At 36.4% G+C, this 72,089-nt stretch overlaps 1 protein-coding gene and 1 long non-coding RNA gene across 5 annotated transcripts in view; both read left to right on the forward strand.

Moving 5' to 3' along the window:
- The first annotated feature begins 5,833 nt into the window (after positions 1 to 5,833).
- On the forward strand, positions 5,834 to 29,176 carry LOC113064982 (uncharacterized). Of its 2 annotated transcripts, none has more exons than XR_003278916.1 (5): positions 5,834 to 5,953; positions 15,992 to 16,143; positions 23,779 to 23,850; positions 27,038 to 27,124; positions 28,084 to 29,176. It is a non-coding gene; the product is annotated as an uncharacterized LOC113064982 (long non-coding RNA). The 2 variants fall into 2 exon arrangements; XR_003278917.1 differs by having other exon boundaries at positions 28,089 to 29,176.
- Positions 29,177 to 69,111: 39,935 nt separating this feature from the next.
- Positions 69,112 to 72,089, forward strand: part of nr5a2 (nuclear receptor subfamily 5, group A, member 2) — a 48,253-nt gene continuing 45,275 nt past the window's right edge. The window contains exon 1 of one of the 3 annotated variants that reach the window (XM_026236051.1): positions 69,112 to 69,335. In XM_026236051.1, the coding sequence (XP_026091836.1) occupies positions 69,281 to 69,335 (55 nt within the window). In that variant the 5' untranslated portion in view covers positions 69,112 to 69,280. Of the gene's footprint in view, positions 69,348 to 71,049; positions 71,132 to 72,089 lie in introns of those variants that run through there. The other 2 variants (XM_026236050.1, XM_026236049.1) reach the window with 2 other exon arrangements.

Here is a 72,089-nt window from a genome sequence, read left to right on the forward strand (position 1 = left end):
CTAGGACGGCTTTGAGGTGCTTTAAGACTAAGAACGAGAATGTGACACCTTCTTGCCTGTGAACCAATGCTTGCCCGTGATGTAAGTGCTTTTGAGAGTTTATCCCATTCAACCATACCTGTCCTCTGACTGTATGACTATTATAGATTTAACCTCCTTAAATCTTAAAGGTTTCTCAGAAAAGCAGAGACAAAAGAAAACATAGCCAAAATGCTGCAAAGCAACCCAACCTTACGTCTTGTTAATAGGTCTCTTGAATAGCCTCTCAAATCTGATTGTATGAGCCTATTCATAGCTGTTGCAGTCACCATTATATTCAGACCAGTAACCACAAATCTGTTAAATTTATAACAACTTTGTAATGGACCTAATGTTCTTGGAAATCTTCAGGGCTTCCGTGTGAGGCGTCGGGAGATTAAATGAGGCCACCAAAAGTTCAGCAAAAGAAACCCAAACGTGCAACTGGTTTTTCAATGTTTTAAAGGGCCTCAAAAATGTTACTGTATGCTTAAAGTAATTGTAAATTGCCAAAATACAGCATACATGCAAATGGGACATTTAATTAAATTATTTAATAATGTGGCAAGCAAGTTGCAACATCATTTTGCATTGCTCCTAATTTTCTTGCAAATCTTTTGGCCTTCACTGCAAGGGATCAAGAGACCAAAGAAGAGCACCAAATGTTCTGCAAAGGAAGCCAACCTTACAACAGGTTTTGCAAGGTCTTAAAGGGTCTTTTGAATACTGACTCAAAAATATGATCGCATGTTAAAAGGTTCTGTAAATTGTCCATTTATACCTTGTATTGGCAGTTAACACACATTTAGAACATATGTGCAAATGTAACCCTTATTAAAACTAAATTATGTAGTAATTTGACCACTTATGGCATCATTTTGCACTGTGCCTAGTCCCTATCTTTGGAGCTTCTTTTCAAAAAACAGGGTCGAATGCAAGAAAATGGGAATGTAATGTCATACATAAGTCAGTAAGTCCTGCTATCAACATACCTACCTGATATCGCATTGTTGTATGCTTGGTGTAAGGCATCAGGAGACGGGACCACCAAAGCCCAACCTGGTTTTGCAAGGTATCAAAAAGACTCTTAAACACTTTCTCAATATTCTGATTGGATAACTCCCGTCGGAAGCTGCTGTGAAAGTTTTAGTATGAATTGTTAGATGATTGAACATGTTCAAAGATCAGATGAGCTGCCTGAGACATTGCAGTGTTACACATGCTCTGTCTTGACTTTTTTTCGTTGGCCCTGAAATTGTGAACACCTTGCACCTTCGACACTCTGAGAAAGATGATTTTCAGTTCCCACGAGTGAATCATCATTTGCTGTTTTTATGAAACCTGGCTGACCGAAATGACAAGTGAAACCTTTAGCTCCACTTCGTCATCCATCAGACCCACCGAAATAACTACAGTGGCTGCCTGAGACCCAAATCGAGGGGTCAAATCTAATAACCTCCATTAACTCCTCAGACATCTCATACGGCAAATGCAGTGTAATGAGGTTAGGTCTCCTTCAGCAACAGATAATGCTCGGTCTCAAGGCATATTGCGCTCACACGCCAGGCTGCTTTTATAGGGCCCAGGCGTTTTTCTGGAGAAATGGCATTCTTTGAAGGAAAACCCGGGTGGATATTATCAGCATCTCTCAGCTGAACCGTGATGCCTGCCAGGGTCCTCAGTGTGCTCGACTGGCAGGCTGTCGCTCTGAGCAGTAGGGTTTTTCTTTCCCCCTTATTTTGGCATGGAGGCCAGGCCAGATGCCATACTCTTCCCTCGGGGCTTTGTGTGTGTATGTGTGGACCTGTGGCTGCGGTGTCATAAGGCAGAGGAGGCAAGCATTAAATAGTCCATCTATGGCATCGTGAAGGCAATAGCAAGGTCTTCACAACAGATGGATGGAAAAGCTGACGGTGTAGCAAACCTCCGTGGAGTAGATGTAGGGAACGTGGCACACTCAGAACTGGATTAAAGCAGCTAAATTTATATGGAAAGAGTGCCATTTTATCTTTCCTAATCTCCGATTTAGAACGAAACTGCCAGTGTTGCACAATTTTGCAAGGTTTTTTTATGCAACACATACTCAAATCTTGAGGTTTGCTAGGGATGTTCTGATTTTGACTCATAATTTAAAATCTTAAACGTGATCGCATCCATATTCGTAGGTGTTGGGGTCGGAAAGTGTGGTTCTACCGCATACTTTTTTGCCATTCGGATAGACGCCAGTATTAACATAGAGAGACTGTTTCTAAAATGTCAATATGTTTTATGTATATACAACTTTTGGGATGTGCATACAATGTGTGTTTGATTTATATTTCATTGCTATTGAGTTATGCTGATAAATAAATTAATCCGTATTAAGAGTGCAAATGACTTGACTGATTAACCCCACCTGGATTTTATTTATTAATCCATTAAATTTATTAAAAGTTTTTTCTCAGCCAGTGTTTTCTGGATCATTTGCTTCTGTCTTTTGAGGATTCATAAAGATTTTTGTCTCTTAAGTTGTACATACTGTGTATAAAAGTTAGTTTTAAATCCTAAAAGTATGTCGATAAAGTACATGTAAATGTACATGTGCAAAAAAGTACCTAGAATAACAAATGCGATTTTTCTTTTTGCATAAATATTTTTATTTTACTATCAGTTTCCATGGGATTTTTTAGAAAAAAAACGAGACTGCTATTTATAGTTATTATACAATTTATTGTTGATCTAGATACATATGTCATGGAGCATTGCTACTGCAGATACTTTGCACACACATGCCTTTGAACTGATTAAACATTAATATTCATAAATATGTGCAATCATTTCTTAAAGATGGTAATCACACTTTGTGAAGAGTGGAAAATTATTATTGTTCTTTCAAAAAAAGTCTAAAAATGAAACAAGAAATATTTTTTGAAGCCTACACGTGCGGGCAAGGCTGTTTTACGTCCTTGCATCAGAGCGAAGGCTAAAATTAGACCTAAATCATCATGCATTAATAGTTCTCTGAATCCTCTTTGCTCTCCACAATTTATGCTAAGCATTGCAAGACGTCAGTCTAAATTTAGGAGTGGAACAAAGATAAGATTTTGCTCATTTTGCGATGAGCCAAACGCTTTGCTGCTGATCTATTTTGAATTTAGTTTGTTGATTTGCTGCTCCCTCCAAATGCATACACACACACACACACCTGCAGCAGGATACTGACACATAACTGACGAGCCCTTATAGACTAAATAAAAATGAAAGCAAGACGGCCATTCTGAGTATGACTGTGCTTCTGAACAGAGATTAATGTTAAAATATCTCCATAATATATTTGCACAAGCCTATTTCCTGACATGATACATGAGTGTCAGCTGGAAATGATGCTCACAATCCTCACGCGGCCAGTCTACAGAAATGTCACAGTCAACAGCTCTTGTATAATTGACTGAGTCACAAATAATATATATACATTTTTTTTAGTTAATCATTTAACAAAATCGTCTACTCTCTTTTACAGAAGATAGCCTTTTAGTATCCTTAGGGTTTCAAACTAACCTTAAAGGGATAGTTCACCCAAAAATTTCAATTCAGTGATTTATTACTCCCTCTCATGTTGACCTTCGTTCATCGTCAGAACACAAATTAAGATATTATTGATGGAATCCGATAACTTTCTGACCCTCCATAGACAACAATGCAACCGACACGTTAAAAAAAATAAATTAAGGTTGAACTGCTGATGTCACATGGACTATTTTAATGATGTACTTGCTACCTTTCTGGGCCTTGAAAGTGTCAGTTGCATTGCTGTCTATGCAGGGTCAGAAAGCTTTCAGATTTCATCCAAAATATCTTAATTTGTGTTTTGAATATGAAAGGAAGTCTTTATGGGTATGACGGGAATGACATGAGAGGGAGTAATTAATGACACAGGTTTCCTTTTTTAAGTGAACTGTCCCTTTAAGATTAGTTTTGAACCATAAGGGACTTGAGCGTGTTAGTTGCATCAATATTTTATAATAATTTAATCCAATAATTTGTATTAAATTTTATATTATTATAAATAAAAAACATATGTATGGACTTTGCTTGAAACCTTTACAGTACAGTATGTGATCTGTTTAATTGGTTGTATCCTGTTGCAATGTTAAAGAGCCTTAAATCTCGAAAAGAAATTAAATGCAAAGCTAAGTTCTGGTAAACATCTCCATAGCAGGAATGCTTTTGACACCACATGTCATAGCGGCTACCTAGAGCTAACCAACCAACATGAGAAACACGTCATTCTGAGAGTGAAAAAAAAAGGATGCTGATGCTAAGTCTTTCAGTAGCAGGTGCGGCTTAATTCAAATGCCTGTCAAAGCTAATATACGCTAATCAGCTGTTGGATTTGCCCTTTTTGGCTGACAAGAATATGTCATCAGACACTTTTTTTCTCGTCTTGCAGAATTATCAAAGCATGAAGGTGGTGGGCCATACACATGAAGGAGAGAAAGAGTGGTGGTGGGGGTGGGGGTGGGGGTGTCACAAAATATCAGAAAACAACTGCACAACCCACGTGGTGGATCATGACAGCAGTCAAGTGAATAACTCAAGAAGGGAAAGCTTTGCAGAATATTGATTTAATGCTGCATTCATGCAGGGATGATGTTCACCCGCATTACGCACGCTCTAATATTCCCCATCATACCTTGGGCCTTTGGTTTCCCGAGCCGCTCGGAGAGAAAGAGGCCAGAATATTCCTCTTGCCTGGGGATTTAAGCACAATTCAGTGTCTTCAAATTGAATTGAACTCCACAGAAAACCGCTTCCTATGGTGGAACGCCAAAGATTGTTACTCATTTTGTGGAAAATAGGGTGTAACTGAGCAAACAAGATGGCTTTATAGAGCATCCCGATTAATTTTTGCTCAATACTGTTTTTAATGCCATGTAGGACATTTGTCCAATTAAAACAACACAGGGAGTGAAGGATATATGTGAATGGAAGTGGCTTACAGTTGCTAGATACAAAAATAAACAGGTATCTTGTGAAGAATATGTCAGTCTTGAGAATAAAGGAACACTGAATATTATTCAAGCTAAGTATTATAGTCTTCCGATGAATTTGTTTAACCCAAAAATAAATAAATAATAATAAAATAAAAGTAATGAACCATTCAGGATTTTATGCTACAACCAAATCACCATAAGGTGCCTTTCTTTCTTTAAGTGTTTTTTTTTTTTTTTTTAAGTAATTTCAACATTTTCTTATAGGTGCAAGCAATGTAAAAAAATGATCTACTGTAAAAACATAATTTAGTCGCAAACATCAATTACTATATAGAATATTTTGTTTATATGATTTAGGCTACTTCTGTTTATTAAGTCTAAACTATATAATAATTATAATAATATTACATAATATGATCAAATTGAATTTCTTAATATAGTTGGATAATATTTGGATAATAACGACTTTATCTGAATATCAAGTTTGTGTGATGCTACATTTAAAATGCATGAAAGCAACATGATTGTTATGATTAAAGCAAACCATGATCAATGCATAATCCATAAATTAAACTACCTATGCAGATTCACACTGGTGCAATGTTTGTTCCAAGAGCATTGACCTCAGACATCAGAAGACATTCCCCATTTTTCTTCTCACACATTCTTGCCCACAGAAATCAGCGAGGAGGAGCGTCTGTCCCTCCGCTCGCGCCCAATGGAACAAAGAGCAGCGTTATCAATGTGCGCGCGTTCAGCCAATAGGAGCGCGTCTCTTCTGATGACGCGTCGCGGCGGCTCTGGTCTCTTCTCACTGCGCAGGAAGCGAGACGCGCAAAAGAGTCAGAAGTTAAACGCAAAGGTATCGCGGCTCGCGCAACAGCAAGCAGCAGCTTTACTGTAACCGCTCGGAGTTTCCCCGCGAATGCAAGAGGAACTCTTCGTCTCGAGCAGAATGAATGGTTAGTATCGATATGACTTTTTTTAATTCTACGAAAAACACTTTGCAATACGCGTTTAGATGTTTATCGCAGTCAAGTTTTTAATCAGATTGAGTTTTTGTTTTGATCTTTACAGACGTATTCTGCAACAACAAACGTTTAATTCTAGCCCACTTATATATTTTTTTTAATTATTCTACCAATTATATTATATCATAAGACTATTTTATAGTACTGTAGGCATTTTGTGAATTCTTGCATGCTTCAAGTTGATTTTTAAATTTAATTTGATTAATTTTACTGCTTGTCTTTTTGCGAAACACCCCTGTATTATGTTATGAACATTTTCAATCTAATGTAGTCCAGTGTAAACCCATTGACCCGTTAAGTCCATAGTTTTTTTTTTTTTTTTTAGAAAATGTAATCTTAAAAAAAAAAAAAAGTTTTATTTTAATATTCAAAGGAGATTTGTGTGAAAATCTGATGCAGTTTGTCTGATTTTGTTTAATTTGACGCGTGCTGTGAAGTTGTGACAGCCGGTGACCTGTGTCAAACAGTTGTGAGTTTATTGATCTTATGCACATGCATGTTTAAATGGGGATCATAAGTATAAATAATCCTTGTATTAATATAAATGTACCATCTTGAGAGCTGGGAAAGCTGAGTTCAGAAAAAAAAAAAGGTTTATTTAGGCTAGATCGCAAAGCAATGCAGTGAGACCTTGCAAGAGTGTTTGATGTCTGAGGGTCTTCAGATGTTTTTAATTAGGACCTGTAAAAAAATCTGTTTGTCCTGTTCTCTGGGGCGATGCTTTGAAAAAAAAAAAAAAAAAAAAGGGCAGGAGAACACAGAAAGTCACTTCAGTAGAGGATCGCCTAATCAAATTTTTATAGCATTTTCTCTTTTTTTTCCCCTCTCTCGCTACCCTCCCTCTCTCGGTTTCTTGATCCTGGTGAACGAGTTTCTCTTTGTCTGCTTCTTTGGAAACCACACCTCCCCCCAAAACGCAGCCGGCTCAGACACCTGAAGGCTAGACATAATGATCAACGCAGTCCCCATGAGTCTGGATGCCTGCCAGTTGTTTTCGCTCTTTTTTTTCACTACTTTGTCTCTTCTTCTGTTTTTTCCTCTTGCATCTCTTGCCCTGCACAATCAAGGGGCCAGCGTTCAGTGTTTGGGGCCAGTATGCAGCATGTGAGGGGCCAACTCTTCTGCAATGTATGGACCACGGAGAAAGAAGTCTGGCACACATGCAAAGAGAAGCATAAACAACGTCTCCTTGTGTGTGTGTGTAAGCGGGAGTCTTTATTCAACGTGCTATTCAAAATTGCATATCAGTTTTTTTTTGTTGTTGTTGTTTTTTTCCAAACAAGGCCTGTCATTTTACAGTGCATCTTTTGCTTTAGTATAGAGCAAGGTTGGTTTATTAAGATTGCTTTTCAGGATCCAAATAGCCTGTTTTGTCACTCTTGGTTTTCTTTAATCTGTGGATTAGACAGAGCGTTGGATTCTCAGCTTGTTTAAGTGCTTTGTCTTTGTGAGATTAAGGTTTAGCGCATGTGAAATCACATACAGTTATGAATAATAATGCAAGAATGAACGTGCGATGAGGAAAGCTGAAGGATGGAGTTGAGGGTTGATAAAACAACCTTTTTGCACAGCATCCTGAACAGTGTATTATAATTTAAAAGGAATTGTATGTTGAGGACTATTAAAGTCGACGAATGACTTTCTAAAAACCACCTTTTAGACAAAACGAAATTTAAAAAGAGAGGAAAAGCACAATTAATCTTTGTTTGTTGGATTTCAGTGCAGGGTTCATATGTGTTTAATATGGCAATGAAAAAAATAGATGCTTATTTTTATTAATTTTAGTATTTTTATTATTATTATTATCATAGATATGCTTACAACACCTGAATCTCTATTACGTTGAACAGTGTCTGTTTCATCATATTTTTTTTTTTTGAAAGCATCTTCCTGAATCAGTGTCCCAAAAATCGCCATTTTGTCTCTAGCTGGAGCACTTTGATTTGCTCGACGTGCAATATTTTGGACGTAGCCTGCTTGTGTTTTCTCACACAGCTCAGAGCCGACATGTTGGGAGTACAATGGCACTAAGTAGACGGCAGATCCTTTCTTTCTCACTCTCCTCCTCTGCCATAAGCCTTTGAAGGGGCATAATAAAAGGTTCAATAGAAGCAACAAGCTGTTTTTTCTCTCCTCTCACACGTTCTTTGGGCAGTCTACCTGCGCATGAATAGGAGGCCACTGAGACTCTCTGACAGAGGAAGAGTGTTTATTGAGGGCTAAAGGGCTCAATACAATCAGACAGCCTCACGTAGAGCACTGCACGGCTCGGGCGAGAGGCCATGGGCGTGTGTTCTCCCTACTGTCACACCCATCAACTCGAAACGTCTTTTTGGGCTGCAGAGGGGAAAATTTTATAAAAAAGCACATTGTGGATATAGATATCAAGTATGTTTTTAAGTAGATGTATTTTTGATCATCACAAGACTTTACTGGTTTCATGAAAAACCTTTAATATCCTTGGAATTTTTCCATTCCACAAAAGGTTCTTTATAGTGGAAGAAGGTACTTTAGATTTTTTAAATCTACTATGCACTAAGAAAAAAATGGTTCTTTTAAGAACTGTTCAGCCTGAAGGAGCCCAAACTGGCATCTCTGTTTTTTTTTTTTTAAGAGTATAAATCTAATCAATTATTCAACATTTTGAGGGACCAAAATAGAAGAGACTGTTAAATGCTTTTGTACCATCAACACAGATGAATTCTGGGAGTGATTCGCTATGCTAATGAGCAGTTTTGCTTTTCAGTTGCAGCTTTCGTTTGCAATCCTTTGCACAGTATAGCTGACTTAAAACAGAAAAAGAAAAAAGGAAAGAGTAACTGATTGTCTTCAGTGTGTTTTTTGGTAATAAAAAACACATTAAACCACTACTACTACACTACCACTACACTAATCTTGGTCTGGACATGTTTCTCTCAATGTAAAGGGTGGTTTAAAGAATAATTTGGCCCAAAATTAATCTTTTAAAAATTTTATTTAAGAATTCAGAATTTTCTTCTAAATTTTAAGATTGAACCTTTCTGTTATCAGTAAAATGGGTTTATACTCTACAGATATCCCTCCTAAAAATTTCTTTTTTTTTAATGAATATCTTCTTATGTAGCACACATAGCAGCTTTCAGTTCAGTATGCATAGAAATACTATCCATTATCTCAGCTTTACTTAAACTAAACCGCATTAAAGGAAAATATGTAATAATATTTATTCTTGCTGAATTATGGGGTGGAATTTGAATGGAGGGTTCTTGACTTATTCCTCTCTTGCGCTCAGTGTGAAAACGCGTCGCCGGGTAGAGGTTAATTGTTTTTAGATCTTTATGTGTCAAGAGAAAATGGAGAAACTGGTGCATAATTGAGCTCCTGTTCGTTTGAGTGATTATGGATTAATGCGCCTCTCCAAAGGAGAAAGACAGCGAGGGAAGAAGCGGAAAGAAAGGACGAAAAGACCCATGTCGTGAGCTGCAACCACAGGGGTTGTCTGGTCTTTTGAGAGCAAGAGGGAGTGGAGGCTTGTTTAGTCAGTGGCCCTTGGGGGCTTGACCTTTGACCTGTACTGTGCCCCTCTGTGCTCCAGGTGCAGGTCGGTTCTCCATGCTTTTTGTCACACACACACTCCAGAGGGCTTGGGGTAATGTTGCGTGATGCCTTTTTTATTTTTTGCTTGTATGAGGTGTGGCTGAGACCAAAAGGGTTGCGAAGGTGGGCGGAAGAACCTACTTTTTTTTTGTAGTGTTTGTTAAAACAGCCTTGAAGTTGTTGTTGTCATGTATAATTATTACAGTGCTTAATAATACCTGAGCAAATCACCTCAGGCAGTGTGTGATTGCTGCTTGATACTATTAATGTTCTTTAATAAAATGCCCGTGTGGGCCGAACCATCAGCGCAGCCCGGTAGTTAAGTGCTGTAAGGTTAATGAGGCAATTTACATACGTTCTGCTACCATCTGGACGCAGTAAGAGACAGCTGCTTGCTCTTATTTCATACTGTGTTTTGGGAGCTAACCCACAGAAATGTAATTCCAGTACATGCAGAGAGCTTGTTGAACACTTTTGACGTTGTCCCGTCAACACAGATGAATTTGCTATGCTAATGAACAGTTTTGCTTTTCAGTTGCAGTTTTCATTTGTAATCCCCCACACAGTAGCTGACTTAAAAAAAATGGAAAAAAGAGGTACTGATTTGTTTTTAATTAGTTTCTGAGTAGTGTGCGTGCTAAAAGTTCTTTCTTTATTTTTTTGCTTTAGCATGTGGTTATACATAAGGTTGCTTGTTATAATTAGTTGTGAACAAAACATCGAAAATACAAGAGCTTTTTAAAAAAGAAATTAAGTCTGAGCTCATTGTACATGGCGTGTACATGTTCAGATGAGTCTTTAATGGTTTTACAAGTCATTTATCACTGATTAAATGGCTGAAAGTGATCCAAAGAAGTAAAATGAGTACCACACAAGATATGACTTACCATAACCTTGAGATCTAGGTCACCAGTTTTAAATCAGAAGCTCTTTCACTTAGGGGTTCTTTAGCTGGCAGACCACTTAAAAAATAAGAATTGTATTGTATTGAACTCTTAACACGTTAGCTAGCTCAAAACAAACATTATCCTTCATTTGTAATTGATTACTAGATGGTACTTTTGTTTTTATTTCTTTAACTGGACAACTTCTTTTAGCTAAACTAAAATGCTAAGCTAAAAAGTTTGCTAGCTTAAGCTAAGAAGTTACATCATCAGTCAGTTCATTCGAGGTTGGTACTTTTCTGCAATTATAATGATTTATTTAAATCTGTTCTTAAGTCCTTCACCAATGGCATCGGTTTGAGAACTAGAGGTACTGTATGAAAGCCTTTGAAATTATGCTGTATCTTGTAGGCCAGCCAGCATTTTCAACAAACAATTTGCTTTACGCCAATTGCAGTCAATATCTTTCCTTAACAGTGACAAGAATAAATGGTCTCTGGTTCAGCGGGCCTCCTTATATACAGATAATTTCACACTTCTTCCAAGGACTGGACAAAGGACAGCCACTCTGCAATCGATAACCAAGTGAAAGAATGACCGAGGGCTGTTAAAGATTTGCAGTTTGGATCCGAAGTATAGGTAGACACGACCAGAATCCCCTCCGACAGCTGAAAGCAAATAACTGTTACTGTGCTATCCGTTAAATTGAAGAGATGGACCGTGAAAGGGGCAAGGCAAAACTGTGGAGTTGGTGGATTCCTGCTGGCTTTGTTTCAGGCTAGGTAGACTAACGGGAGTTTAAGCAGCAAGTGTCGAGGGCTCGCCCGCTGAAACCTGACAGCATTTTCCGACAGGCCGAGTGGAAGAGTGGAATTAATTCACTGTTGTCTCTATGTGCCGCTTGATTCTTCAAGCCTCTCTCAATCCCAGCGTTTTAAAAAATGATTCTACTCGCAAAAAAACATTGTGTTCGATTTAGCGGACGTGTTTGTTCCAGTCAGTAGATGGAAATTCAATCTCATTGTCAGAAGCTCAATCCAAGATGAAAGCCGTCAAATGCGCAGTTTTGACAAATTCAGCATTTGTCCGGTTTTGTGGCTCTATCAAAGCAGAGCAGCACCAGGGAGCCTTTATTTGATGTCAGTTGTGCTGCAATCCGTAAAAGATATAGTATCATTTTATTGTTCGGCTGTCCCTCGTTTCAAATCGAGACTCTGTTGTGTGATCCATTCAGTGCATTCCAGGGACCGGTCCAACTTTCAAGTTGCTGTTGATTCATTTAATGTCTTTGAACCCTATTCATAAGTTTTGCAAAGTGAGCTAAAGACCTGCGAGCAGTGAACTTCAAAGCACTTCCATATTGTACTTATTACAAGAAGTGCATCCAAGCATTAGTGGTTCTCATATCCAAAGCATTTATCCATAGCTAGCAGAAAGGAAGCTTAAGTTGGCAAGCAATTTGGCGTCAACACTTTGTGCTACGTCTTGCAACATTTCCACAATGAATAAACCACCAGAAGGTTACTTTCTGTTATCTCTATGGTGGCACATGCCAAATTATTGGTTCATAGTGTGCAGCTGGGATTGCCAGTTTCATTATCAGACTGTGTGTCGATTGCTTTCTGACCTGACTGAGACCGTTTGAAAAATGTGCCATACACAAGAACATTGATGTTGCTTGGGTACAGATGCCAGTTTGATGGATGTTTAATTGAGACATGGTGGACAATGAACTTGAAGCCCCCAAGGGACCACTCAATTAGTTTAGCACCACTGCTGAAGCCTCCCTGTTTTGTCCATTTGAGTACTGGGACTAGTAATCTCAAGAGGTTTTCATGGTCTGTTTACGAATGCATCCAAACTCCCTGTGGTCCTGCCCTGGTCACCTCCTAATTTGAGTTAAACAGTCCTTTTGAAAAGGTGTGTGACTATTATCAAGCTTCCCCCATTGACTTGTGGCATTGCCTTTGTTGGCATTTGCATTAGCATGGCTTCTGCTTGCACCTGAAGTCAAACCCACTTAGGGTGTAGTCATCAAATTTGAATTGTCATTGAGACATTTCACCATTTTCAACGTATTTCAACACGTCTTCCTAGTATAGAGCATTTACTTCTTTTCTCAGCTCCAATTTATAATATGCTGTATTGAATTTTATAATCCCCTAAGCCTTTGGGATCAAAAATGACAAAAAAGAATAGTTAAATATGTGTATTATACAAATGAATTGTTGTGATGTAATATGATAGATTTGGAAAGGACAAAAGAGCAATGTTTTTACAATCAGTATTATATGTCATTGTTTTAAAAATGCTTTTCAAATCCTTCCTGTGTTAAAGACTAATAATGTTAAGTACAATCTTGAATTATTCCACTCAAGGTTTATCCAGGGATTGCCTGAGGATTGTGGAATCAGCACAACCACTACAGGAGTGCTCATCTTCAGTCCAAACATTTGTCTTGCTGCTCTACTCACGATTACAAGTGGATGCGAATGATTTCTCTTGCGTTGTGGAAAATGCTTATGATTTAAAACCTAATACATTACGTATATACTCAAAATAACATACTCTGTGCTAGTATGTGAAAGCAAACGCTTTGAGCTATGCATACTTTGACCTCTCACCATTGCCACAGTGGGAGCTGTAGCGAGCCTTGGCATGATCTGTCTTCTTCTACACACTCCTCATGTTTATATCTACAGTAGCTACCTGAGATATAACTATCTAGCGCACATGCCTTAAATATGTTTCTGACCTACTCATGCGCTTGGGATTTTGCATATAGGCATAAGTCTAGAGAAACAAGTCTAAAATAAACATGTGGAGGAAGTAAACATTATATGTTTCAAAGGGGATGTCTAATGCTATTTCATGCATTCTGACTTATTTAAACTTCAAAAAATTGTATTCTTATGCTAAACATGACCAAATTCTCCAAAAAATTCATCGGACATATGACGGCATATTTATGTGACAAATACATTCCTTCAGGGTTCGTCAAGTTTCCGAAAGTTTTTCAGAGTATGGCTCTGTATGACATCATAAAGGGCGGAATTCCCTATATGGGCGCTTCTCCTGGAAGAGCGTGCACACATCAATCAGGGCGTGAGCAACAACAGCACACCCATCAATGTGCTTCAGTCGTTAATTTGTTAGCCATAGTTATTTTAAGTCAATAGAGTTTCTGTTCCCTTTTTATTTGTCAATGTCACTGCTTGCAGATGACCACTACGCAAAAGCTTTGCATGCTTGTGACTCTTAAGCTCCGCCCACGGCACGCCTCCAAGAGCTTGGCTGTTTTTGGAGAGAAGCATAAAGCTCTATCTGTCTCTTATTAATCTGATAAAGCTAAAGACTCTACAGGGATATGAATAATGCAATACTACTCTTGTAGGTACTCAAGTCAAGTTTAACATGAGATTGACAGAAACTGTGGATTATGTCCACTTTAAGGATTTAAGATGTTTAAAATCTGTCTGCATCTTTCCCAAAGTAAAGGGGTACCATAAACACTGGCACAAGTAGCACTATAATGAGCCTTAACGTGAAATACGACATACTCTTGAAGTGTCAATTTGTTAACAGCTAGCTAGTTAGTACCTGAATAAAGTCATGGTTTTAAGTTATCATGAAATCAAAATGGACATTTTTTTTTTTAGTTAGTGAGCAGTGTTCATTACAAATAATGCATCTATCTAAATCACTATAAAAAAAGTGCCCTGGTAATGTCTAATTAAAAACATTAACATCCTGGCCCCTTTGCAACAACATCTTTAATGACTTGAGTGATCGTAGCAATTAGCAAGTAACAACAATCCAATCAATCCCCAATGGACAAAATCAAGATATACGTTACAATGAGGAAGAAAAGACGAACAGAAATAATGTTCATTCCGACTTTAATGGCACAAACAGGTAACTCTGTGGGCCACTAGAGTACTGAGGTTTGTTAAAGATAAACACACATGTACAATTTGTCTGCATACTTGCTTATAGTATGTTTCTGGCTTTCCCATACCATTTCTACAGGCCAATTTGATGTTTCCAGAATATAGGCTTTATAATTTATGTTAATGTTAACATTACATAAACATTTTGCTACATAAAATAAGACAGAAGTCTAAAATGCTCTATGTGTTTGTTTCCGAACCGTTTTTAATTAGTTTAAATATGTTCGAAATCTGTTTGCATCTTCCCCAAGATAAATGGCTACCATAAACATGGATATTAAAATAAAACAGACCATAAAATGACTATTTAAATTAAAACCAGGGAAATTATGGTTTCTTATGATCTAATGGCGAAGGGAACTGGGCCACATGGGAAATAAAGGCACATGTATACAGCCTGAACGTCTTACTTGAATGTCTATCTTAGTAATGGGATGTTATGCAGATGTTTAGAGGAAATTTCGCGTTGTAGTTGTAAGCGAACTCAGGGAAGCATACAACACTTTAGCCTTGGATGTTTTTTCAAACTGGATCCTAGAAAGTGATGCATAGCTGAATTATTGATTCTTAGTGTAAATCTACAGTATCTTAGTCTTTTTTTGGAGGGCTTGTACACTGACGGACGCTTCATCTCCTACCCCCTTTTGAAGCCCCCTCTGGTATTGCTGAATTGACAGAACTGCAGGAATGGTCAGAGCTTTAAAAGGAGACACCCTCCCCGCTTCTCTCTCTCTCACTTTTCACGCTGTCTTTCCCGCTCTCGGTTTTTGCGGAGCTTGTACAGGCATGCCTGTCAACCCAAAGGATGGTGGATGGGGGGCGCCGAGAGAGAGGAGTGGTCTGGGGTGAACAAAGGCGCACTGTCACCGCTTTTCAGGGGTTCTGGGCTGTGCAGGGTGAGCGGAGAGCCAGGTGGGGGCTGGCGGGAATGGCAATTAAATATGAACGGTTGACCATTGAAACCGAACGTTGAGGAGGACAAGCGTTGAGTGTTCAAATGTATAGCCAGCCTCGAACGAGCTGTGGAAGCTCTATGTTTATCATTCATTGTGCAATATTTGCCTCATCCTTTATCTGTGCAGCTGTGGCCTAAAAAAAAAAATAGAAAGAGGGAGAGTGTGTTGAATAGCTGCACAGCTGCTGGCGATTTGATGAGCGTCTATTACCACTACAGAGTCATCCTCTTATGCTGAAGTCACCTCTCCACACAGTGTAATATAGAGCAGGGCAGGGCAAATGTTTGATTTGTCAAGCCTTGCTCATCCTTTCAGGGCAAAAACACAGCTGGTAGTCGCACAGTCACGAGTCTGATGACTGGGAGGTGTTGTACTGTCAGGACTTTTCTCCATAATACCCTTTGTACATCTTGCGGGTGCTGCGGGAAAGATAACGAAAAGGATTTGAATGTAATGATTGGAATCCGCAACCTCATCTCATCTTGTCAAATTGAGTTTTTTAAATGAAATGCACTGCCTTCTGCTTTCGCCTGACATTAGACAGTTCCATCTGGTGAAATGATTTTCTTATCGTTCTTCCTTCCCCCCCTCTGTATTTCAAAGGGTATCAAGACACCAGAAACAGCGCTAGAGCGAGGGAAGCTGTTAAAAGATGCAGTGTTGGGAGTCTTTTAACCTAGCCTGGTTCTTCTGGCGACTTGGCAGAGCTCACCCACCGAAGTCAGACCACTATGGGCCGAAGCTGACCGATAAAGGTAACGAATTTATCTCCAAGGACTTGTGGTGAACTTGAAATGCACATTCTGTGTCCTCAAATGGCTGTTCAGCAGAGTCTGCAAACGTGCATGTGTGTGTGTGTGTGTGTTGGGCATTTTGCCATGTGATCCAGGTGCAGAACATGTCGTTTCTTCTCTGGCTCATCCTGCACGCTCAGGCGTCAGTTCCTTGACTGATTATCTGTGCCTTCATCTAACCTCGTCATGTTAAACCGACATCTGAGACTCCCTGTATTTTACTCACTGCAATTACCTCACCGCAAGGCAATATGACTACTATTATGAGCTAGTCTGGAACAATATGTCATCTTTAGGGTTAAGAGATGCAGCACAAGAATTTAATTTTGAAATATAGCTATTCCAAAACTTTGCTGACGATGAAGATGTCTGGAATTATGTAAAAGTTAGTTTGCAGGTAGTCTAAAAGAGTGACCATTAAACACGAGCATGCAGTGATTTGTAGCTGCAGCAAGGAATAGTTTAACCAAATCACTGCCCTTTATATCGTTCCAAAACAGTGGGATTTTTTCGGCTTAATGCAAAATAAACATTTATGGATAATCTTTATAGTGAACATGTCTTTTGGACTCCAAAAAGGACAAAAAAAAAAAAAACGCCATGAAGTATCATAAAAGTGATCCAAACGACTGAATAGTCTTCTGATGCCATATACTTCAAAAATTTAAATTGTTATTCGCTGAAACTCTTGTCGCTGGTTGGAAGTATTGACACCAAACAGGATGCAGTGTACAGAGTTACTTTTACAGTGCTTTTAAAAACATTACAGACAGTTGTTGTGTAAAAAGCGGTGCAAAACAACAGCATGATGGTTCTGGAACGACATGAAGGTGAGTAAATAATGACATAATTTAGTTTTTCTGTGCATTGCTCATTTAAATGTTGTTTGTGTGCAATATTTATTTTTATTTATTTTTTTACAGCTCTGCCCTTAAATCCAAAAATATCATATTTACTGATCAGCCGTTTCATTTAAAGTGTTTGCTTTTCTCCAGGGCCAAAAATGTTGCATTGTGCTGCCAGTTAGTATTCCCAACACAAACTCTCAGCCACTTCGACTAAGAGTATTCTTTATCCAAACTAAAAGCTTGAGTAAATTATCTCTAGTCTGTCAAGTGGTCAGACAGACTGGCCCTGTAGGATTATAGGTAACACGGAAAAGCTTGATGGCCAGAAGGCTATAATTTCTTCTTCCTTCTCTATCCCCCATTGGACCCACCCTCCCTTGCTCTCGTCCCTTGTAAAAGTCTCAGCAGACTCTTTCTATATTTCCTTATTTCCCCACTCCACCCTGTTGTAGACCTCCACACGCCTCAACAAGTGTTTAAAAGCTACTTTTATTCCCTCTGGCGACAACCTCTCCAGCTGTTGTGTTCCTGGATGTGATTCACTCAGCCGTTTGAGTCCTTTTCTCTCGCACCTCAGCCTCATCCTCTCCTGCTGTGTTAACAACACACCTCCAGCCTTTGACTACTGTTGCATGGCTGGGGAATCCAACTGAAAGCTCCCTCCAAATAAGTGAGACTGGACACGGGGGTTGGGGTCTGTTATTGAAAGCACTAATTGAGAATGCTAAAACTCTGCCATTTTAGTTATTCCTCTTACTTATTTGTAAGAGTTCTGCCTCAAGTCTTCACTCCCATGCTGGGAAGCCCCAAGGTCCACTCACCCTATTCTACGCACCCAGCAGGAGGGTAGCAGCTAGCATGCTAGCTGGTTTTTGCGAAGCTAACGGTGCATTTCATGGCGTATTAGCAGACATGGCCCTTAGAGAAGTTTTATAAAATCACACTGCAGCGGGACGGCTAACGTTGTCCTGTGGTAATTGGCACAAGCTTGGTGGGTTTTAGAGCTGTCAAGGAGGATTTTAGGGACGGTTGAATGAGTGCTGACAGATGAAAATGTCTGAATTTATATAAACGCCTGATTACTTACAGTTACGTATTTGGTTCTTCGTATTTGCCTGTAGTATTCCACTCTGTAAGTACGTTTATATGCACTTTTTGCATAGTCCAGCTAAAGTCTTTGTCTTTCTGTTCAAGTTTATGTGACGTTAATAATATTTAAATAATGTTCTAATCACAACTAGAAAACTGGACATTTCAGGTTTTTAGAAATACTTCAAAACAATGTTCGCACAACATTTTTATAATCTACGTTGGTTAACTGCTTCAGCACCACAGGCCGAAGTGTTCCTATAGCTCAACTGGCTAGCATGGCGCTAGCAACGACATGGTCATATGGCCAAATGTATATCTTAAATGCACCGCTTTGGATAAAAACACTGATTATAAATGTAAACATTATAGCACATGGGCTAACCCTTAGCCTGTGTTGCATATTCATATTTTAGTACTGGAAAATAGAACTGAATATTGTCTGGAAATTGTGTATATTTTTGTAAGTGGGAGGATAGTTAACCTGCTACTTTACAGCATGCTAAATGAGCGTGTTTCCTGGGCCTGTGCTAATTAGGTAGCTGGACTACAGGACCTGAGCGATAGTTACCGGCATGAAAACTGGATAGCTTTGCTACCTCCGAGAGCTTTGCCAGGCCCACGGGCACTTGACCAGAGAGAGATTATCTGGCCTTTCGTTCCTACCTGCCTGCCAATGTAAGCACAGCCAACCATTTCACTTATCACCGGAGGTAAAAAACCACTGGCGAACCACATTGTGTCTTTATCTTGGTGATTCGTACTGTAGCGTTTGAAATGATCGTAGCATTTTAGGCAAACCTAGATGGAATGTGAGAACGTTATTCCTGCTAAGTTCACGAACACTTGAAATCCTCGGCTCTGTGGAGGCTTGTTTTGGACAAAGTGGTGTTCAGTACATTCCTGACTTGTTTCTTTCATAACGTGCTGAATCTTCAGATGGACTGAAAGCACTTTAGAGCCCAGGGTTTGTGAAGGGATAAAAGACTCTTCACATGACTGTGTTTATAGAAAGACCTGGAAAATCTCCTCAATATGGGACCTTTCTGTAGGAACTTTGTGTATATTCATACCCATGCTTGCCTTGTACACAAAGAAACTGCCATGTCTTTTTTAATTAGATATTGATATTCTCCATATAAATCAAGCACTAGGTGAAGATGTCTAGTCCAAACAACCAACATTGTAATCCAAAAATGATAATATGAACAATGATACAAAAGGCCCTCCTTGCCCGTAATGCATTTAGAGAGATAAATGGTCTCAAAGAGATTAAGTCGGTACCACCACGAGCCAAAGCGGTATAAAATGTGCTCATCACACTCAATTTGCCTAGCAAATTTGTAGCCGTTAATGCTGCTGTGGGAAAATATATTGAGTTACTTACCACCTTGTGTCTTTGCAGCCCAGGAGCTGCTCACGCGAGTTCAGGGTCATTACCCTCGCTGTCAATGACAAATGGAGCTTGATAGCATCTGCGCTTAGCTACAATGGAAACAGATTAATACCTCGGGGTGAAACTTAGCATATTATGAAGAGGAAGGAGGGGGCGATCGCACCCTTTACTGTTTTCTTTCAGCGTCCCCGTGTTTTGCAGCCTGAATAGTTGTTGCTCTTAAATGAGCTCGTTTTAATGGATCATTTGAAGATTTCGAGGGGAAACAGTTTGTTTGGATATGCTAAGAAGATGAATGTTTCTAAGACAAAAGATGAATCATTAAAGTGTGGGGGGGGGGCTATGTTCTCCTGCTACCCTGCACTTTGCCTCCTGCTTCGTGACTGTCCCTGATATTGTCATTGTAAATTACAGACTATCAGAGGCCATGGAGCGTCTTGTTTTGGGAGACAGTCTTTTATTACAGCGTCTCCGAATTTATGATGTCCTTTCATCTTAAAAACGTACCTCTGAATGCTCCTGCTTACAAGCCATAACATTTCTTACGTCAAAGGTGTTTACGTTGTGCTTGTAGGCCTGTGAATTTCATAGATGCTTTTATCTTTATATATTTATTGTATGTTGTTTTTTAGTATATTTACCAGTGTGGGAATTGAACCCACGACCTTGGAACACAAAATACAGGTTTACAAATAAAAATTGCTACCTCGCAGATGTGTTTTTTTTAGCCCCGGAAATGTTTACACATTAATCGTATAACCTTGTTTTTTAGTTCTGAGCCTTTCTCTCAGATTTCTGTAGGTTTGTTTTAGATAAAATTGAAGATGGTAGTAATTTTATCTTGGAAAATGGCATTGTAAATGCTGGAAATGTCTATTTTCGATATAAGGTTTGGGTGTGTAATAGCTGGTTTTCACTGTGTTGAATTTGTACTCTGTATAAATCTTGAAGCACAAATGATGGAGGTAACTGCTGTTATGTCGACGTACTTTCAAGTCAACGGCACTCCCAGAAGATGGAGACAATTAAAACATCTAAGGCCTTGTTTAGACAGCTAATCTGGGTGGTCCAGAGCTTGGGCGACAAGTTACAACTGGTTAACACCACAATAAAGTCTAGAAAAAAATGAATGAGTATGTATGGAGGCTGATCTGCAGAAGTCATGCCACTGTGTAGATATTTGGGGTTTTAAATGTTTAATTAAAACATTAAAATCATCTCAGTTTCATGCATCGACATTGATGTTATTAAATTATATGTATTTCTAGACTGTTGTGCACTGTAAGGTTTCAGAGCAGTTTGTGGGTGGTCCTTGTTTAGGTTTCTGGCTTGTGCATATATTAGCTGGTGGAAGACTATTGCAAATTGCAAACCACAAGAAGTTTCCAAAATAAAAATGTTCCTCAAGTTGTCAAGTAGATGAAAGCTTGGAAAATGAAACCGGATGACTTAACATTATTCAATTCAGTGCTTCACATGGGTGTTGGAGTTGTAGGCATCTGTGATTTGAGCAGATTAAACAGATCTTTATTAAAACTGATTTTAGGGGCTTCAGTGTGCCTGGAGAGCCAGCAATTCGTAGGACAGATTTAGATTCTTAAATGTTTCTCCCATACTGTGATGAGATTAAATGATGGAGACTTCCGTCGTCTTGCATTTTTATCCTACAATTAAAAAAAAGTATCAGATTTGTCAAGATACCAAAGTCTGCTGTCGACATTTATAATTATAAATGCTATAATTGTAAATGTTTATAAATGTGAGCAATTATAATTAATTTCATAATTTTAAAATGATCAAACTTTGTAACAGCATAGAGCTGATCTTGCTTATAGTATGTCAACAATTGTCCTAGTTTTCTTCTTCTTCTTCTGGTGTGGAAACATCAAATGTGTAGCTGATTTATTACATCTGAGCTCTTAAAGAGAAAGATCTGAGCAAAAACAAATCCTTTGGTTCAACTTTTGGTTTAATTTTTGGTCAGGATCAATTTATTAAATATGATTAAATATTATTTTTCTATACAGATTTTATGCCAGAATACAGTTTTATTTGACATGACTTTGGACACCACAAAAACAAGAGTTGATATACCTATTATTATGATTATTATTGCTTTGCTAAATATGCCATAAATATTTCAAACATTTACATTTATTTATTATAAAACAAGCAAAATATTCACTCATTGTCATTTCTAAAACTTCAATAGATTTAATTTCTTAATTATTTTTCAGACCGATTTTATGCCAAAATACAGATTAGTTTGATTAGATACACTACCTTTGAAATCAAACGAAGAGAAATGTTAAACTTATATTATCATTATTGCTGTCCTAACAATGCATTTAAATGTATAACATGTTTAAATGTAAACTTCGCCCTTAATTTGTCTCCAAGTAAAAAGCTAGTTTTGCCCTCAGTGTTTCAGAATGAATTTATGTAGTTTCAGCTCTTGTCTCCCAGGTGCTCTTTGTGTCCGACAGCGCCGTAGAGACTTGCATGTTTCACATGTTGTCAGTCTCCTTGGCTCCTTCTTTTCATCTTCTGCCTCTGCTACATGTGAGATTGGGCATCACTGTGTTCCCACATGTACCTGGCATTTGAGATATCGAAGGTTGACTGCCATCTGTCCTAGCAGGCTAACACAGACGTTTCTCACTCAGGTGAAGCCGCTTGGCTCTGAGCAGCTTTATCTGTGACACACAGAGGCCGAATGTGTTAAAGGAGCACACAAGGAAATAGTTCAGTCTTTTGAAATTTTATCTTTAACCCGCCTATATTTTGAATGTTTTGTTTCAACGTGCAGCTGCAGTTTCTTCAAAAGCTGCTTGTAATGTTGAATTGGGAGAATTCATTTGACTGAATTGTTTATGCAAATCATGGTTGAATCGGTTGAATTTGCAAATGATACTGTATCACACTGATAAGAACAGATATAACTTACCACTGCTACCTAATAGCATTCAAATTATAATCATGTGATTCATTGCAAGTGGTTATTTTCAAACTTCCTTTAATACTATTCTGCGATACATTGTTAGACCACTAGGCTAATGATTTATGGTCTCAAATCACACTGCAAAAATAAATGATTGTTTAATTTATTTAGTTGTTTAAATATCTTTTTCAATTTCATCTTTTTATCTTTTGGATTTATTCATTTTCATTTCATTTGTATCTTTTTCATTTTTCAGGCATTTATTTCCGTCTCATTTTTATGTTTAATTTTGTTCATTCATTTATTTTAGTTTCATTTGGAGCTGTTATTTAATTATTTGTAACTTTATTTATTTGTTTAATTTCAATTCATTTGTATTTTAATTCATTCATTAATTCATTTTCATCTATTTTTTTATATTGATTTGTTTAGGTTATTTTAATTTCCTTTGTATATTTGTTTTATTTATTCTTTCATTCTTTTTCAACTCATTTTGTTTCGAATGTATTTTTCATCCATTCATTAACTTAATTTTCATTTCGATTTTTTATTGATTTTTTAGTCTTATTTTTACATTCATTTTCATTTAATTTGTTTCATTCATACATCCATTCATTTATTTTCATCCCACTTTATATTTTTAGATTTATTCATTCATTTATTTTAATTATATATGAAGGCCTATCTTTTTCATTCATTCATTCATTCAATTCATTCATTTTTGTCTAATTTTCATCTTTTATATTTATGTATTCATTAATTTTCATTTCTTGTCATTTTATTTATTCATTCATTCATTTTCATTGTCTTTCATATTTATTTATCTTTTTTAACAAATAATGTTATCTTATCTGAGATATTATGACTTGTGTTCAGAGAATATATCATTTTGAAGGAAGTTTACTTTTCTTGCCTCACTGGCAAATTGTTTAAGCATAACTCTTACAAAATGTATCAGAATTGAGTAAAGCAGAACTCCTGCCAAAAGTTTACGGGCTTCCCTCAGACTGACCCCTCCAAGTCTAGAATTTGTACACACCGTGAGTGTTTGCAAAAGGAAGTCCAGAAGTCTTTCAACTTCTTTCCAAAGTGCTTGGAGAAATCCTTCACGTCCTCCACGCCCTTCAATGATTTGTTACAAAAAGAGAAATGAACCAAAATGCAACGGCTCCTCGTGCACTTTTCCCTCTAAACCTCAGATATGTGGCTTAAATCTCCTCAGTCTATTAAAATATCATTCTTCTACCATATATTATGAAAGTGATTTGCCCAAAAGAGGCCATTTTGTTAAACGTTTTCCTCTCTCTCCCCATCTCTCTCAGGTCCAGACATGAAGGAGACAGCGTCTTGTCTGTGGCATCTCACAATGAGAAGAGCTTTCAGCGTGTCGCGAGGTAATTACTCTCCTTGAGGGAGGGCCAAATCTTTTTATTGTAATTATGTCAGAGAAATGAAGAAGCCTGCTTGTGAGATCCTCAAACATTGTCTCAACGTATTTGGGGGGAGTTATGTGTGTACATAATACCCCAACATCACATTCCCAGCCAGCTATCACATTCACTTGTGTTTAGACCGTCAGGATAATGATGTGCTAACTCTTGTGAAACTGTATCGTAATGTGTGTGTGGGTCTACAATGAAACCCGTGGCCCCATACACTCGACGGCGACCGTTCCATCCACACAATAGAAAAATATCCTGCTTCTCTCCATAACAACAGCCCTGCTGAAGTGGCAGGATTAGAGCATGCCAGTCCCGGCCAGGGGTTACCATGGGAAAGATCCTCCCTTATTCTGGATCTTTTTTCCATTTACTCCGCCGGTCGGGGATCGAGGTTTTATGTGCTTACACTATCATGGTTTGGCCCATTAATTCACATCTGCAATTATAATGTCCAATTAGAGGCCAGGTTGTCTCGCCTTTGTGTTACGAAGTCAGAGGGGGTTGGAAATTAGCGTAATTTTGGACTGAAAGGGGCATCGGCTTGTATTGTGATTATTTTGTGCCCAATAGCAATCAAGTGATGGTAGGGTAGTAAAGATTGCTGAAAGAAATTAAGGAGAGTCACAACATGGACACAGGTATTGAGGGACTGGAACGCCACATGAAGGTACTGTAATGTTCGGAACAGAAATCGCAGCTCTAACGAAAATAATACTTGGTTTTACTACAGTGATCATGGTCTAACTATATGGTGTAAAAAACAGTAACTACAAAAATAACCATAGTTTTACTACAGTGATCATGGTCTAACTATGGCTTTTGTAGAAACAGTATAGTGACTACAAAAATAACCATGGTTTTACTACTGCAATTGCAGTAATACCGTAGGAATACAACATAGCCATGGTTTTACTACAGTAACAAGTTTTGTAGAAAAACCATGGTAACTACAAAAATATCATGATTTTATTACAGTAATCATGGGCTATTATTTTTGTAGAAAAGCTATATTGACTGCAAAAATAATAATGGTTTAACAGGAGCATTTACTGTAAAACCATAAAAACAAAACAAAAAATGAACCATGGTTTTATAACAGCATCTAGAGCTTGGTAAATGTAAAACTGATTATGGTTTTACTATGAGAGTGACTCATTTATACAGTGGAAGCAGTTCATTTATTAAACTATTTTATCATTAGCACTTTGTGCCATCAAAAATACAGTCAAATATTATGTATGCAGTGCAGTGGGATCCGAAAATCTGACAAGATATTGAAAATCTATGATTTTTCTTTATTTTTTCCTGTTCAGTTAAACCTAGGTTTTATTGAAGCCTAGTGGTTTATTGACATGTTCTCTCTCCACAGTACCTACTGTTTGAATAAAAATAGCCAAAAAAGCACACGTGTGTATATAATCTCTCATCGAAGGTGTTAAGATCGCAGCGGTAGAGGCTGCCAAGCTGCGCGGCGCAGGCCTCTGAGGAAACCAGCGCACAGCAGTAAATAATCCAGAAAAATGATTGTGTCTACAGTGGAGGAGGTGGGAGACTAACGAGCCCACTGTTACTCAAACTGTCATTAGCTTCCTGCTCTCTAAGAGCCTCCCACATTTCACTTGAGGGAAATTTAAATACAAGGAGCACAGAACACGCACCTAGTGCACCCGCTGCTCTGCTAGCTTAGCCGCTAATGTTGTGTTTTTTAATCTTAGCTCTGTTAGCATGAAATAGCATGACTGCTAATCTTTAAGAGAACATTTTGGTTCCAGTATAAGCTATTTCCAGTGTACAATAACTTAACATAGCTTCTATTAGTTTTTATTGCGCCAAAAAAGCTGTTTTAACATAACAACAGTACAGCTCCCACTTTGGACTGTTAGCATAGAAATATCACAGTTGCTTCATATCCAATAAATATGCATTCATTGCATTCTTAATACATTTTTCACATGACTACTTTAAGATTTTCAGTAACATTTTAGACTTTTTAGCTCTCTCCAGTAATTTAACGAGCACATCGGTTCTTTGAAGACTGGCAGTTTATTCAATGGTTCTCCTTCACGAGAAACATCTAACTCAACATGCCGTGAGAGTCCATTGGACTTGGAGAACTTGCATCTTGTGACATCTTCAGTAACTTTAGATGACTAGAAGAACTTTATTAAACATTATATTGTAGAACACTCTGTTTGTTAACATGTGGTGCAGACTTAGTCACTATGGCTGCCTGTCATAATAAAAGTCTCTACTAAAACCGCTATTTCCAAAGCAGTTTCATAAGCTTCAGAACACTTGGAAATAATTAAATACGCTTTGAAATATAAACTGATTTAATAACTTTTTAGAAGTTAGCTTTTACCTCTTGTCACTTTATCACATAATTTATTTTTCAAAAAGGCACTTTTAACATAACAATGAGACTTCCTTATTTTCCCTGCTATGACATTGCGAGATGGTGTTTATGCAAGCAACCGCAGTTAAAATCTATCTTATAATGTTTCACAATCCCAAAAATTTGTGAAACAGACCAAAAAAAAAAAAAGGTCATGACTTCAGATGTCCATGATGGAACGATTTTCAAGCTTATTGAGATGCTATCCTAGCATGCTAATATATATCCACAAAGCTATTTCGTATGAAATCTTTGTGCATCCTTTTCACAGGCCTGTGGGCTTCCTGTTTGTCAGTAAGCTTCAGTTGGCCATTCATCAAAACACACACAGTGTTTTTGGACTTTGAACGGCTGCATGTCTGGTATACATCAGTGTAGATATTTTTGTCTGCCTGATATGTGAGGAAGCCATGTTTTTCAGTATCACCAAAGCATGCAATTAGAAGCCGTGGCATATGTGTGTGTGCGATGTCCTCCTCCTTCGTCCTGATAGAGGCCTCTTGTGTGAAGATCTTACCGACCCAATTACTGTAATTATGATGATCAAAGTGAGGGTGTTGAAGAGAAGAGAGCGGCAGTTAAGTCAAAGTGTGGCAAAGTATGTGTGTGTGTATTATTTGCGTGGGGGTAGGGGTGTGGTTAGCTGTTTGATTCACACCCATCATCTGTTTAATGTACAGATTCGTTTTCACCACAATCTCTTTCTTTATGTGTGTGTGGGTGTATGTGTGGGTGTCTTGGCAGTTTCCAAAGTTGGTTCAGAAGATACATTGGATGAGGTGGGGGCCAAAACACTCCTGGAGACTTATCCTATCCTGCACCACTGTAAAGGTAAGCGTTAATGTTCAGATGGCAAGAGCACATAATATGTATACTGACTTAAAGAGATTCAAAATGAAAGATGACAATTCTGATTACTCACCATCAAGTGGTTCCCAATCAAAAATCTGTACGAGTCTCTGTCTTCAGTTGAACACACAAAATATAGATGTTGAAGAATGTTGGTAACCAAACAGTTTCTAGTCCCCATTGACTTATATAAAAATACAATGAAAGTCAGTGGCTACCAGCATCTGTTTGGTTACCAACATTTTTTTTTTTAAATGCATGCAGGTTTGGAGCAACATGGGTTGAGTAAATGATGACAGTATTTAATTTTTTGGAGAATTATCCTTTAAAGGTGCACTCATTCTTTTCCCCCCTTGTTAAAAGTTATACACAAAAAGAAATAGTGCTTAACAAATATTACGAAACAGTAAAAAGTAAATGTGATTTTAAAAGACATAATCAGTAGCCCAATAAAAGCTTTTTTATTTTAAATGGAGTGGGTTGCCTCATGGAGGCTACCACTTTAAGACACTTTCCTGCTGAAAACTAGTTATTTTAACCATCCTATTATTGCAAACTTTTACTTGCTGAATATATTGTTCATAGTGAACTATGAAAACAAGCATTTCTTCAATGGTATTAGTAAGTAAATGTTTTTGGTTTCGCATCAGGCTACATCCATAACACTGGATGTCAGTATGTCATGTTATAAATTGCAACTAGCACAATATAAACCAAAAAAAAATACTGAGCGCGCCTTTAAAGTATCTGCTTTTTTCTCACCTTTTGAATAGACTTAAGATAATAGTTCTTATAATGGATCCTTTTCAGTATTTATTGAATAATAAATTATAAGTTTCATATGAATATGCTACAGATCTTCCATATAACATCTGTTCTCTTTTGTTGTTTCCTTTTCTTGCTTTCTCTGTCTATCTGTTACTGCTTTCACTTGCATTAAGGGCAGATGTGCTATATTTAAGATATAGATACTGAATTTAATCATTTTTTTACAGCAAGACTGTGTTTGCTTTATAGTCATGTTAGCAAGACTGTGTTTGTTAAAAGCCATCACCAATGATGATGTGTATGTCAACTCTATTTTGAATTACTTGTATATTCACTTAGCAACAACTTCTGTATTGTATTTTCAAATGAAAAAGAATATTGAACTGGAAAAAATGTTGGGCGGGGCTTGATTTAATAGTGAAGAAATTATCAAATATCATTGGTTCATATGTTCGCCCCTCCCATATGGCCTTGATTACATCAGCAAAAAATATTTCAGTGCTATTACATCTCAACTAAAGATTATAAAAACTGTAAATCTAATTGTACATTTTTTATAGTGCACAATAAGACAAAGGGGAGTAAATAAAGTCAATTGTTTTGTTATGTTGTGTTCCCAAACCTTCAAAAGGGCATATAAGTTTGAGAGCAGAATTCATTGTGTTGTATTTTGGAGTAGGTGACCTGTGCTATGTCCTTCCAGCATAGAGAGGTGGGATGCACCCGCTTGTCTCCACAGTGACCTCTGCGCAAACTGTCAAGTCGACTCACCATCAGGCCACCGTTTGCCTCAGTGAACATTCAACGCTGTCGGTGAGTTTAAGCTAAATAGAAAAAAACCATCGACCGTTGATTGTACCCTGCGGCCGAGCCCCACCGAGCCTCGTCTCTCCCCACCGCGGGCAAAGACGAATTCTAGCATGGACTCCTGGAGACACAACGGTTTTTTCTTCCAACACTACTGGCAGCCTCGGACGGTGCCTGAAAAGTTTGACTTTGAAAACTACGACAAAAGGTCACAATCAACATTCATTGCTGTCGGTGGGTTGGACAGTTAAGGAAAGCTCACTGAACAATGAATGCAACTGTGTCCCAGATTTCCTTCTCGCAATGTGCCATCGGATATAAATATTAACTGACAGAGCTGGATATACTCATTTGCTCATCTGAGTTTGTTTGTGGCTCTTCGACCGAGAACACCATGTCAGAGGCCCCTTTAAGGCCAATGAATGTTTCCTTTGTATAATAAATAAAGACAAGACCTATCCAAACCCTGTGCAAGCCTAAATTTTTGTATTGTTTGATTTGTTACAGGTTTCCATAGGCCTATATAGTAACTAAACTTACCATTAAACAGTTAACAGGTTTTTACAGTAGCATTTTCGCAGTCTTTTACAGTTAAAACTGCAGTCATTTGTATTGTGTATGTGTGTCTATGTATCTGTTTATATGTCTTTGGCTGTGTGTGTAGAGATAATTACACTTTTATGTGATTATACAGCGTGTCAAATTCAGTACCATTTTTACACATTAACCCACCATCTTGTAATAAATGGCTGAAGGAAACTGCGAATATGTGGTTAAGCGCTCAATAAATAAACAAAATAGCTTAAAATACACATCTTATTTAAGAGTTATTGCACTTGAGCTATAAGTTCAAGGCTTGTGAAATCATCTACACGTCTCGTTTGAGCTGAACTAAACCGATCACGGTGAAATCAGAGGAGGATAGCACGCTGCATTTACAGGCCGTATCTTAATTAGAGGCTAACGGTTTTACTGTCCGTTTCTAGGCCAATCCAAGATTATGTCACATTGCCGGTAGTTTATGAAAAATTAATCCAAATTAAATTTGTCAAGAGGCTGAAGTGGCTTATCGTATCACTGTGGGTGAAGGCCCCGTGGCACCTCGGTGACATTGCTGACAGAGACTGACTCCTCCGCTCGCCGCTGAGATTTTAAACCACAGTCAATCCACCAGATTAATTAACATCAGATTACGCCTCCATCAGAGACCTGCTGTGTGTGATTTCTTCACATTGGGCTACTTTACTTACCGTGGCAGGATTATACTTAGGCTATTTGATGAAAACTGTCACATGAAAGATATTTGGAGACTGCATTAACAAATTCAAAGCATCCTGGCAAAGTAATTCTGATAGCCTTCATGTTTTTGACATTGTGTTTTGATTCCAGTCATGGACACTGACGGTGACTGTCATTTGATCAGACAAATTTATTAAACTATTTAAAAATGTAATTTTATAGGCTTTATTATTTTAGTACTTGATGGGTAATGCACTTACTATATATAAACTACCTTTTAACTTCCATTTTAAATAGCCAGTACTGATTTGAACATTTGCTACTTGTTAATTGGCTGAAGGGTGTTAGGGGGCGGGGCGTTCACACTTAGAAGAATTTGATTGGATTAAAATCTGTGGCACGCAAGGTTGAGTTACCAGTGACTGTTGTCCAGAAATTATTTGTAAATTTAATTTAAACTTTAATTTGCTAAATGGCTGAAAAACATTGAGAACTAAGTAAATAGTTTATTAGATATATGTATTTAAATTCCCACCATTTTTTTGGTTTGCTATTAATAAATTATATTTATATGAATTACTTTTTTTGCTACATTTAGCTATTTTGCTAATATATCGTATTATATATAGGAGAATTATATTGGCCACATATGTTTTCTGTGCCCCTTAAGTACAAATCAATGTAAGACCTTTCAATTTCTCAAAAGTAGTCAGAAATATCAATAAATAAATGTTTAAGTAGTTTAAGCTGAATTAACTGCCAAACATTTTTGAGAAAAACAAATAGAAATAAATATATAAATATATATATATTGCTTTGTCCTATAAATCGTGTTTAGATAGTTTTTGTAGATGCTAGTTCCTTGTTTGTGTTTGTGTGTGTGTGTTTATATATATATATATAGTAGTCCTGTATAATTGAATTGGACTGGTTTCATGCAGGCACTTTTTAAATATAAAATGAAAATTGGCCAGTTGCAATATAACCAGGCAAACAATAAGATCAAACATTAATTGATAAGAATAAAAAGGGTAAGTTCCATTATACCAGAGGGCCTGAGAGCACCACCCCAACAAACACACATTTCCCTAATGCTAGAATTTGACTCCCATTCGTTTATTTGTTTGGAACCAAATTGATTTTTTTTTTTTATAGAATTTATATGTTTTAGGCCACGTTTTGTTAAAAAATGAGACCCATTTCCGAGCCTATGTAGGCTATACTGTACAATTCCTGCTTTGTTCTCCTCGAGCCCTTGTTCCCATCATAAGCATGTTGGCTTTTCTAAAAAAAACACAGAAATGCGAATTCTGTATCACCTTCGCTTCGCTTGAAGCCCCTCATTTGCTCATTGTGTGGGTGTCTATAATTAAAGCCCTGAGGCTTCTCAGCTCTTGTTTTCAAAGTTACAGACCTCAGCAGTATTTTGGGACAGACCGTTCTTCTTCTCTTTTTTTTTCGAATTCTGAATGTCACTGTGGTTTCCAAACTGACAACAGGAAATGTGAAGACTGCAGGTGTTTGAGAAGAAGAGGCTCCTGGAGAGCCGAGCATCAGACGAGGATTGACTCGAGTGAATATTCGCGGTTAGACATGTCGAACTGTGCACATACTCGAGGGTTTCCTCAAATATGACACTATTTTGAGAAATACCGCAGTGCTTTTATATTTCCCCCAGCTCAATGGCTTCCTTTTGTGGAGTTGGAGGAACTCAAAATGATCGTGACACACATCAGCGCGTAAATTACATTCAGGTTGACGTTCCACTAAAACATCAGCCCCCATCCGATGAATTAATGAGTTATTGCGCTACGGTTTTACGAGAATGACCGTGCTTGCAAAAATCTTGATGCTTGCGATTACTCCGCGGACTTCAGAAAGTCCCCTGTTCAGTTTCGGCCAACATTAACATTTGTCAGGTGTTATTAGCATGTGTCAACATTTGAGTTGGAAGATATGAAGGTTCAGCGGGGTCCTGTGAACAATGTACCAGCAGCAAAACGAGTAAATAAAGAATTAGGTTTAAATAGCACAGTGTGTCCTGGAGGCGAAAAGCTGTCTGGAGTTTTAGGGAGAAAAATAAACGCTGCGTTGGCTACTGTGGGAAGCCTTACATTTTTATTAGGCTAATCATTTAGTATTCAATTTTAGTTTTAAATATGAATTACTCTACGTGCATCTTTTTATTTATTTTTTATTTTTATTTTTTTTGAGCAGTTATGTATGTTTTTTTTAAATGTTGCAAATAGTAGGCTTAGAAAAAAAATAATGTAAACTTCAGTTTTCCAATCTTGAATTTTCTATTATTTGACACCTCAGACATAGGCGAACTGTTTTATAGTAAAACACTTTCAAATAGAGAGGCCTATTATAGGGTATTTAAATAAATAAAAAATGTGTGTGATAGCCTATATTTATTCATTAATTTAAAATACTAGCCTAGTAATGCCACTTTCTATTTGCTAATTGATCTACTGTTTAAAATGTTAAATATAATAATAATATTTAGAAGAAATATGAAATACATTAATGATAGCGATTAAATGTGTATAATCCATTATAACTAAACAGACACCTCCACCTAGTGGTCATACTGTGTGAATGGTAAAAGATTTGTAGTCTACCAATTATTGTATCAAAGAGCATGTTGCAAAATTCACGATTCGGCTGCCTAAAATGCTCCTCTTATTATTTAACACAACATACTTTTAACAGACACACACACACACACACACACACACACACATACACACACATATATATATATATATATATATATATATATATATATATATATATATATATATATATATATATATATATATATATATATATATATATGCACACACACACATATATATATATATATATATATATATATATATGTGTGTGTGTGTGTGTGTGTGTGTGTGTGTGTGTGTGTGTGTGTGTGTGTGTGTGTGTGTGTGTGTGATTCTGTTAATTCTAACATTTCCTGCACCTTTAGGACAATAGGCTAAATCTGAATTATGTTAAACTGAAATAACGTTTGAAACTAAAAATTCATTGAGAAATTATTAAGGGTCATTTACATTATTATGGCATGGGTCGATATAGAAGTAGTTTGTCTTGATGATTTTATCAGCATAGCAGTTGAGATGGAGTGTGATGTGATTGTTGGAGGGGTGATGACCTGATGATGACCTCCAACCCGAGGTCAGTTGTGTCAGGTTCCTCATGTGTGGACTGTGGCATATATATATATATATATATATATATATATATATATATATATATATATATATATATATATATATATATATATATAACTTTTGTCAGAAGATCTCTGATAAAGAAGTAGGGAGAAAATAAAAATAAAAAGAAACATCAGAAAAGATCTGGAAGATGCAAGGGCAAAAATCATAGTCGTAAATAAATGAATACATTTCCCTTTAAAAAAAATATTATTGGTGGCAATATATACCACCACAAGGCGGCAATATATATCCAAAAAAGCATTGCTTATCCAATCCAACATCCATATATTTTATAACACACTGTATCCAGTATTATCTATCAAAATTAGTTAAAACCACAGCACATAATAATTACTTCACATTTAAAGTGGTACTGAATATTAAACGTTATTGACTTATTCATATTTTACTAGAAATGTAATGCACAAAAGTTGTAAACTGTCATTACAACTTGAACTATTCCAGAATGGCAAATAAATAAACTTTTTTTTTTTTTATAAATTATAAAATTACTATGATGATTTTGCAGTTAGTAAACAGCTTAATTGCTTGCATGTAAGTTTTGTTTTACCAAAGCATTTACAGCCTTTAAAGCTGACACAGCTCACTATAATTTACTATATTTAGTTACAACTTAAATTATGCCTTGATGAAGCTAATAAGAGAGAGCAAGAAAGATGTTTTTATGTGATAACATCCACAAAAACCTCTGAACACTGAGACTCACTTGGAAGGTCACTGGATGCTTTTGTGCATCTCACTGCCAGTTTTAACCCTCGCCGTGGTGTGTTTAGTGAAAAAGATGGACCTCCAGAGGTGGCAACTCTCTGAATGTCTAAAGCTGCCCTTTGACCCGCAGCCTTATTTAGGAGGTATAAATGACGAAGGGATTAACATAAGAGCAATACTCATCCACCTGGCACTGTCGGAGTCTGCAGCTCGAGATCTGTTACGGCAAATGGTCCAAGTGCTAATTAGAGTCCATTAGATGAAAATGGATCATATATCAATTCTCTGATGCATTTTTCATTTGTCTTTATTAATTCTTTAATTGCAAAATAGCATAACCATAACAACTTCTAATGGGTCAACTAGGATTGTGTGGGTTTGATTAAATTTTTTGCTAAGATGATTTTACAATGAATTATAATTTTTTATTTAGATAAACACAGAATGGCTCAACGCGGCCTGAGCAGAATTTTGTGTTGCTAAATTACTCGTCTTATAGATTCTCTCTCTATCTGACAGGTATATTCTTAATTAAATAATCATCTTCTGCTTGTTTACCAGTAGTTTTTTGATGGACACATGCGGAGGAAGCATCTAAAATGCATGCATGAAGTTAAAAATTAAACGCAGCAGCTTCAAATTAATTCCCCTGCCTCAAAAAAATTCAAAATTCAGATGATAAATATCTTACAGTACAGGAAACTGACAACAGTGCATGTGAAAAGGTGGTTAATATTTGACTTTCGTCCTGGGAAACAAATTCAGCAAACATTTGTTATGTTTTGCAAGCAGTAGTCATTATCGTTTTCAAAGACATGTACTGTTGCTTGTCAGTGTTGAAACCCTTTTTGGAACAATATAAAAAATAAAGCAGATACGTTTGAGTGTTAACTTTCTGCAAGTTGTGAAAGAAGCGGGCTCCCTAAATTTTACTTGTGGGTCCAGGCCTTTTATAAAACACATTTAACACAAGGTTGTAAGTTGTAATCCTTTCACATTAAGGTTTACAGGAAGCCTGTTTCAGTCAGCCGGCACAATCAATAACACAAACGTGTCACAAAATAAAACGTAGGAAATATATAGTAAGTTTCCAGAGAGAGAGAGAAGGGGGGGGGGGGGGGGCATGGTTTTTTTTCTTTGTTTATTTTCTTTCACTTAAAAAATGCTTCAAATTAACTCTATAAAATGTTTAATATTCAAAAAGTTCTCTATATTTGTGATATAATGTGATAATCACAGATAAACTATGGATTTGCCTTCCTTCAGAGTAGCTCAACTCTTACTTACAAAGTATAAAAAGTATAAAAAGCAGTGCATCAGTTATGTCAACAAACAATATTCATGAAACTGTAGGAAAGCAATAACTTGAAGATCGCCTTCAGATTTAAAAAGTTTTTTTTTTAAATGCCAGCCACTGTGAACTCAGGGTGTTTTTTCATTAATAAATAGCCTAGATTAAGTGCCAAGAAATGTATTTATTTTGGTTAACTGTACTTTAAAAACAACTAAGTAAATAATTTGCCGTTTTGGACATACGTGTCAATGGACAATGCCAAGATGGCGGAATCGGTGCATATGAAAACACAGCCAAAGTATTCAGCATAGAATGGTGTTTCTCTCAGAAAAAAGTTTATGTTCTTGTACTAAATATTAGTTATAATCAGCGGGAGGCAAGGCTTTTGTCTGAAGCATTTTTCTTTCTTCTGTTTTCCTTTTTAATCGATGATAGTCTGCATTATAATGAGACATACGATATGCACGAAGCATGTTGGACTTGACAGGATCAGTCACTGGTGGCAAGTGTGCTGATACATCAAGGATACCACCTTTTACCCTGACAATTCTGCAAACTCGGGAGGCCAATTAACACCTTCACAATGAGGTCCGGGAGAAGCGCGCCGAGATCCTCCCTAGTGAGAAGAAGAGCGCAGCGCGTGGCGGAGAATGGAAAAGCGCGGGAAACTCGCAGGTGAAGTTCTCCTCAGGGAAATTGTGGCGGGACCTCAGGCGAGATTCGGCTGAGGCGGTGAGTTTTCTCTCCTTCTCCGCCTTTGTTTTAGTTTTTTTCTCTCTCTCTCGGTTGTTTTCCCTCATTGTGGTTCGAGTTAAGTCACTGAATAAAATATTAAACGCACATCAGGAAACATTCATTTAAAGGTAAGATTTCTGTCAAGGGAACCGTCTTAACTCATTTGACATTCTTCGGACTGATGGTTAATACATATTCATTCATCAAAACAATCATTAAATGAAATGAGGCGTAGGTACTGAGATTTCCTTCTGTTAGGCACTTTGATTTTATGTTTTACGCTAAATGAATAGAAACAAAGCACCTGAGGGAAAATAGTAGGCTAGTATACATTATCAATATATTAGCTATATTAAAATAGCTACATATATCAAAACGGTATTATCCCTACAGCTACTTATTAATAAATTCATAGTCATTAAACATTTATTCGAGTTTAAATGAATTCCTTACAAGACGAAAGATGATTAAAATATGATATTTAGGCTACCAGTTGAATAGACAGCTAAACAATGCTTCCCATGACAATGGTCTTTATTCATATGTGTTTTTCAAGTGAATGTAACCAAGCTTCATAAGAAAAAGAAAGTGTATTCTAATCATTCAGATTTAAAACAATGCTTAAGGGAAAATATTTAACTGACCATTACATGAAGTAGCTGTCCTAATTTCAGTTTTACCTAAAAATACAGTATTGATATAATAGTTGCAGGTTCTTATTAATATCCTCGTCACATCACTACGGAGCGATGACAGAAATCTGAGGAAACAAAGAGACAAGCCAGGACAGGTGAGACTCAGTTTTTGTCTTCTCTATTCTGAAATCTGCCGTGGTGTGAGTTGACATGGAGGAGCCATTGTGTCCCATAAAAAGACATCTCAAGACCCTCTGCTCTTTGGATAGAATGTAAATAAGATCCTGGGGAATGTACTGGGAGGACTGCAGCGGGGGGTGAACACCGGCAGCCGGGGTCGCCATCCATCACCCCCGACTTGGACCTGGTGCGGTGGACAAGCTCGGCACAGGCCAAGAAACCTGAGCCACTACAAGACAAACACATGCTCCCTCCAAAATAACAATGGGCTCCAGTGACACACGCTGCCTGCTGTCAGAGCTTCACCGCAGGCTCACGACATCTGACATTGTTATATTGAGCATGTAGTGTTACCAGACCCCGGCCTGCTTGTCCGAATGAACGAAGGCCAAAGATAATCACAGGCGACAACTTCGGGAGACAGTCCTAAAGCTTGTGATACGGAAACTTAGAAGAGTAACAAATAAGGACGTTGAGAGCGACGAGACACTGAATATAAAGACGTTAATAATGTTACAAAAGTTATTTATTAAAAGTACATTTCTGTTTCAAAAAGATCCTGTTCTTTTGAACTTTTACACTGTAAAAACAGATTTTTCAAAATTGTAAATAATGAAAGTAAAAGATTATTGGGGGTATATTTTACAAGAAAACTTTATGTTGGTGTTTCGAAGTATTTATCATTTAAATTAACTAGCAACTTTCCGAGTCAAAATTGTGGCAAAATTATTATTATTATTTCAGTTTATTCATCAAAGAATCTTAAGCATCCCAACTGTTGTCAACATTGATAATAATCAGAAATGTTTCTTGAGCAGCAAATCAGCATATTAGAAATATTTCTGAAGATCACGTGACACTGAATTAAAAATTCAGTTTTAAATCAAAGGAATGAATTACATTTTAAAATATTTTAAAATAGAAGACAGCTATTTTAAATTCTAATAATATTTCACCATATTACTGTATACGACCAAATACGTATATTTTTATGGATAACATAAGAGACTTAAAATCTACAGACCTTAAACTTTAAATGATGTATGTTTTTGTTAAATACATTATTGTAAAATTTGTATAAATAATTTTGTTAATTATTTATTATTTTATATTTTGTTATTTTATATTTTTTTAATATTATAAAAAATATATATAACATATATTTGTTAAATGTTTTTGTCACATAGGCTAAACAAGTTTAAAATGCTTAATGTTTATATTCTTAATATATTTATATTTTTTGATGAATATAAAGTTTAAAAGAACAGCATTTAATTGAAATATAAATCTTTTGTAACATTATAAAAGTATTTTCTTTCACTTTTAATAAATGTAATGCATTACGGATGGATACAATTAATATCTTTTTTAAACTTTTGATAGATCATAAATTAAAATGTGTTAAAAAGTTTGGTTCATGTATAAAATTGCAATAATTTTCAAATAATTTTTAATTCATTTAAATAAATTAATACTTTTATTCATACTCACAGATAATGCTTATATATATATATATATTTATAGAAGCCATCTCGGTACCATATCAGCAGTTAAAAGCAAAGCCAATTTAGGACAGTGTTACTCATTCACTGGCACATGACACAGCATTTATGAGTTCCTGTTTTTGAGTCCAAAATTTGTTGAATTGTCTTGGCCAGGGAACTTTTTGCCAGTCAATTACAAGACTGATGTAAACGTGTGGGCCCAGTGCCAGTCGAGCTCATCTGATACATCACAGTAACACATGAGCACTTCAGCTAGACAGTGTGGGTGTTTCCAAAGCCATTCCCGGAGATTTTCCTGTTCATCCACCCCCATCATTCTTCAGTGTGTGTGTCTGTTTTTGGGGGATGTGGGGGAAGGTACTTTAGGGTCCCTTAGTGCTAAGCTGCTGAAGTCCTCACAGCTGCACCGTGAGACCACAGATTTACAGGTGCCACTGACCCTTTCATCAGAGGAAGTCGACTCGGCCGGCTGTTCCTCTCTATTTCTCTCCGTCTTTCTCTTGTTCGCTCTCTTTTGCCAGTAGAGGCCAAAATTCTTTGATGAGACTTAGTAAAGGGCACAACTTACTACTAACTGCTGACCGAATTGTCTGAAGTTAAACTGCTAGTGAAAGTGTTTCCTGTTTCAGTCATCAGCAGTGAGCACAACTATTCCGGAAGATCCAATTAACCCACAAAGCTTCGGTTTAATGTGCATTGTGAGTTATTAGTCCAATAAATGAGAACATATTCCTTGTTCAAAGAGAGAGAGAGAGAGAGAGAGAGCGAGAGAAAGAGAGCTTTGTCTTAAAAAAGATAAGAAATTGTTCAGGTCGCAGAATGAATGACATAGGAAAGACAACGAGTTTCAGCTAATCAATTATTTGAAAAAAATAATAATAATAATTTCAAAGGTTGGGCTGCACTCCTGGTGAATCCAAAATGTCCTGTAATAAAAATTAATGTAAAATGTTAGGGCATTATAATAGAGTTTCTTTTTGAGAGAATTAATGAGACTTAAATGAGCCAGTGGAAAATATGTGCTGTAGGTGTTATAATACTCAATACTAATACTAAGATTCAGATTAATAACAAAAACAGCATTAATAGCTATTTTGAACCAAAATAAGACACGTGCACCTGCAAGCATCTTTTCCAGCCATCTTTAACCCAGAGACTGTTCTCAAGAGTAATGTGCGAGAAGACCAAGATGAACTCGGCTCAGTGAGATGGACAGTTACACATTTATATATTTCAGTCCCATCTCAATGGCAAAATAATTAATCTGAGATTGTGCTTCACTCCAAAAGACATGTAGTAGAATGATTAGCTCGTATTGATTGACCCCCAGAGGACGATGGAGAGTTGATTGGCATCCGCTGCCATCAGAAAACAAGTTCTGAACAGCCTTATGGGGAAATAGGTTGTTCCTCTTCATCCTTTCAATGGGATCAAGGTCCACTAACCCGATGTCTTTTGAGGAAAATTAATCTGTTGAATAGAAAAACACTATTAATGCAGTGGGCTTTGGTTTAAAATGGGGCCACGTTTATTGATCAGAGGTCAAATTCTTCTTCTAGAATAATGTAAAGTGCCAGTGGTCTGCTTTATACTCGCATACAGAGATGAAAGAATGTGGTCTATGTCTAAATGGACTGATAAACATAAGTAATATGACACAATAGTGAGAGAACAATCACAATTCATTCTTTGGCAGTCAATAGGAGTTGATAATGATTTTTATTTTTGAATATTGCTGTATGTTTAGGTAATGCAAACATCAGACTGGCTTGTAAATTGAAACTATTGCAAAGAAACTATATTTTAAATATAATATTAATTAATTATATTATTTTTAAGTAATTAATATAAATTAAATAATATATATTATTCATTATTTAATTTATCTAAATTAATATATAAAATACACAAATATATGACAATAATATTATTATTAATATATAATTTAATAGTGCTTAATATATATGAAAATAAATTATTTGTGTGTATATATACTTTCATAATTTACTAAATATAAAATAATTATTTTATTATTTTTTTAATATATTTCTTTATTTTCATTTTAATCAGATGAATACACATTTAACGATTTGTAAAAATATTTTTCATATTAAATAATTATAATTAAATATATAATATTTATTAAAGACGCATTTAATTGTATTAATAAATGAAACGTATAGTATTTATTTATTTATTCATTAATTTGAATCACTTTTTTTATACAGTATCTATGGTGATACTTGAGCCAACGCTGCCATCTCCAATTATGATTAAAATCAATTATATTGAATCATTTACAAGTAAGCATGACAGGAAACATCCAGAAATGTCTGTTATTCCTGTGACGGTAAAGAGGAACAGAGCACTGAGCTTTGACTTCCCTATTAAGAAAGAGACATATTTAATGAGTGGGAGCGCCTGCTCAAGCATTAGAAATTCAATGCTGGCCATTACTGCAGTGATGAAGCAAAGCTAATGGAGCAGGACTCCAGGTGCGCTCATCTAAATGAAGAGGTGGAAGTAGCAGATTTTTGCCTTTCTGAAATGTCCATAATGGTTACATCTAATAGCCATTACCTCTGCTTTAAGGGGCTCAAGTGAGATTATGACTGTTACAATGCAATTCAAAGGAAATACTTTGCCAGTGGGCATGAAAGGACAATCTGTGGACAGAATGTCAAGAGTTGGTACAAAACATAAATAGGAATCATCATAAACACAGTTAACATTCTTTGTATATACTGTATATTATATGTTTCCATGCAAACCTTGGAATTTCCTAAAAAGCCATTTTATTTAAAGAAAATGTTTTTAATGAGCTCCCAGCTCTAAAACATTCAATCAATTAGAAAAAATCCTTATACAGAAATCATGAATGACTGGAAAAGTTTATGTAAGAGAAATTCATGGTGTGAGAATTCTATATAAATAAGATAGGAATGGATATTATTTTAGTTTAAAGTGCTTTTAAAAGCTAATGTTTTTTTTTCCCCATAGGCCGTCCTTCAGTTATGTACACTAACAGATGTCCTTTAGATCCCTTCGGAGTTCTGTAACAACAACACTAGAAGAATCGTCTCATAAACAAGAGTTTTATCTGCCAGACAAGATGGCACAGTCTCACAACAGTCGTCTGAAGCCTCTTCCTGGCAAACAGCGCACTATACAGCAGCTTTCCTTTCCATCGTAACATTTGCTCACAATGCAGGGATGGCAGCACTGGACCCTCAGGATACCTAACCACCTCAGGATACGTAACCATTTTCAACACTTCCTCCAGCTTTGGGCCACAGAAGTCATATTTGGGTGTTTTTAGAGAGCGGGATGATGGGGAGGGGTGAGACTGAAAACAAACGGACCCGCTCAGACACTTTGATCTTCGTTTCCTGCCAATTATTTATGTCTGTTTCTCACGAATCTTTTTTTCTTTCTCTTGCGCTCGATTGCGGCTCGCTTCCCTCACTTTTCTCCCTCGAAAACAATATGATTTCTCTTTAAAAGATTCTGACAGGAAGCTATAAAAACACCTCAGCTGCTGCTGTTTGTTTGGAATAAAAAACAGTTCTGAGAAGAATATTGTTTGATAACCTACTTTAAATACATATGATACATTAATATCTAAACATTTTATGGTTAAAAATAACAATAATTTAAAATAATAATCATTATCATAATTAAATAAGAACAAAAAACTGAAAATTAAATACAACTAGATCTACAAAATTATATAAAAAATCTATAAGTAATAATAAATAAATAATACAAATTAAATGAGTATTAAAATAAACTATATAATACTATAATAATACTAAATAAAAAGAATGTAAAATATTGTTTATTATAATTAATAAAAGCAATAAAATATAAATAATAATTAATTTTGATATTTATTATTTTCTTTATTTGACATTTTATTTTAAAATGTAAATGAAGTAAACAATGAGAATTAGTAATCAAGTAATAAAAAAATCATTTAAAAAAGTTATCTCCTTAATTTTTACGATGTGTGGGCTATTGGAAAATATTAATTTGAATATTATATAACATACAATATGCAAAAAAAAAAATTCTCAATGAATATCCTGCTTCACTCTGAATATTGTCACAATTCACTTTGCTATTTAAACTAAAAATGTTACTTAAAGTCAAATAATGTGATTTAAAGTTTCCTTTCTCTTTGGAGTGTTACAAGCTCTTGGTGCATGAAGAATATCTGTAAAGTTACAAAGACTAAAGTCTCAAATCCAAAGAGATATTCTTTATCAAAGTTAAGAATCTTGCCACGCCCCACGTCTACATCACTATGTGGGAAGATTTGCATAATGTTTATGCCAAATGTTTACTTAAAGAAAGAAGGTGTGGTTTCAGTAACCACAGTGTTGAGGCACCCATGTCAGGGACATGCTGTGTGTATCTATGCGAAAGCAAAAGCACTTTATTTGTCCTTTTGAAAGTACAGTAGATTCCTTTAGGAATCTTTAAGATTACTTACAAAAGAACAGCATCACATTTTATGGACGACTGTTTCATGAACCCGGAGAGGAGGTCATTCTGACTTTCCTATGACAATCTGGTGCTTCTGAATCAACTACTGTAAGTATGTTTTGTTATTAGTTTAAGTATGTGCTATTGATTGTTCAAACGCAGAGTTTTGCATGTCTTGTGTGTGTGTGAGAGAGAGAAAGAGAGAGAGAGACAGTGGAGTCAGTTGTCTTAGCCGTCCATGGCTTGTGTAAAGCAAACACATACGAGCTTCATGGGCTTGAACTGATGGTAAAACTAAGGACATTATTAACTTCATATTTATTTTGAAAGATGAAGCGAACAATTATGGAAAGAGGCTTTAAATTTCCGACGAGTGCTTGCGATGTTCGTCCAATCACAATGCACCGGGTCAGTTGGCCAATCAGAGCAGACTGTGCTTGTCAGAAGGAGGGACTTTGTAGAGAACAACGCGTTTGAGAGACGCAGGGCATAGAGGAACAAAACTAATGTACAGTATTTGAAAAATAATCTGTTTCTTGAACATTGATGCGTGTCAACATATTCTGTTATAACAAAGACACAAAATAGTGGTCATATGACCTCTTTAACATGCTAAAATTAAATGGCTAATAAAATCATAAAATCTGTTAAAGCGTTTTGACTTTCATAAGTTTTCCAACATCCTAACTATCATGTCAACATAAAATTCAGTCAGACGCATCCTTGCATTAGCATCCAAGATGCATTGTTTATTCAAAAATGCATTTTAACCTTCATCCTCAAGTGTTTTGTGCTGAACTTTGCTGAAAATCCATCGTGGAGTATGAAGAGAATGATAAAGGGGCAGGGCAATCGGTAGCAGGACCTCAAGAGAGGGGCCATTAATCTGAGGCCTCCAGTTGCACCCGTAGCCTGACCGACATGACCACAGGCCCATTCCCTTGACCCGCGCACTGCAGAGATCTGCTGAAAAGGCAGGTGGTAAAATGGCCATTTTGAAGATAAACTGGAATGATTGTGGCCTGTGCTGCTGGAGCAAAGCAAAAGGATGTCATTTAAGACCCCCACTGCTGAGGGTCAATCCTTAACTTTCCTTTAGTCTCCAAAAGCTGAATCGGGATGCAGTTTGTGCATCTGAGCATGCTTTTACTTGTGTATGTGTGTGTGTGTGTGTGTGTGTTTATATATATAAAAGACATACATACTGGTACATATATACCATGAATGCACTGAACATCTCTGGTTAAGAATGTCTGCCAAAAGAACAAACCTAAATGTAAGATGAAATATTTGTATTATTATTATTATTATTATTATTATTATTATTATTATTATTATTATTTAAGTTAATTGTGGTCAATTTCACAATCAGATTTAATTTCTGAAATTGAATTTAATTAAATCTAATTTAATTTCAGAAACTATATTTGATTGTGTAACTGATTATATTAAGAAAATATTAATTATTATTTCACAGCCCTGTACATCTACACAATATTAATTTAAGTATGTTTTCAACTGTGTGTGTGTGTGTGTGTGTGTATGCAATGCATTTTGAAATATTTTAAAGACAAAGAGATCAAAAGAGACAAAGATAGGTTCACTATTTGCAAACAAATAAAATCCAATATTAATCATACAATATAACAATATAACTATTACTATATTAGTTCAATATTAATTAACACAAACATATATAGTTTATATAAATTAAAATAAATTCATATGTTTGTTAAATGCAAAACATTCATTCTTTAGATCTAACCTCCCAGTTTCAATCACCTGTCATCAGTCAACATATTAAATCCTCGTTCATTCATTTCTTTCCGCTCTTATTAGTGTGTTTTGCCTATTCCAGCAGATGATCTGCAGTGTTTTGGGGGGATGGGGTCTCTTGGTCCACAGATGAAAGGCCCGTGGGGGCACCGGGGTGCATCGGCGGAGACGGAGGCTGGCCATCGCGTGTTTGGAGGGAGCAGTTGGGAGTTTGATGACAGAGCGGTCTTTGGGAATTTAAGAGTAGCATGGAGTGGGCTTTTCCCTTTGGATGACAGCTCCAGGAAGAAAGGGGTTCTTTTCAAAGGCTCTGGCTTTATTTATATTACACTTTTTCATCGAAGGGCTCTTTCAAAGGGAAACAGCTTTTTTTTTTTCAGTTCCCTGCGTTTGTGTTTTATCACCAATCGTATGTTCGCTTCCGGAGAAGCGGCCTGTATTTCTACACAACTGTCCGGCAGGAAACAAATATGCAGCAGACTTCAGTTCTTCATATTTCACACGCATCGGTTCTCTCACGTACACACCTGCGAACAGTAAACACTGATTAGCTCTAGTCACAGCCCATCCGTCATTAGCCATTATTAGCCTAAGATGGCTACATGATAAATTAGCTGTCATTCAAGCAGCCACATCATTTAGGACTGTTTCATTGCTGACAAACAACAGTGTCAAGCGAGCGTTGCCCCCTCTGAGGGAATCACAGTCCCTCTGGACTAAACCGGCCAACGGGGGGGAAGAAAAATCAAAGCGAGAGGCGTTCACCTGTTCCGACCTGTCAGTTAAATAAAGTGCAGAATGAAAGCCCCGATGAGTTACTGTGCTTCAGATCACTCCTGCCATCCATTGTTGTCCTGCCAAGACTGATGAGCAGCAGTGTGTAATTGAATCATGTAGCACATGTCAAAACAGGAAATGAGGTCAGAGGAAATGAGTAATATGAGGAAGTCTGGTGACTTCTCTTCATTAGGGATGCAAGCAGGGTACAAACTGTACTTTTTGTCACAATTACTAGCCAAATACAGTTAGAACAGTTAGAAAGGATGAATGGGAGTCTTCGTCCAGTTGGTATCTGTCACAACTGTGCAGGTCAAAGGTCAGCATTTCTCCGGCCTTGTGCTATCTAATGAGGAAACTAGACAGAAATACAAAGTTTTGCTGTACTTTCAGACTTCAGACCATCCGAACAGTCTTTTCCACCTACAGTACCATCAATTAATTAATTAGCGTGAGGTGTCATTCGTACGAGACTCTTGAGAGATCGAGGGCGAGAAAACTTTCATGTTGTTCTTCTTGTCAGTGCTTCATTAATTTCCTCGGGGTAAATCATGTCAAGAGTGTGCGTGTGGAAGCTGTCAGGGTGAAGATCTATTCATCACCCCGGGGGAGCGTGTGTGTCTGAAGCGGGACCCGTGGGTAATCTTGACGGCGGCGTGGACAGAGGAGACGTCTGGCACGCCTTGTAAACAAGATGCTAATGTCTGATAAGAAAAGCTGATGCCTAATGACAAATTGCTAATAATGGCAGGAGACTACAGAGAGCGAGAAAGTGTATTGATTATCCTTATTACCCAAAGCATTCATCCCGGGAGATGAACGGGCCGGGGAGAGGCAGGAGGAGGAGGGAAATTAGCCTGCGCCTTCCCCTGTTGACGGACTGATTGCTCTGGGGGCCCTGAATAGGACAAATGCGCTCACCCAAAAACACATAAACCTCAACCTTCTGCCGGCAGGATGAGGAGGCAAACAGACTGAAGATGAGCAAGTGAAAATATCCCTGTGTTTTTGGTCGCATGTAGACACACCCTAGTGAAAAAGAAGTGCACTTATATCGTGCACTTCAAATGATTAAAATGATTAAAATCTTAAAATTATGTTTTTGTAGATAATAGAATATTAATTAAATATAGGTGTACTTTCGTGACTGCTTTTTAAAAATTCACTTCGGAATAGTGTTTTAATTTGTTGTGCTTTTATAAAGTGTAGGCCTACTTATTGTGATGTGTTGACTAAAATACTAAAGCATGTAAAGTACTTGATTATCATTTTAACTGTTACAGTCTCTGTATGTTTACTGTATATTTTATATATATTATTATATATTACAATATCTAGAATAGATATGTTTTAAATGTAGAATTTGTATTTTTCATGTTTAATTCAATTTCACTTTTTAAAAGTAATATTTAATATTTAAATCATTTTGTCCAACTTAATGGGATTTCTATTATTTTTGCATTATTTAATATTTCATAATTTTGTGAATTTAAATGTAAATTATATATAAATATTTTTATTTGTAAATTTTATTTAATTTAATTAATTAACTAAATTTTTTGTTATCAGCCATCCAACCAGGGTAAAAAATTTACTTAAAAAAAAAGAAATTATGTAAAATTTACAGGTGGCAATCGCTGGTGGTGAATAACTTTTGCAATATGTATGTGTGTGTGTGTGTGTGTGTGTGTATATATAAATATATATATGTGTGTGTGTGGGGGGGGGGGGGGGTTTAATGAAATTCTTACAATTTTACTATAAAATATAGACACAATTTGGATGTGCCTAGATGTGCCTTGAATATTTTTCTATATTTATATCTGTTAAATATCATTGTGTTGTTATATATTATGAGATGAGCTGTAGGCTCCAAAAACATGAAAGATAATAGAGCGGAAGTAATTACGATAATGATATACATATACTTAAAAGGGGCAAAAAAGCATTTTTAAACATAAATTACGTTTTATATCAGTTTTAACTTAATAATAGTTCATAACTGAATAATTCATTTAATTGTAAATAACATGCAATTGTGTCCAAAAACTTTACATTCAGTACAGTATACACTTAATTATATTCTTCGGTGAAGCATATTATTTCTGTAATAAGTACTCTTTTTAAAAGTATGTGAGCTATAAGTGTACTTCTTCACAAGGGTAAGTGTCATTGCCATCAGGAATCATAGAGAGAAGGTTTGGCTGGTCTGTTTTGCCACAAGAAAGCCTGTCTTTTCCTGGGTTTGTGCCACTCTTACTCATAAACCCTGGTTGGAAAATGCTTGTAGTTAATGGTGACCACCCTGAGTCATGGATTCAATACATTTTGCATTAATTTTTCAGCTTGGAAGTTGGTGTTCTTGTGTGACTTGGTCACTCAACCATATTAAGTTTCTCAGCTCCATGAGAGGAGGAAACAATGTTTTTTTGTTTTGTTTTTTACGGTTAATTCACAATTCAGTTTTTTTGTCTGAAGTGCTGACTTCTCCAGAGAGGACCGGAGAGGGTTGTATAGGTCAGTGTAGGACTGCCCATCTAAGCAGCTAAAAAAAATGAGGTCACTCTTTTCTGCTGTTTCGCCAAAATCCTACCCGGGTCGAGTCAGAGACATGGGGATCCAAACCGGCTTTTGTTTCAGGGACGATAATGTGCAGAAAAGACAAAGATGCAAGAAAAAAACAAACTTCTTTTTAAAATTAAAATCATTAGTTAGGACACGTTTTAGTCATTCGCATGACAGTGTCTGTTCAGATCATTAGATGTACCCTTATGTTTTATTGTAACTTTAATTACTAACTAAAATAATCATGTTTTTACTACAAAAATAACTAAATAATATCTTTAGATTTAATGTATAACCACAAATTATCCATGGTTTTGCTAAACTAGCCATAGCTTGTAGCTAAAACTGGTTATACAAATGGTAATCAATAACCTATACGCCAATCAAAACTAAACTTTAATATAATAAAACTGTGGTTAATTTTTCTACGGGATCCTACTCCATATTTATATAATATAATATAATATAATATAATATAATATAATATAATATAATATAATATAATATAATGATGTTTCTGGCGTCTTTTCTGTATTTTATTCGTGTAATTCGACGTTTTTAGTTGAGATGATCTTCTGCTGAACAGCTTGGGGTTGTTACAGGCTCATCTGGGGTTTGGACTGTAATAACGCCGTCTAATCGATAACCATATTTGTCTTACAGTAAACGTGTTGAAGTATTTATGAATTATTTGATTCCACGCTCCAAATAAAACAAACTCGTCTAAAGCGCGTCGTAGAGGTCAGCGTGATGAATAGCTTTATTGAAATCAACTGATATAATGCTTGCCGCGGAAGAAAGGTAGAAATGGGCGAGCGGATCGATTCGACTGTATTATCACGCGCCGCGGCGCACTTAACGAGCGTGTTCCCGTGAAGCGGTCCGGCGGGGCGCGCATGCGCGCTGTGGACGCGCTCCAGGTGGAGCGTGCACAGCTGTACTGTGATGCGGCGAGACAGATGTATTGTGATGGGCTGAAGGTCAGGCCTCATCGTGGACGCTCTTGTAATAACCGCACTGACAGACAGCAATGCAGCTCGTGTCAGGCTCCCAGCAACAGACATATCAACCCCTAACTACACACGGTAACTGTGGCCTTTAGAGGGGCTGTGATTGAATATAACATCGTTTACCTACATTTTTAGGGATAGATAGATAGATAGATAGATAGATAGATAGATAGATAGATAGATAGATAGATAGATAGATAGATAGATAGATTTAAACATGTATATATAAAATTATCAAATTAATTACAATTATATATATTATAATTATAATCATTATTATAAAAAAATGTATATTATATAATTTTTTTATTAGTATAATCACATTATTATAAAATAATATTATAATTAGTATAATCATAGTAATAACATCATAATAAAATCATATTGGAATTATATATAATTAATTATTTGTATAAGGATTATAATACATATTAAATATTTATGTAATTATAAAGAAAAATATACTTTTATTACTCATTATATAATAATAGTTACAAATGCAAAATTATTATAACTTGAATTGATAAATCCTATATGTTATATAATTATAATAATTACTATAAAAAGTGGAGGAGCTATTGCAACATTTTTATTACAAATACAGATTAGAAGCATTTTTATAATCTGGAATAACATGATATAATTATATAATTAATATAATTATAACTGTGTAATAACGGTGTAATAGAACATTTTATATATATAGCCTACAAATCACTGCATTTGATTAGAAATTAATAAGTCAGCTTTATTTGTATAAATTGGAATAACATAAACTGATCAGTCATGCACAATTAGAACAGAAACGAGCTTTAAGCAAATATATGGGGTCCGTTCCACATTGACTTAGAACTTATAACAGAGTCAACTGTTTATTATACATTTAAAATAGCTTTACAAGCCACCGTGAGGATAGGATTTCCTTAGAAGAGACATTTCAGCGTCTGTTTGCAATCAGTAGCACAAGTCACTTAAATCATGTGATGCCATCTCGCGTTGAAAGTGCTTCAAATGTGGGAGGTATTGAGGCGGGAAACATGTTGAACAAGCGCCTTCCTCGCCGTGGTCTAGGAAATGTGGGAACAGGATGGGCAGCCGACCGCCCCATCAAAACACTGTGGTCAGCCACCACTTATGCTGCAGGCAGAAAATAAAAGAGGCCACGGGGAACGCTCGAGGTGGCTCTTGGTTTAAATAAAGCCTTTCGATAAATCGGCGAAAGTGCCGAAAGACTAACGTGGCGGTGTTGTTGTTGAAACCATCCCAAGTCTGACCCTAAAACTTGGCCAGTCAGAAGTAATCACTTTGTCTTTTATTGACGGGGGTTTAGGGGTTTTCTCTCCTGTCTTCAAGCGTTACAGTCCACCACCGCCGTCCAGCTGTGATATTAACTGAAAACCATTAACTGGGACCACACGGGCAGCCCTCGGACCAGACTTTGCGATGCAGAGATGAAAAAGCGTAGTATTTTTAGGAGGATGTCGGGGCGAAAGATTTACTTCATCGCTGTAAAGCACATTTAAGTGCCACCTATGTAGAAAATGATTTTGATATATATCATTTGTATCCAATTATGGAAAGGGAGAGTTTTTGGCGACGCCATATTAATCATGACTCCCGTGAGCTCTGAAAAGAGCTCATAATGTTTCTCTTATCCTCAAAAATTATATGAGAGATCGGTGGCTTGACTTTGATTTGAGTTTTCACCTACATTATAGCGATTCTCTCCTTGTCGCTTTTTCATGCAAGTGTAAAAATACATGATCCAGTAATATTATTAAAATGAATTATAAATACAAATGTAATATACATTCTCACGTTCATTTTATATTAATATTTAGACAGGTCAAATGTTCTCCAGTAAGGTCAAAAGGTCAAATGTTCTCTATGGCCTTCTTGAAGATCTCTATCTCACTTTATATATATATATATATATATATATATATATATATATATATATATATATATATATATATATATAAATATAATTGGATATTATTTAAATGTAATGATAAATAAAATTATGTACATTGTGCCTTTACACAAACATTTAAATATCAAATATAAAATAAATTATGTTTATAAAAATATATATATTTTAATTGTAAATAAATCAACTTTAATTAATGGAAGGGAATAAAAAAGTTTTCAATAAAAAAAGTAAAAAAAAAACAGATTGATTATATTCAGAGTTTATGTTAATATGCATTAAAATAATATTTAGGTATTATTAAAATACAATGATAAATAACGGACATTATCCTTTAACATATATATTAAAATATAAAATATAAAATGTAAAGTATTTTAATTCTTAATTACTTTAATTAATATTATAAAATAAACAATTTTATATTTATTTTAATGTAATAAATTAAAATTAAATAAAAATATATTGAAATAATACAGTAAGGTCAAATGTACTCTATGAACAAGAACATGAATATGTATATAACTTCCCCTGCGTGAGATTCAGGGAAAACAATTTTTAGCGATAAATATTAATTATAAATATTACAAAACTGAAAAAGTGTCGTTAATTTAAATTAATAAACATTTTACAAACATTATTCAGGTATAGGTTAATTAAGGGGTGGAGACCAGACTGACTAGGATCATGTTGTGATCGCGTTCTGCACGCAGATGTCTACAAACACATGCTTCTTTCCTGCTCATGCTTGCTACAGTACGCAACACTTTCTGGCTATCTGCTTCCTCTCTGGACTATGGCTCATTTCCGTACGGCGGTGCAAAAATAGCCGAGCCCTCTGCACCCGTCCATGTTGTTTCTTCCTCTCTACATTCCACGACATCGATCAAGCTTGTTCCTGGGCTTCCTATCTCTTCCTGCGGCCGACAGAAGTGAAGAAGCAGGTTTTTGACCTCGTTTGATTTCTACCCGAGAGGAAATCTTGCACATTCACCTGTTGAGGCGATGATTTCTTCAAAGTTTCATAGAAATGTTTCTCTCCTATATGCTAGACGCGTTCCTCCACTTTCGCTCGAGGGAAACACGACACCCTAAATATACTGTATGAGAATATCTGCCTCAGCACTCCACATTAAATAAGTCCATGTGGGCCTCCTTTGCGTTTTCAAACCTTTATTTTGAAACCGACTCTTGCCAAGTCTGTCTTGTTGTCTCTAAATGTGTTATTCCTCGGTTCTGATTAATGTCGCTCCCCGCCGCAAGATGATGTTTGAAACATGGTAATCAAGATGTAATCCCCAAATCCCTGTGTGGTCAATACGACCGAATCTGGACTTTCTCATCTGCCTTTTTTTCTCCATTTATTTCGCGAACCCCCTTGGAAACGAAGGGAGGCATGGAGCAGAGCCATGCCAGGTTCTGTGGCATACGCACTTTTTCCCAAGCCACAGCTCGACCGGTGCAGATTAATTTCCACTTCTGTATTTTTGCAGAAGGAGAAGTTAATAAACTACCACGACTGGTTTCAGCACATACTGTATGGACAGAACCATGCAAAATATACATGTCTCTGTTATTGTAAGTGGCAGTGATTTTCTAAGCAAATTGTCCGTGAAGGTTCTTGATCATCCATCTGATTCATTAATATTATGTAAATGTAGAAATTGCCTTTAAACATCTTTGAATAATGAATGAAGGATAAATACACTTTCAAACATTGCACAGCGTTGCACAAGGGTTATTATTTTTATAAGGTGCTCATCTCCTCAAAGCTTTGCTTTAGTCCTCATCTCAAACATCTCCGGTGAACACAGTCGTTTGTTCTGTTGGTTTGCTCCGTCAGATATTTCCTGAGGAAAGCAGACCATGCTCTGCACGAGAGATGCCAAACTCCTTTTCCCATGAAACTCAACTTGAGCTGACAATAAAGAATCTCACGCTGAATTTCAGTATCACTCGAGAAGCATTTAGAAATGCAGAGGCATGTGATATCAAAATATTATGGAACTTAAAAGAGGATGTATTCATTTACAACATTAATAGACATCAGTTCCAAATATAATGGAATTAGCATATTTTTCAAGTCTCTCAGGAATTCGGGCCGGTTTAAAAAATGTGCAGTCTGGATTCAGATTGGTGTACTTGATTCAACGTTTGATTTAAAGGGGTCATATGATGCTGTTTTAAAGATCATTATAACAGAATATGTTGACATGCTTTAATGTTCAAAAAACAGATTACTTTTCAAATACTGTCCATTATTTTTGTTCCTCTATGCCCCGCCTCTCTCAAACGAGTCATTTTCTACAAAGTCCCTCTTTTGACAAGTGCAGTCTGCTCTGATTGGCCAACTGACCCGGTGCATTGTGATTGGCCGAACACCGCAAGCAGTCGTCGGAAATGTAACACCCCTTTCCATAATCGTTTGCTTCATCTTTCAAAATAAATGTGAAGAAGTTAATAATGTCCTTAGTTTTACCATCAATTAAAGCAAGAAAGATGAACAGAGTGATGAAGCTCGTTTGTGTTTGCAGTACACAAGCCACGGATGGTTAAGACTGACTCTGTAATGTGACCCTCTCTCTATCTCTCTCTCTCTCTCTCACACACACACACAGACACACACACACACACACACACACACACCAATAAGATGCTCAAAACTTGAACAGTCTGTAAGCATTTGAACAGTCAATAACAAATACTTAAACTAATAATGAAACATACTTAAAGTAGCTGATTCAGAAGCACCAGATTGTCGTAGCAAAGTCAGAATGACCTCCTCTCCGGGTTCACGAAACGGTCGTCCATAAAATGTGATGCTGTTCTTTTGTAAGTAATCTTAAAGATTCCTAAATACATCTACTTTCGGAAGGACAAATAAAGTGCTTTTGCTTTTGCCTAGATACAGCATCTCCCTGACATGACTTTAATCCTAACTGTGGGCAGCTGTGGCCTAATGGTTAGAGACTTGGACTAGTTACCCAAAGATGGCCGGTTTGAGTCTTGGTGCTGGCAGGAGTTGTAGGTGGAGGGAGTGAATGAACAGTGCTCTCTTCCACCCTCAATACCCATAGCTGAAGTGCCCTTGAGAAAGGCACTGAATTGCTCCCCGGGCGCTGGATCTATATCTACCCACTGCTCCTGGTGTGTATTCACTTTTCACTGCTGTGTGTGTGCGTGCACTTGGATGGGTTAAATACAGATCACCAATTCAGAGTATCGGTTACCATACTTGGCAAATGTCATGACATTCACTTTCAAATCTTCCCACATAGTGATGTAGACATGTGGGGTGTGTTTTAGAGGGGCGTGGTAGATTCTTAACTTTGATAAAGAATATCTCTTTGGATTTGAGACTTTAGTCTTTGTAACTTTACAGATCTCCTTCATGCACCAAGAGCTTGTAACACTCCAAAGAGAAAGGAAACTTTAAATCACATTATATGACCCCTTTAAAATAATTAAATGAACAGCTGACTGTAAATTATCCCTTATTACTTTTTTTATTCATTAATTGTTAAAAAATTGTTTATATTATTACTAATACTATTATTATTATTATTATTATTATTATTATATAACCTATGTAGAAAATAATAATAATAATTATACTATTTAGATTTTTACTTAATTTATGTACAATTAAATAAAAATAAAAATATATTAATTTAAAAAATCTAAATAGTGGAAATATAGTACTGCTACTACCACTAGTAATAACATAATATTATGTATATTATTTAGTATAATATACAAATAAATAAATCATTTATTTTAAAACTGAATAAATAAATAAAACAGAATATTACTTTTAAAGTTGATGCAATTATTATCATTATTACTATTATTACACAGTTTAGAGTTTTAATTAATTTACATATAATGTAAAAATATTAACAGTGGAAATTAAATAATAATAAAAATAATACAATCAAAATTACAAGTAATATTTCTTTATAAATCATCTTTTTAGAATATTTTTTTTATAAAATGTATTTGTGTATATATATATATATATATATATATATATAGTATTTAATATTATTGTGCCGTTATAGATTATTATTGTTATTAAAAATAACAAAGTATAACAAAGTATAATAATTATTATTTTATTGTAAGAAATGAAAACTTTTAATGTTGATTCAAATTAATCTATATTTAAATATTAAAAACAGTCTGTCAAATACATTAACTGAAAATGTACACATCATGCAAACAGCTTGAGCAGTCGAGTCAAATGTTCTCTGTGGACAGAGCACTGACATCTGTCCCAGGACGTCAGAAGTAAGGGGGATAAGAGGAGGTTTTGAAGGGGATGAGACCAGACTGTGATGTGATCTTGAGCTCTCAGAAGATGCATCTGTGTCTTTCCAAGCTCCATAGAACAGACATGTTGACTTGTTTTATGTGGGAAGGGCTTGGCAGGCCAGAGGGGGTCTGCGGCCTGATTGTAAAACATGGAAGAGGAGCATGTTAAACATATTGATACAGTCATGTCAGGAAATCCCATGACCCACCACCTCCTTAGTTTCCGCTCCAGTTTCCATTAACGTAGGCCATTATAGTCTGTCTGGGTTTGCCACGCTTGGAAAAATCAGCGTGTTGCAGCCAGGTGAGTTCGGAAACAAAAACCCTCATTAAAATCAAAAGAGGAAAATATTTCATTCTTTACCAAAAAATTCTCATTGAATCGATATCTAATAAATTAACATTTTGTAATAGAATAAACAAGGCAATGTTTTAATATAGCTCTGAATATTAGATCAAAGGGATGCTGCTATATAGACCCCATCAATCAAAAGAGGTCTGACTGGAGACTACAGAGCCTTGATGAGAAGAAGAGAACCTGAAAGAAAGCACTTTAAGCGGTGTACCTGTGCTTCAGGAGTCTGCTAGAGTCAAGGTAAAGGGCCCATTACTGCGGTGCCTATTTCTTGAACGTCAGTAGATATCATACCCTTTGAAGGATGATTCAATTTCTCCCTTCTTCTGCCCACTAGATCTGTTTTCCCAATTTCTGCCGTGATTTCTAGTGAGATTTGGCTGCACAAAAAAAGTTACTTGGATCCAGCACATCATTTCATCTGTGATGGTCACAGAAATAAACACAGAGAAAAGGATCAAATAATTTTTTATATAATATTTAATTAAATGAAACATATTTATAAAATGTACTTTGTGTGTGTACCTACTTAACTATATTTTGGGGACAAATTTTTACCCCAAACTGAGCAAAACCTAGCCTGACTATGTGAGGGGTAGGGGTAGGGGTGGGTTTACGTTAAAAAGCGTATAACTATCTGTATATAAAAACAATAGAGGACTATATAATGTCCCTATTTAGATAGCTAATAAACGTGTGTGTGTGTGTGTGTGTGTGTGTGTGTGTGTGTGTGTGTGTGTAATTGAATGTTATATTGATTATACTGTTAGTTTCTATTTATTTTATTCCGTGTATATATTTATATTATTAGAAAAACATACATTTTCAATCAAAACTTTTACATTAATTATATATTTTACTGTATTCATATTATAATATTATAATTTAATATTATAAATAAATATTTATAATATTTTTTCAATGCGCTATATGTATATCTAATTTTAAATTGTAAATAAATAATATATCATACTATATTAATATTTAGTAAAATTTAATACTAATATAATGAAATGCATTATAAACATATTTTATTTTTTTATGATATTCTCAGAAATAAAACATGCAGTGATGTCCATTTGTCCATCAGTGAAATATAAAACTACAGATTTTCTTGACAGCATAAAAATTGGAGTGAAAAGTTACATTGTAAAATGTACTATTATACTGTATAATATCACGAATATCAGAACGAGAACTGAAACATCAGATTTGATTTGTGGCTTTCTTCTTTGTTGTACACTTTTTAAATCCCTCAAACTTGCGACTCAGCATCTGTAACTGTGCCAAATCGTGGGATCACAGGAGGTTCGCGGACGCAGTCAAAGATTTTAAGGGGAGGATATCAGTGTGACCCTTGGGGGCCATGTACAGCTGAACAGGCTGTACCTCTTCCTGTTTGGAGTCATTTATCTTGTCCAGTGCTATCAGGGCATCGGCCACGTCTGCGTCTTTTTACTACATTCTTACAAATTTGACACACAAACCAAATTACAGCATTCCACCACATACAGTATGCCAAACTGCGCCTGTAAGCAGAGCAACCGAAAGCAGCAGCTCTTCCCAAAACAGGTTTAAAATGTCACCGGCTTTGATGGATAGGTTCCCATTGGTGTCCCGTGGGTTACAGAGGGGGAAGAGCCGGCCCCGGTCTCCCTAGATCTCTCAGCAGAGAGCTGAACACAATGGAGGACAACCCTAGTCTCTACTCTACAGTCCATACGGGTGCATGTGGCATTCGCAGGAAGCCAAGACTACAGGGTGTGGGGCCGTGCTCTCTGCAAAGATCCGATTTCCACATTCTTCCCTTCTGCCACACCTAAGTCCTTAATTGTCTGGCCACAGACAAAGTATTTTGAGACCACACCATCACGAGCCAGTTTTTTTAGTCGGGACCTGGATGTTTGGTTTGGGCCAGAACCAGAAGGTTTGGTCGAGATCGGACAGGGTTGCGTGCAGCCGTTCTCAGGAGGAGGAGGGAACGCAAATGGGATTATTTGGAAATTTGTGGCGGCGACTGAGAAAAATGTTGATACTCAACATGCTGCATTATTCTGACATTGATATCAGTCTCGCACATGAAGTGGAGTGTGTAAGATTGTCTTTTCATATAAAATTCAAATCAATGCGTCGGTAACATCAGATAAAAAGATTATAGATGCCACATGCATCTTGCATGAGGAAGCCTTGGCAGCTATCATCCGATTCCTTTCCTTTCATGTCTTTTTTCCCCCGCTCTGCTTGTTTCTGATCAATAAAGGTCTATTTTCTCCCACACAAGGTTTCCCATTCAATAGATCTGCCAGGGGTTTTAAAAACATAGAAGCATGATCTATTTATTATTGGCTGTTACCATGATCTATCTTCCCAGATTCCTGCCATTGAGAACGAGTTTTGCTTATTTCCTTTATACGCCCTTTATTATGCGTCCAATCAATCAAACCTTGCAAGGCATGCAATTCACCGATGCACACTTGCCCTGCCCTCGGCAACCAATGAGAGCGAGTTTCGGATTAGTCCGGTTTTAGTGTCTTTATTTGTCATTGGTTCAGCCACTTTATAATTCAGCTGAATGCATAATGAGGTAGTCTGACAGGACAGTGAATAATGTGATTGAATATTTCATCAGGTATAATTTGCTGACCCAAATTAACAGGTCAATACTTATGTGTCACAACTGCCGAATGTGATTCAATGGCACACAAATATGCCGTGTGTCCTTTGGGACCTTCTAAACTCTATATACTGTAGCAGCAGGCTTTCTTTACAATTGGCAAGTTTCAACATATTTCAATTAATCATTTTGTATAAATAAACGTCTGATAAAACTACTTTGCATTGATGCATTAAATGCTTTTTAATGATAAAATACGTACATTCGACACTACACTACATCTCACGGAACATGCACAGTGATTTGCAAAAGGTATTTCACAGAATTGTACAATAATATATTGATTTGCAGTCTTTTCTGTAGCTAAAGAAGACATCATGAGGTGCATACATACCTGTACACTTTTAAGAATATTTATTTAATTCATCTGGTTGTGTAATCAACTTTACAGTGTATTTGTTGGGTTTTTAAAAGTACTCCCAACATCTTCTCATTATGATTATTTTTCTTGAAAATTACATCTCAAATATAATAGTCTCATTCGCCCACTTCTTTCTACCTGGGGGTCTTGACGTCACTTGCAAATAGGTGTATTGATTCAATGAAAATATTCAGAAGCATGCATCTCCTGAATGTGCTTAGCAGAAGGTTCCTGGCGGTCAGCAGAAAGAACCAGCAGCATTTTGTCCCTGTGATAAATGGAGCGCTCTGACAGGTCACTTCTTCCCCCCTCAACAATCCCCGAGCGCCACAATTTGTTCCCTACAGAGTGCAGGAGAAGAATCTCTGCAGGTGACAGATTTATTGGTATCCACATGAGACAAAACACCTTAAAGTCCCTGTAAAGGCCCCAGACCACTGCGGAGAGAGATTGAACCCCCATTTATATCCAGTTGGATTGCAGTCAAATATTTAATGTTTTATTACAGACCTGGAAACCTGGATTTTGTGAAACGAAATTAATTTTTGTACATTATGGCGCCTAACATTTAAAGGAACCCTTAAAAGAAAAAAAATTAAATGAAGGTCGTCTAAGATGTAGATTAGTCTGTTTCTTTATCTGAACAGATTTGGAGAAATTTAGCAGTGCATCACTTGCTCACCAATGGATGCTCTGCAGTGAATGGGTGCCGTCAGAATGGGAGTCTGATAAAACCAACAGAGGTAATCCACACCACTCCAGACATTCAATTAACAACTTGTGAAGTGAGTGTTTGTAAGAAACAAAACCATTATTGGGGTCTATTAACTTTAAACCGTTGCTTCTGGTCAAAATGTAATCCATAATAATGCTTCCTCCTGTGAAGTCCATCTCCTGTTGTCCTCTCATATCAAAACAGTTTTGGCTTGTTTTCATGTGTAAACATTGCTTGATCTGTGCATATTTCTCTCCTGATTCAGAAGAGATGAGTTTTTCACTGGAGAACGTAATATTATGGATAAAGGACTATTCTAGCCTGAAGCAATGGTTTAAAGTTAAATATGACTTGATGGATTTGTTATTAGAAGCACGCAGATTTCCACTTCACTATACATTATTAATGGACAGGAGTTGTGTGGATTATTGTGATGTTTTTATGAAGTAACATAATGCTAAGTTTCTATTCGGATGAAGAAACAAATGCATCTATGACTTGGATGGCCTGAGGGTGAGTCAGTTTTCAGCAAATGTTCATTTTTGTGAGAACTTTCCCTTTAAAATATTCCCTCCCTCATATGTCAACAGCACGGTTTTTCCTGATGTGGAGAACCATATGTGGAGGATTTTTGGGTGTCTGCAGGAGCTGGAAGTGATTTTTATTGGGCACTGGTGCACAAAACATGAATCAGGGGCCATTTTTGTGTGGGGGACAGCCCACTTCTCAGTTCACAGGTGTCCTAGCCACAGAATCCACCTCAGAGAATGGCTCTAATTAATAGTGGTGCAGCTCTCTTGGAGAGAAAGGACATGGGTGGTCCACTTCAGGTTACCTCAATCTGTTTCCTCCACCCGTGTTGCTCCGAAAATATACAACGTTTTGGACCAGGTTACTTGAGTCTGCCAAGCATCTCCCTTTAAGCCCAATTTACATTCAGGACCCCTGAAATACTCAGTCCAAACTTCCTTTCAAAGCCAGACTTCTTTGTGGTGACCACATCTCAATCTGCTGTCAGGAACTGAATCCGAGGGAGGGGAAAATGTGATTGTTTTCTTCGCAGGCCCAAATTGAAGACGCATGTCTGATTTGGGAAAACGTCCAGATCTAGACGAACGGGTCGGCTGCCAAACAGGAAGAAGAGGTTGTAGAGAGAAGGAAGAAATAAGAGTAATCTTCGATGCAATGCTTTGCCCGCTTGAGCCAAAACAAATACTGTACAATCTCACGGACCTTAATGACATGATGTCAATGGTGCGGCTCTTCAGAAAGAAGACATGAGAACATGATACGCTTTACTTTAAATAAGCATTTGAGGTTTCTGTCAGAGCTAATTGCACGATGACTATTTTTTGTTTACAAGTACATATTCCATGGCACGTTATATTTAAAAAGAGATTCAGATCCTTTAATCTGCTTGTAATGTATATGTGATTAGATTGTATATTAGTTCAAACGGTCTATTAAACGTGTGTATATATATATATATATATATATATATATATATATATATATATATATATATATATATATATATATATATATATATATATATATATATATATATATATATATATATATATATATATATATATATATACCAGGTTCTGTACAAGTTGAGCTCAATCGACAACATTTGTGGCACAACGCTGATTACGCCAAAAAATTATTTTGACTTGTCAGATATAAATATAAAGTTACAATTACATGAAAAATAGGTGAAATTATGAAATACTAACTCATTTGTAAAATAGAATCACAAATAAAAGAAATTATCACCATTAAAATATGCTTAATAGCTTTGTAGTAGCTTGTTAGCTATACAATAAACATTTTATCCTGATACAGAATGAATATATTTCAGTCCAGCAATATTAGAGGCCTTTACAATGTGTAAAAAAATGGGCAATATGTAAACATTAAATTTTTTTTGTTTTAATAGTTCAGCCATAAGGTGTAAACAATTGCATTCTAATATGATTTTAGCGTGAAAATTGCTTTCTAATCTTTTCTGTGTGACGTGACAACCAATATTACAACTTTGCTGCCATGACAGTGGTGTAAACCCTAAAAAGACTGTAAAATATTGAGTTAAACAGCTTTACAGCTAAAAAAAATGCACAAGATTGAACAATGTTTTATGTTTTCATAAACTTTATGCTTGTAGGTCCTCCAAAAATTGGTCTCATTCACTTGCATTGTGAGCGCCCCAGCGTAACCTCAATTTTTTATTTAGGATGTTAACTTTTTTTTTGTCATAATTAACATTATGCCACAAATGTAGTCAGTTGAGCTCAACTTAAACCAAGAATAGTTCTAAAACGAATTTTGAAACCATTCGGAAAGTGAAAGCTATATTTTGTGCATCCCTGCAGTGCACAAACACTTCCAATCATAACTTACAGCTGTTAACACCTCTCGTAATGAGCGAAAAGGCTCTGCCCCGAGCAAAACACCAGACATTATGATGTCTCTCAACATCTCCCCTGCGTCTCAGAGGTTTACAGTAAGCGCTGTGATGCAAATCTCCCAGGGCTCTCCCGTCCCAAAAAACATCCCAGCCAGAGACATGTTATTCTAATGGGTTAATGATCGGCTCTTAAGTCAGAGTGCCATTAAATGCAGGGCAAACTGTATATCTTTCTGTCTTACACACACACGCATGCACACACACAGACTCTAAATTTTCCCTGGGAGAATTCCCTGAAGATTCTTTGCTATCAAAACGGCCCACCGCCATAAATGCCATTCCAGTGTGTCGCGCTGTTCAAACAGTGGCCCTGTGTTAATGGTTAGGTAGAAGTATTTGCTCTGCATTAGTCGGTACCTGAGCCGGCACAATAGCGACCCTTGATGATAGAGGAAGCAGACAAAAAGAGGATGACTAAATGGCTCTGAGTGCTACAGAAAGTCTTACCACCATTGTCCCTCAGGAAAAGGTCAGCAAACAGTTCAGCAGGTGAGACACCAATCATTCCTTGATGGCAAGATTGAGATTACTACTTACTTTTGCTTTAATTAATACATAAATATATATATTTATGGAATAAATGGCAGTTTATTTCACTCTAGACAAATATGATGCCTTCACTATGGTCTGTCACTAACTAGGGAACTTTTAAGGATATTTGAGTAAACGGAATCTTAAATGGATCAAACAAAACCTGGACTTGAGCATACAAGAAAATGGAATTTTGGAATGGAATGAATTATTTTTTAAATGAAGATGTGATGACCAAATTATAATACAACAAATACTGCAAATACTAAAAGCAGAAATATGAAACATATATTTTTTATTATAGAACATGCAATCATTTTTGTTAAAATGTTTGTATAGTTATTATTAATATATAATTTTTACAGTTGTTTTATGGCGTGTTACACTGTCATTGCGATAAAGTTCGATATAAATGTATACTGAAAAATGTACTTAGTTATATTTTCACATGAATATTATACTTACATTCTATATTTACTCGACATTGTATACATCTTGCTGCTTTACTATTTAACTGGTAAGTTCCATTTACAAATTAGCACAATTCACTTCCATTATAAGTGTCTTGCTGAAACAGTTTTGCTTATTAAAGTTAAAATACATTTTTAAAACAGGTTAACCACAAAAAAAAAAAAAAAAAACATGAATAGAGTCTAAATAAAAAGGAAAAAATCCTAGAATTCTGATAATTTAAATAAAAAAAGCTCATTAATAAAAATGTAATAAAAAAATTCCATTTAAAAAATGAAAAAAGTGTAAATATGTTGTACAATATGAGCTGCTAGCAGAAAACAATATATATAAAAAATGTAAAACAAATATATATATATATATATATATATATATATATATATATATATATATATATATATATATATATATATATATATATATATATATATATATATAAACTTAAACCAAAATGTTATTTTATTAATCAAATTCTTTAAGTGCCAATAGCTTCCTTCCATTAGAACTTTTAGCTTGCATCCAGGACTGGAACTATGTGTTTTATAAACTCTTTTTAAAAGTAGTTTGTATGCCTTAACAGATTATCATTACAATCAGCATGAACTGCTAATGAGGAACAAAACAATGCACAAATGCGTGTTGCGTCCAACTCCTGAAGCCTCATATGAGGGCACGTCTTGCCACCTTCCGTGCCTGATGTATTGATCCAGGGCTGCTGTGTGCAATTAGCTTTTATTAGACCTCACAGTTGACACAAGCTGATATCATTGAAGATGACAGAATGGATTTGCAATATTGGCAGGGTGATAATTGCCCTTCTTGGCCTGCGCAAGTCCTTGGGAGGAAACAAAAAAAGAATATCTTAATGTTTCATTGATGTGAATGGAGGAGACTTAAGAGGCTTCTAGTAGCTTCCTATCAGTTCTGAGTCATTAGCGGAGTGCTGGATCGGACTTTTGTGAGGGTGTGAGATGAGGCTTTCGTGCACCATCGGCTCGGGTTTTCCGTTCTCCTCTGCTCAGAGAGGGGTGGGTTTACGGAGGCCTATTGCCCCGCGCAGGGGTCAGGTAAAGGCGACTGGACGGCCTGTCACTGGAACTCATTCAGCTATTATTTTAAACAAACATGGTGGAGTTCAGCAAATTGAAAAGGCTTTGGCCAATTGAGTTAGAGGACTTATGAATAAATAACATTTAAAAATTGTATGTTGTTTTTATTTATTATATGTTTATATTCTATGTTAATGCTTTTTTTTTTGCATAAATATATATTTTATTTTTGTCCATTAAAAAAAAAGGAAAACATAAAGAGGACAGACATTTTTGGGGCCTGATTCGAACCTGGATTTTCCATATGAGCACCAAAGCTCAATGTGTCGGTTCAAATGCCTGTGACGTAACACAAAAGTTTTTATTTGTATATTTTTTTATCTGGCACATTGTGAGCTTCCAGCAAAAAGTTAACATATTATTAAAAATTGTGAAAAGTAAATATTACCAAAATAAATGTGAGCCCGATTTCCCATATAAACATCAAAGGACAATGTGTCAACTCAAAAAGACTTCAAATATAAAAATGATTATAGTATTTGCCATGTCAAATATACACCACCAAAAAACAAACAAAAAAAAAAAAACTCAACAAGAGCATAAATTGATTATAGTAAATAAAATCTAAAGAGATAGGAAAAAATTAAATGGGAACACAATTGGTGAACCTTGATTCGAACCCAGATTTCCCACATGATCACCAAATCTCAATGTGCCTCAAATGTGTAACTAATCAAAATATTTGTGCTAATTTCCACTTCCACACTTAACCTCATCCATTTACTCATCTGTTCAGCGTCATACAATCCTCATCATCTGCTTTCGACTTTCCAAACACGTTTTCATTTTCATAACCACAGAGTTGCACGTTTAAGACATCTGTCAGTTCTGATTCAACTCGGGATCAGGATCAAACCCAATGTTGTGGTTTAGAAAGTGTCCGACTGTGTTTTGTTTCCAGCCCCACATGTGCTTTGTTTTGGTTTTCGTGGCGACCGCAAACACCTGACAGAACGCGAACGCTATTGTTCCCCGAAGCTCTTGAAAATAGAAGCATATAGGAAGCAATGAACAATGACTGTTGCTTGACCCGCTAATGGATCTAGCAGCTTGTTTTCTCTTTTTTTCTTGTCCTCTGCCAGAAAAGAAAGAGAAGGAGAGAAACCGAAGAAAACATATGGGGTTTAATTAAATGCGGACAGGTCGGATCCGACCGGCCGTCATGCTGCAGGGCTACAGTGCAGGAATGCTAACGCAAACACGTCAGGTAGAACCACGAAACAAACACGATAAGTGTATGACTCAGAAATGCCGTGGCACAAATCCCAGCCCTTTCCCAGGCTCCAGCCGCTGTTTACTCTCCCAACAATGACCGACAACACTCGCTCTCATCTCGGCCGTCCCCTTTTTCTTACTCTTCATTGATGACAGCCACAGAAGGTCAACAAAACATGGTTTTTCACACAACCCAGATTCCCCACACTCGTCTCACTCATCTAATACTACACAAAACAAAGACTTAGCATTGTCACAGCCAGGAAATCTCCACCTTTGGCTTTTTTTCCATCATCCCCACGTAGGTGCATTTTGACCGCTTTGAAGCGGAAGCCTGAGAACAGCTTCAGATGTCAACATTATATCACACATAAGGTTTTCAGATAATCTCGCACAGATTATTTTGAGAATTATGTGTTGATGGGTTTTGATAGAGCAGTGCATCAAGCAATGATCCATCATTTGCCAAGCTTTGTTGTCACTTACAATAGAAGACAGAGGAATACAAGTGGGAGAGCAAAGGGAAATAGTTTTCACTAGCTACCATGTTAAATTTGATGGTGGATTTGCACATTTCCGCTCTCATTTCAGGAGGCGATCTGTCAGATTTTGATTTAAACTGGTTGAAGTGTGTTAAACAGAACTCTTGAATGCTAAAAAAAAAAAAAAAAGACAGAATATGAAAGGGATTTGATGAACGATTTGGTGGAAATGTATGTATTTTTGTGTAGATTGTGTTTGGGCCTGATCGTGACCTCAGCACATTTCCACTGCTTCAGAAAAAGAGATGCGCCCCACCTTGTGTTTACTGAATTATATAACCACATCATTGTGGACAATGATTTTGATTGTACAATAAAATTACACTGCAGTCATAAAAACATAAGCCAGTGCTAAAAGTCACTAATGTGTTTATACTTAAAACAGTAAACAATAGATGTAAATATTCAATCATGTGTCAAGTTGTTTATTATTCAATATACAAAAGATTGTGTTTTTTTTATATTTTCTTTAATTATAAATTATTATTATGATTATGTCTCTGATTTAGAAGTTAGTCTGAGTGTATGTTTGAATATGTGTGTGTGTGTGTGTGTGTGTGTATATATATATATATATATATATATATATATATATATATATATACTAGAGATGCACCACTGTTATTGGCCAATAATCGTATAGGCCGATAAAAGCAATTCTTTGCACTATCAGCAGATTGTTCAAAATCAGTTGAAGATCGGGCAGATTATATTCTGTCAATCAAAAGGTGGCGAAAAAACATGTCAGACTCCATGCAGACTCTATTTGACCCTGTAAATCACCCACGATATCGGCAGGGAAATTCAGTATCGGTGCATCTCTAATATATATGTGTGTGAGTGTTTAGTTTATATATAGTGTATATATATATAGTGTGTGTGTGTGTGTGTGTGTGTGTGTGTGTGTGTGTGTGTGTGTGTGTATGTATATATATATATACAGTACAGTATATGTACAGTACAGACCAAAAAGTTTGGACACACCTTCTCATTCAAAGAGTTTTCATTATTTTCATGACTATGAAAATTGTAGAGTCACACTGAAGGCATCAAGGGCTATTCGACCAAGAAGGAGAGTGATGGGGTGCTGCGCCAGATGACCTGGCCTCCACAGACACCGGACCTGAACCCAATCCAGATGGTTTAGGGGTGAGCTGGACCGCAGACAGAAGGCAAAAGGTTCAACAAGTGCTAAGCATCTCTCGGGGAACTCCTTCAAGACTGTTGAAGACCATTTCAGGTGACTACCTCTTGAAGCTCATCAAGAGAATGCCAAGAGTGTGCAGAGCAGTAATCAAAGCAAAAGGTGGTTACTTTGAAGAACCTACAATATGACATATTTTCAGTTGTTTCACACTTTTTTGTTATGTATCTAATTCCACGTGTTAATTTATAGTTTTGATGCCTTCAGTGTGAATCTACAATTTCATAGTCACGAAAATAAGGAAACTCCTTGAATGAGAAGGTGTGTCCAAACTTTTGGCCTGTATTGTATATAGTGTTCCTCTAGCTCTACCTCTAGCGATAGCAAGTGCAAGGTTGAGGGTTCGAATCCCAGTGAACACAAGATAGTAGAAAATTGTTAGCCATAATGCAATGTAAGTCGCTTTGGATAAAAGTGTCTGCTAAATTCATATATATATAACACTTATAACACTTATAATGCATCTCTTTCTCTCTCTCTCTCTCTCTCTCTCTCTCTCCACACACACACACACACATATATATATACATACAAATACATACATAAAGGTTTACTACCATAACATGTAGTAATATCTACATTTTATTCGTTGAAATAAAAGAAAAAAATAAGAAAAAAGACTCAAACTTGGTAGCAAAATAACAAACAAACAGACACCACAATCATTTTAGTAGATATAAACTTGTCTCACGGGATGTACACGAGTTGAATAGATTACTGAGCGTGTCAGGGAGTCAGAGTGCAAGATCCCGGTTTCACTGGCTCCTGAAGCCCTCTTCTCCACGATTGAAACCTTGACCTCAACCGTGCTACACTTAACCATGTTTTATTCTGCCGTAAAGACCTCTGTGTTTAGTGTAGGGGTCCATCCAGCATCGTAAAACACAGCTGAAGGGGGGAAAAAGAGAGCAGGGACAGGGGTTAAGTTGACAAATCCCCCAGCTTTGAGCCTCGGCGGGCCGGTAATCTCTCTGGTAAGCAAAGAGCTCTCAGGTACCCCTTGTGTTATCAGCGCACGTCCACTTATGCTAGTCAAGACGGCCTCACTCTGTTGTCTTCTGCCTTGTAGCTGCTGTGGGCCAGTGACATGAGGGTCATTAGGTCCCCGCGCTTCAGTCAACAGGCCTGTGTTTGCCAGGCCACTTGTCCCGAGACTCTTTATCTTTTGTCGCCAAATTTAGATGGCATTGTTGCCCCTCGCCTTGCATGAAATCGCTCTTTTGTGTGTGGAGCGCTGTAGATCAAGTGAAAGAGAGAGGGGAAGAAAGACAAAATCATTCAATAACTCTGAACATTTCAATCCGTAAAATTTGTACAAATTTGAATCTATATAAATAAACATAAATATATATTTATATCTATACAACATTTTATATCAAAATTATTATTTATTAATGATAGTTATAATCAGTGATATCATATTATTAGTAAACACTAAAAGCAATATAAAATTTTGTGTATAGATATATAATTTGTTATGAACATATTCTTAATATATTATAATAATATAAGCATTAACATTGTTTGTACAGAGCCCTGAATTTTGAATAAACACACATAGATAGATAGATAGATAGATAGATAGATAGATAGATAGATAGATAGATAGATAGATAGATAGATAGATAGATAGATAGATAGATTTGTATTTAGCGATTTAGAATACATTTTTTATTATTAATTGTTTTATTTCAGCACATTTTTTGTATAATATAATATTATATTATATCATACATGTTAACATTGTTTGTACAGAGGCCCACATTTATACAATTCAATAACTAAATAAATACATAGATTTAGGCAATTGTACAAACACCTATAGTATAAACCATAATATATATGGGTTTTTTGTTGTTGTTTGCATCCCCATTGATATACATCTGTAAGTAGATGAGGGCCGGTCTGTTATTACATCCAGGAACATCTCCTGGTTAATCAAAATGTCTTATTCCCCTGAGCACGCGTGTCCATCCTGATACTCACACATCCCATAAAAGAAGCTCACTCTGTGTGCTAGGGGTTTGGTTGAAGCAGTTCAAAGTTTGCGGCCCGGTATCTACCTGTTGTGTTCTTTTGATCTGGCATTTTACCACCTGTCTTTATTTCCATTCGGTGATTGCCGGTTCGAACTCTCTTGTCCACCGGTTAATCATTCCTTCAGTACTATCTGTCCGCTTTGGCTTATCTTTCTGTGTGTCACGTTATAACTGGCTGTTATCAATCCGTCTAACTCCACGTGATCTAGGCAAACCTATCAACCTCAGAAGTTTTGAATATTGTTGAGTAGGTGAGATATGACTGCAGGTTTAGTGCAGGTCATGGGGGGGGTGGGGGTGAGGGGTGAGTGGTGTCTGTCAAAGTTAAGGGAGAGATGCCAGGCGGCTGCTTTGCTCAAAAATATCTCACTTTTCTTCACGGATGCTTATTGAGGAAGCTTCAAAAGTTCGAAAGAATGGAAATATTGTATGGGATATAGTTGCTCAGGTATTTTGGTCCTACGATGTCCACTGGTTTTGAGAGTGAATTGGGACAAAGTGACTCCAGTAAAGACTTTGGTAAGTGCTTTGGTGAGTGCCATCGGTTTGCTCTGATAAAAAATGCATGATTAGTCCTTATTTGAAATATTCAACAGACTTGAACAGAATATGAGCAGTCTGAGTCTCGTTGTTTATATACTGGAGCTTATGTGAAAGATTTGAGGAGCACTGGCCTGTTGACCATGTTTTTTCATTTTCCGAATGTGTTTATTACTGGCTTCATCGCCGTCTTGGGCTATTAAGACTTTATTTTATTTTTTAAACGGGGATGCAGTGATTTTTATATCGCGTGCAATGACATAAACAGCACTTTGGGTATTTATTGCGCTGTTTTGTTACAGATAAGCCGGCTGACAAGCGGAGAAGTAGCGGAATGATTTAATGGTCATTTTGTAACAATTAGAAAATTATTATTAGCCCATTAGTAGTATAGCCTTTTATAACAGGAACAAAAATTATAGGCTTTTACATGATGGGAAAATATATACATTTTAATGAAATGCTTGAAATATAAAGGAGATCATGTGTGCGAGATTGACGTAATGGGAATAAGACTAAAACTGGTGATTTTAACCGATGTAACAGTGTGTGTAGATTTGTGGTGATATTCATGCGTATGAATATAAATATTGTGTCTATTTGTGCCAGCTATTTTCGTATTTTGTTGTATCATGTTATATCTAACGGGTTTTTATGATTTTATTATGGTATATTATTGACATCATCATGCACACAACTTTCATTTAGGCAGTGAGCATTAAAACATATTTTATCGACTGATTTCTTACCTCGTTTGTCCCCACAGTATTTGTACAAAATATTATAAATTTGGCCTAAATAAAGTTAACGTTTAAAATATAAAATGACGAAATATTTTTGTTTATAAAATTATTTATAATATGTAAAATAAAACAAATGACAAAAACACTGTAATCTACGTGTGCATTTTAATCTACACAAGGCAAAGCCTATCCTAATTTCTTAAATAAAATAAAAAAATGCTTTCTTTTTTCATTAATTCAACTTTGAAACCCTATAGAGTATTTAAAGTGCACGTTAAGCCACAAATTAGATCGGAAACGAATTTTAAAAGTAAATTTTTAGAGCACATCTTGTGTAATTTTATCTTGCTTTCTATAACCCTCCCTATTCAGTTATATTTTTCCAATACACACAAACACTTTGCCCTCCAGCACATCACCACATACCTCCCGGTGCTCCCGTTTACGGCGCTGCGTGTCTCGCAAATGATGTTCAATTAGTTCAGTTTGTCTGCGTATGCCAGTGGCGCGAGGGAACAGTGAGCGGAGGCGCTGATTCTCGGACTCGATTCTGATTGGACAAACGCGTGACGCCAGCGCAGCGAACGCAGCGCTGATTGGCTGACGCGGTGTCGGTGCGTCGTAAACAAAGCAGCGAGGAGCAGTTTGAACTTCACAGATAGAGCGACAGAGCGCGCGCGGAGGAGGGGCTCACGCGAAGTTCCTGACAGTTCGCGCACTCCGGTTTAAAGACCAGCATCACAATCGCTGCAAAGACCACCCGAATGAACTTGCGCAGCGTATGAACAACTCTTGAGAGAAGGGCAGGCGAACTCAAGCCGTCTTGGAGCTCCGCACACACACACACAGGATTTGTTTCGGACGTTTGGACGGTGTTTTTGAGATCTCTGGCGTTCCTTTCGCGCGCAGGCGGAGCGGCGCGTGTTCATCATCGGCTCAGCAGAGCTGTCATGCTACCTAAAGTCGAGTCAGAATCTCTGGGACTCGCTCGATCGCATGGGGAACAGAGGCATATGCCAGGAAACATGCAAGGTAAGCGTCAGAGTGAATGTGCGCCACGCACTTTCATTCATGCACGTAGTATTAAACCTCTCATTGTCAGATATTTCACACTCATTTCAATTTTATAAACACCGCATGCCACAAATATAACTTCTGTCACTGATATTTGAAGTAGGCCTATCGTTTTAGATGTAAACACACTAGGCTACAAAATGGCAAAACCACACAAAACGTTTAGGATTGCAATAAAATATTAGCGTTTAATTTGACTATTATTGCCCCGCACTTAAATGTAGGTACACTAGGTGGCCGCGTAAAGATAAATTAGGAAACAAAGTGCAATAGCAGAGCATGAATTATTTTGAGCTGTGTGAACTCTTATAAACTCAACATGATCTGCATCACCTGCCAATGAATTTGGTCTTAGCATATACAACAGAAGGGGAAAACGAAACCACAATAATGACTGTGACAGAGCGCAGCTTTATTCCAAACAGAAATCTGCTGCATGCTCCAAAATTGCATAAACTTCACTTTTTAAAATAAAGATTCCAGTCATGATCAAATTGATTTAGAAAACCATTTTTGTAGCCTACTGGAACCTGTCTGAAGAGTCAACAGTAATGAAACTCTTTAGTAGCCTATCCACACAAAAAAACAAACAAAAAAAAAACAACTCTGCGACAAATGGTTACTGATAAGAATGGGTTCTTTTATGATTTTTTTTTAAGAGTATACTTTTACAGTCTTAAAATCTTATTTTATTTTCAGGCGTTGCAGGCAAATAAGTGACAGGAACAGACCGATTGCTGCATTATTATAATCGAGGAATATAATTTAAACTGAAGAGAGAAGTAGCCTGTAGATAAAGCCTTGCACGAGTAATATTCCAGCTATGAGATCTTATGTTCGTGGAATGTTCTTTAGGTTGGTAGATAAAAAAAAATTAATAAAAAAAAATGTATTTTTACATTCAAATAGCCTTTTT

The sequence above is a fragment of the Carassius auratus genome, chromosome 47, assembly GCF_003368295.1.
Source record: "Carassius auratus strain Wakin chromosome 47, ASM336829v1, whole genome shotgun sequence".
Lineage (NCBI taxonomy): Eukaryota > Metazoa > Chordata > Actinopteri > Cypriniformes > Cyprinidae > Carassius > Carassius auratus.